The sequence below is a fragment of the Hibiscus syriacus genome, unplaced genomic scaffold (genome assembly GCF_006381635.1).
Source record: "Hibiscus syriacus cultivar Baekdansim isolate YM2019G1 unplaced genomic scaffold, ASM638163v2 tig00110691_pilon, whole genome shotgun sequence".
NCBI lineage: Eukaryota > Viridiplantae > Streptophyta > Magnoliopsida > Malvales > Malvaceae > Hibiscus > Hibiscus syriacus.
Genome location: NW_024062826.1, coordinates 1,310,213 through 1,382,301, shown reverse-complemented (window position 1 = coordinate 1,382,301; position 72,089 = coordinate 1,310,213). Strand labels below are relative to the sequence as shown.

Here is a 72,089-nt window from a genome sequence, read left to right as displayed (position 1 = left end):
TGTGAACCCAAAAGGCTTAGTATTTTAGCATTTTTGATTATTTATTTGAGTTTTGGTTAAGGAATTGATTCAATAAAATATTTTATGAAGGTACTCATGTTTCACCTGAGAGAGGATCAGTTATGCCGAAGTTGTTCCGTTCGACAGATCAGCCCTAACTGCGTACTATAAGAATTACCCGTAGGTTTCCGTATATTATTTAAATAAAGATTAAGATTATTTATATTAGGATTACAATATGGATTTTCCAATTCGTAGGATCTAGCGCTGCAGCAGAGCTGATCGATAAACCCAGTAATATGCTTCCCTATCTGAATTCTCATACTGTTATAGGTGTGTTTCCTGACGATGTTATCTTACTGTTTTAAACTATCACATAAATAATTTATCTGATTTTTAACCTGGATTTTGATATGATATTTGACCTATATTTTAATATGATACTTGACCTGGATTTTGATATGATACTTGACCTGGATTTTTATATGATACTTGACATGGATTCTGATATGCTACTTGACCTGAAATATGTTTTAATTTTATATATATATATATATGTTACGAACGGAACATGTTTTATTTGGGGGTAATAATGTTGGAGGAAGTATACCTAGAGGTTCCTCGGCTGTGTGCTCAGGGCCTTACTGGACTTGATGGTGGGTGTATGGTTCTGGGGAACCTACACATTTTGGACTTGATGGATGGGGGTAGTGTTCATATTTTTAAAACATGTTTGATAACTTATTTTACTGGAATATTTTATTTGTATGTTTTTATACACTGTTTGAAGTACATTGGGCTTTTTAGCTCATTCTATAGTTTTACCCTTTTTCAGATAACAACAGACAGTAAGCATCAGATTTTGCATCAGGGGAGATCAACTACTTTATTTTGTAAGAATGTATATCTCTATATGTTTTTCAGTGGTGTTTGGTGACATGTATTTTGCTATCGTTTTGGATATATTTGTATTATCGATATTTTGTTTAGTATTACCTGTAATGTTTTATAATTGTTAAAAAAATCTCTGAATGGGATATGTGATCACTTAGTTTGAGTATAACTTACAGACCGAGTCTGGGGGTTACAAAAACTTCTTCAAGTGTCATTGGATAACTAACGTTCACAAGCAACTGCTGGGACCATGAATGTTCACAAGCAACTATTGAGACCACGAGCATTGATGATGTTGGCAATAGCCGGCTGGAATATGAAGGGTTACGACGACGGTTGAATCCTTCTTTGTTTTCTAGGGTTTTTTTTATAACCCTAGGCTTGTTGGCCTTGATGGCTAAACGAGTTTAGAGATTATTTAGGCCAATTGGGCCAACCTTGTAATTCATCCATCATAATTTTATAATGTTAGGCTTTGAATTGTGTAAATGAATCTTGATTTGAACTTCGGATTTTATTTACAAATTTTGGTTTAATTTATTATAAATAATAATAACATAATAATATAGAATGAACAGATAAAAATGAGTGTGTACATGGACCTTTCTTTAATTCATGTTTTACATCTTTTCTTTTGGATGTTATGACTCGTTTGAATCTTTTGAATAGTTTGGTCATCTCTTCTTCTTCATCCACCTCTTTACTAGAATATTTTTCAATATCATTGGTGGACTTGAAGTCAATGCTACCTCATTCTTCTTGTCCTTATTTACCTCCTCCTTTTGTTCTTTCTCTTGAAGTCTCATCTAATGAGTAAGGATCCAATGGGTTCATCAAGAGTGAGTACTCTAAATCTTTGGCTTCTTCAATGGTAATTCTCTTGCTTTCTATAACATTGGAAAGTAAAAGAACATCTTTCTCACTATCTCTTTATTGGGATATGTTTTCCTAAAAGTCTTGAGTTCATTGATGATGGTACTGAACCGATCAGACATCATTTTCATGTCTTTATCAGATTTATCTTGAATTTTTCATAATTGAAGGTGAGAATATCAACTTTAGACTTTTTCACTTGGCTTGTTCCTTTATGAGTCACCTCCAACTTTTCCCAAATTTTTTTGACATTTAAACATGATGAAACTATACTATATTCATCTGGTACAAGTTCGCAAAAAAGGATATGCATGGATTTGGCAATGTGTTGGACTTGTATCATATCTTCATTAGTCCATTCTGACTTGCTCTTTGGAGGCATATGTGAACCATCAATGATGATATCCCAAACTGAATAATCGATAACTTGAATAAACAACATTACCTTATTCTTCCAAAAGGAGTAGTTTGCACCATTAAAATATGGAGGTCTAACGATGGATTGAGAATCTTCAACATAGTAGGAGTTGAAGGTTAAAGTCATCTTTATTGGTTGAATTAAGAAATTGATAGAGCTCTTCTAGGACCTTCTCAATCTTGTTAAATTATCGATTGAAACCCGCTTTGATACTCATTATTAGCTCTATGGATCTTGAAAATTACCAAGGGATGATTTGACCTTTTAAAAATTTGTGTGGGAGTAATGGAAATATAGATAATTTTCAGAACAATTTAGAGTGGTTCGACTTCTCAACCATGTCTACATCTACTACCTTAGCTTCCACACTAAGGATTCCAACAAATTCAGTAATTTGCTCTTACCTTTCAAGGATAAGGTGTAACATTTACAACTTTATCTTTTTAAAAGGTAAGATAGAATCTCTCCCCCCCCCTTTTACAAGGTTTATTATGTGTAAACCTCTCTAGGTAGGTGTTTACAAAGATTTAAGTTCACAACAAATGAATACATAAATATTCAATAAAGCTCAATACACTATATATAAGAGAAAAATAAAGAATTAAATAATTAAAAACTCTTTTCTCTTATCTTTAAGGTTGGATAGATGTAATCATCTTCTTCAAGTGTCATTGGATTGTTTTTGTAGTGTGGAGTAGGCTTCTAATCATCTAAAGCCGTTGGGGTAGTTATTTTCTACATAAACGCTACCCAGACACAGAGAGTATTTGTATTGCCTTCTCGAGTATTGGCACTACTTATAGTAAAATAAAAAAATAAATTGTTGGGCTAAGGGCAGTATCGATACTACTTAGAGTATCGATACTACTATTACAAGTAGTATCGATACTCCTTAGAGTATTTGTACTGTTTTGGTATTTTGGAATTTGAACAAGTTTGAAACCAAATGGTAGTATCAATATTGCCAATAGAGTAATAATACTTCTCTTATATGTAGTATCAATACTACATAAATATTATCAGTATTGTTCATACAATATCGATACTTCACGAAGAAGTGTCAACAGGTTTTACCTAGAAAAATATTTTGTTCGAACTATTGTTTTACAGACTTAAAGTATTTTTTTTTTTTTTGAAATATTTGGACAAATTCAATTTAGTCTAAAAATAAAATTTTATTTATTTGTTATATGAAAATATTAAAAAAAATAAGGTTCAGTATTATTATTATTTTATTGACATCTGTGTCACATAATATTAAAATAAAAAAACTAAAATTAAAACCCAAAATTATACTCAAACTCTAAATCCAAAAATTATACATAAACCCCTTTTTGTGAAAAACTTAGAGTATAATGGTGGAATCCATCAAGGAGGGGTTTGGTTCCATTCTTGGAGTGTTAGTTCTTGGAATGTTAGAGAAGTTGTCTTTCTTGGTGGTGAAGATGTGAGAGCTTTCTGGGGATGGATCGTGTTGGGAAATAAAACTACGAGGTTATTGGGTTCAAAAGGAGGGAATGATCGTGTAGGAGTCAAATTATGAAGTTTGGGCGCGGAGGACATCAGAACCAAATGAACCAACGATGGTCGATGGCATCAGATAAAAATGGTGGTATGACTTTACCAGTGGTGAAGATGCATGAGCTTTTAGGGGATGGATAGTATTGGGAAATAAGGGGAGGTTGTTAGGTTCAAAAGAGGAAGAGGAATGGTTGTGGAGGATTTGAATTATGAAGTTTGGGTGGTTGAGGACGTTGGAATCGAAGGAACCAACGGTGGTGGATGGTGCCAAAGAAAAACGAGAATGGGATTTGGTGTTAAGGTTATGGTATATAAATTTTTGTTTTTAATTTAATTAGAGTTAATAAAATAATAATAAAAAGGACATATCATAGAACAATATTAATAAAATAAGTTATAGTGATTAAAACGTGAGTAATTCAAAAGTTTAGTATTAAATTGAAAAAAAATTAATTTCCAGTGGTTAAAATAAGTGTGAGAAGATAGTTGAATGATGAACAAATATAATTTACCCTTTTAATTCAATATAAAACTATAATTGTAAGTAAAACGCTAATAAAAAAGAAAAGAAATATTTAATTTAAGAGTTTGGTAGTTCAATTATATATAGATATGTAACTTATTACAGCAACAAACATCATTCAACACAATATTCATTCATGACATGAACAATTAATTTATGGATTTGTCAAACGCAATTAATTTTCTCTTAAAATAGAATTCACCCATTATTTATAGCTACCAAAAATTTGTTGGCATGAAAAATGTAAACTATTGGGAATTTGGGATTCAGCTTTTTCTACCACACTTTCTCACTTTAATTTTTTTATAATAATGTGTAATTACTTAGAATGATGATCCCACACCACTATTATCTTTTTCAAATCATTATTGACATTGTTCCATAAAGATCAAGTAAAAGGGTAAAAAAAAATTGGTTTCATCTGGTTTCAAGTCTTCGTATTGATTAATATAAACGGACCCATATTATACACATTGTTTTGGTATGTGAGTCTCCCAACAAGGATTTTCTGCATATACAATGACTCAAACTTAAGTCATTGCTTAAACGATATCAAGTTGTTTACCACTTGAATCAACCCCTATCGATTAAAAGATAGATTTTTTTTCATGAAAATATGTAAAATATCCATAACCCTTTCACCAACTTAAGATTCTTCATTCTACTCATTATTTTTAGGTATGATTAATTAATACGGATATTTTATTTTAAATTTAGTTTTTTTTTACATTTAATACATTTTTTGTATTAAACTCATACAATTTGTATAAACAATCATTAATGTTACAGTTAATTAACTTTCTTTCATATTTCTAATCACCATTTACAAATACAACTTTCATAATTAATAAAGATCCCATTTTTCATTGTTCATTTATAAATGATTTTTTAAGTAGTATTAAGTTTAAAAATGTTTTTGAAGATGTGCATGCAGAGGTTAATAACACAGAATTTGTAGATGGGTGGCTATAAATAAAATTTCGAGATGGATACTATCAATAAATATATACTTATCTAAAGAATATTCAAATTTTAAAATGAGCACATGTCCACGTCCGGAAACTGTGAATTACCATTGTTTATTATAAGGTTCTTCATTTTTTTCATGAAATAATCCAAACTGTGAATTACCATTGTTTATTATAAGGTTCTTCATTTTTCATGAAATAATCCTTCTGTCTATGCATGATTAAATTAGTAATCAATTTACAAAATTTTAAAAATAAAAATAAATTATCAATAAAGAAATAAAAATTTTATCATAATTAAATTATTTTAAGAATCACTCCAACAATCCCTCAATACTTCTGTCTATGCATGATTATATTTATTTATTTTATTTTAGCCAAAAACATTGTATGCCAACAAAAAAGAAAAACACTAAGGTGGCGTTTGGTTCACTAGAATCCCTTAGAATTAGGGGGAATTGGAATCCAATTCTACCACTTTCTCATGTTTGGTTCAAGTTTTCAAAGGGGAATTGGAATTCAATTCCAACAAGGGAGAGAAAGTAAATTGCATTCATAACATGATTAAATTGAAATTCTTTAGAGGAGAGAATGTGAAATTTGACCATAATACCTCGTCAATCTTTTGGTATTCGGGTCGGATTTTTAAAAAAAAAATCAGGATTGGGTCGGATTTTTTTTTAAAAAAAATCGGGTTTGGGTCGGGTTTTTTTAAGTTTGATATTCGGGTCGGGTTTTTTAAGTGTGATGTTCGAGTCGGGTTTTATTAAGTATGATATTCGGGTCGGGTTTTTTTAAGTTTGAAATTCGGGTCAGGTCGGGTTTTTTTAAGTGTATATTCGGGTCGGGTCATTTTTTTAAGTGTGATATTCGGGGTTCAGGTTTAGGGTGAAAAATACTCGACTCGACCCGAAAAAAATATATAATTTTACCTTATATATTTAGGAATAATTACAATAATACCCTCTATATATAATTTTTTTCAATTAAGTCACTATTTTTATTGAATAAAAATAATTTTTTTTATTATTTCGGGTTGGGTGAAACTTTATTTTGGTCGGGTCGGTCGGGTCGGGTCTCGGGTGGAGGTTCCCTTGTTCTCGGGTCGGGTCGGGTGGACCAAAAACCCGACCCAACCCAACCCAACCCATGAACATCCCTAATTGAGATGATTTTAACTTATGATGTTTATTAGTATGATTTTTATAATTTATTGAAATGAATAATCAATCAATAAAATGAAAATTTAATATTTTTTAAAAAATTTATAATATATTGCTACATGTAAGTTATAAAACAAACTAAAATTAAGCAAAAAAAATAAGAAACAATTTTGTCATTTTATATTACTAAAATTAAATTCATAACATGTCTGCGAACCAAACAGAATATGGAATTGGATTCCAATTCAATTTCCTGCCAACCAAACAGGTTTCAGATTCAGATTTCAATTCCTTCAAATTTCAATTCCTTCACATATTCTATTCTCTCAAAAATATTCTAGCGAACCAAACGCTTCTTTCTTTTCCCACGCGCCTTGAGGAGCAGTGTACCGCACAAACTATCGGACGATCAATATTCCTTTAAAAAGAGCTCAAAGAATGAATGCAGAGCCGTGAAATTGATGTTGAGATTCACGCGGAGTAAAGACTGGTATTAGTATTCAAAGACAGATGGTCATTTAAGCATTAATTCCCGCGTTTTGTCGACCATTATAATTTATTCCATTTCCCCACTAACTAAAACAAATTTGAAATGTTATAATAATTCAATTATTATCTTTTTATTTATTTAAAATTTAATCTCTATAATATTTTAGATATAATACTAACCTATATTTTTTATCTAAATATAAATATAATAAAAGTACTTAGATGTATTGACATTTCAAATATAAAATTTTACGTGAAATATATATAGTAAAGTAGTTGCATTTGATTATATTATATTATATCATATTTATTATATTATTTTTATTTTTGTTAAATACCGTTAGAAATCTATTAATAAACTTGAGGTTCTTATATAAAAATATTACATATAACATTATATTCATTAATAAAAATATTTTTAATCGTGTAATAAATTAATAATTGAGTTCAAATATCAAATTTAACCTTCTAATCAATTAAAAGAAGATACAAGTTGTCATATTAATGTAATTAATGATCAAAATGAATATAAACATTTAAATATTTGATAATGGGGTGACTAACTGGCTATCTTTTAATAAGAATAATAAGATTTGGAAAAGGAGCTATGAAATTCAATATTTAAAATGTTTTATGAATAAAATCTAAAAATTGTATATTTCAAATAAAAATTGTTATCCAAAACTCTTCGTTACAATTTCGATTTTTTTAAGTTAAGGTAGGTTAATACTTAATACTCCCATAAAAAATACTTTTCTGTACAGAAAAACACCAAATATTTGATTGAGTGATAGGAAAATTTAAGAACAAGTTTGAAATAATTTATTCCCAAATAAAAAAAAGGATTAAAATGTATTTTTTAATCTAAAAACCAAATCTTTATTAGAAAAAGCTAAAATCACAAATGTTTTTTTGTTCTATATTACAAATATTTTTTTAAATAATATGGGGTGATTATAATTTAGTATATGTTTATAATCTTTTTTAACTATTCATGTAACCCCCTCAGATCGATGCGGGTGGATCAATCCGATCCAGGTGTCACATTAGGGCTACCGGAGCGACCCACCATAAAAATCTCGAAAAAAATTAAAACTTTTATTAAAACATGTAAAATCATAAAATCAATTTATAAATACAAAAGTAAAATTTATCAGTATTTAGAAATAAAACATATTTTTAGACTCATATATAAAACAAAATACAACCTACATGCCCCCTAATCACATGCACCGTACTCCGTAACTAACGACAGCGGAACTCCCTTACTGATGTCGAAAGTTGCACAGGTTTGATTCTTTTAACTTGAAATAGTAAGTTAAAAGTGAGCTTTGGAAAGCTTAGAAGACAGAACTTCCTATTGATGTATAGAACATGCAAATAAATGTAGAATAATAAAATTTTCTTATTAAATCAGATGTATACATGTTTTTAGGATAAGTTGGGGTTCCACTGGTAGTTCATAGAGTAAAAGCCATGAAGATCTTAGTTATAGAAAACATTCAGAGTACAATGTTTCAGGAGATTGGAATAGGGTGTCTAGTATGTTCCAACAAAACCATTGAAAAGATATAGATCTCGTTAAAACAGTGACCATTTAAAACATGTTTTCGAAACCTTAGTAGAACCCTCCATCCGAACATCGTTATGCAGTTCCCCAGAACTATATCCATAAGGGTTTATCCTAAGCACAAAGTAAAGGGAGCTATCCTAAGGGAATGCCTTGGGGTCTATGGGCTTACCCATGGGTATCATTAGGTCTGTAAGGATTTACCAGCTTGATCAGAGTTGAAACTCCATACTCCAGAATCCTACCCATACAATATCCAGTAGAAATCAGATTTAACAATAACAGTAAGATCTGGACTGTAATCCAGTAAAATCTCATAAGAGTGACAATGAAGTAAACCATATAACTACCCTCCACCCGTACACCATATGTAGTCCTATGATTAACCCAAGGGGAATGCCTTGGGGCCTGAGAGCCTACCCAAGATAGTTTCTCGGGGCCTCAAAGCCTACCCAATGATCACCTTAGGCTTGTAAGAATTTACCAGCTTGATCAGAGTTGAACCTCTATACTCCGGTCTACCCAAATAATGTCCCAATAAAACAGTTCAAGTAGTAACCAGTAGATTTCATGATCCATAAATCAGTAACAATCATATTTTTTAGTAAAAACAGGAAACACGATAACACATTTCAAGTAACCATAGTTCATAAAACCAGTAGATTAGAAAATCAGTGATTTCAGAAAATCACATTTAAAATAGGTAAAATATTTATATGTCACAAAAGGAACATATTAGATGATCCATATATTATTATTCGAAGAGTAACCCTCTCAGACCGATGTGGGTGACCAGAGCGACCCACCGTAAAAAATCACGGAAAATTTAAAATTTATGTTAAAATACATAAGTCATAAAAACATTTATAAATACAAAAGTAAAATTTTCCAATATTTAGAAATAAAACATATTTCCAGACTCATATATAAAACCAAAATACAACCTACATGCCCTTAAACACATACACCGTACTCCGCAAACAACGCCAGTGGAACTCCCTTACCGATGTCGATAGTTGCAGTGATTCAATCCTTTTAACCTGAAATAGTGAGTAACAGAGTGATCTTTGGAAAGCTCAGTAATACAGTACTACCAATTGATTCTACAGAACATGCATATAACAAATAAGCATGTTCCTTATTAATTCAGACATATATAGATGTTTATGCTGAGGTGAGATCCCAGTGATATCTCATGTAGTAACAAACAGTAAGCTTTTAGTTTAGAGAGAAATATTTTGGATGTTTGGTTTCAGGAGATCAGAATAGGGTGTCTAGTGTGTTCCCACAAAACCAGTGAAAATATATATATCTTTTTAAAATAGTAACCATTTAAAACATATTTTTAAAACCATAGTAGTCCCTCCAACCGAATGCCATATGCAGCTCCCTAGAACTGCATAACCTAAGGGAGTACCTTGGGGCCTGAGAGCATACCCAATAAAGATTCTCGGGGCCTCAGAGCCTACCCAAGGGTCGCCTTAGGTCTGTAAGGAATTACGAGTAGGTGCTGAACCTAAAAAGAATTACCAACAATGACTAAACCTGCCAGAGATAGGAATTACCAGTCGGTGCAGAACTTATACAAGGAATTACCCGCAACGACTGAACCTGCCAGAGTCTTCATACCTGATCCCAGAGTACCCCAAATAAAACATTTTCAGTCAGTAAACAGAGATATCATAAATCAAAGCAGATATGAGAACAAAAATTAGAGAAAACATCCATGTAATCAGGGAATACACTAGAGGTTCCATATATTATTCAGAGATACTGGATAATCTTATCGGGCAGAGAAACACGAATCTTCAGTATACCGATAGATTATCAGAATTTAGGTTCACTATCGAAAGAATTTATTAGCTGACAGGATCATCAGTTATTCAGAACGTATTTATCAAGATCATATAGTATTCGGACATGTTTCGAAGACATTAGGAGATCAGAAAGGTATTCAGAATCCTTTGCATATGAGTGCTCGTATTTTCAGATATAATAGAAGTGATTCCATTATTCATGAAATCAGAGACATTTTAAGCATTAGGTTCTTGGATAATTCTTAGTGATTTGAGCTGATAAGGGAGAAATGAAGATTCAGGGCATTTATGACTTGTGTCGATCTATCGGAATATCGAGTTAACTCAATTGTACAAGTCCCATCAATGATACCTGTCAACAGGTCAAATCATTGTACTTCCAGAGTTTTCACTTTTTAATACCAACAACTATTGTCCATAGATCATCTTCAGAATCATTGTTGAATATCTTAGGGAGATGAACAAATATTCCAATGGTCTTTATTTCATTTTAACATTTCAACAATATCAGGAAATGTTGACATACTAGATTCGTGGTTCATAACCCTTAGGGACGATACATCATGTAAGTTCATCAGCATTTCCAACTTATCCAAATCACTTATTTAATCTTCAGTCATTTAGGTTATCTAGTTAATTTAGTAGTCAAGTATATCCTGGTCACTTCAGAGTTTTCCAGAGTAATTCGGAAGTTTCTGAATTTCGGATACATATTGTACTTCTATTTTGTTTAATTTGATCATATAATATAATCATATTGGTATACGAGGTTGATTTGCTCATTTCAGAGCTGAGGGTATTAGTTATTACAGGGCTTGGACGTGCTTTAAATCATATTACACTTTAAGGGTATTATCATCGTTTCATCCAATTATGTATGTGGAATTACTTCGGATAACTTAGGCTTGAAATTATTCTAGTTCCTTTAGAATTCAGAGTTTTTTGTTCTTTTGATCACTTGAGGTTATTTCACCAAAAAGAGATATATAGATCTTTTTTCAATATATTTTCGTAATTTTACCCCATAGCACTATTATTGGTAATTTATTATCCAAATATTTTCATCATTTAATTTTTAGCGGGATTAATCATAATTTAAGAATCTTGAAGTCAATTCATTTATTATTGAATCATCGAACTTATTATTATTAATTCTGATTGATCTTCCACTTTCCTAAGTGAGTCATATAAGTCATATCTGGTTACCGACTTTTTATATTATTCGGATCAAGTTTAGGAAGTGATCACTACATACATGTGACCAATTATTCTCATCCATGCAGAAATCAATACCAACATGTTCTATAAAGCATGAAAAAAGTAGTAATATATTACCTCAGTTTCCGTGTCGCATCGATCGACCATTTAAACTCCATTCAATCGCCCTCGAACTTGAATTCAACATCCAATAATTCCTCAGATAAATAACAACGGAAATTTCATCATAAACGGAGCTTAATTACGAAAAATGAATCGATTTGGGTGGTTAATCACTGAAAAATAGCTTATCGAGTTTCAATTTGGCAAAACAGGCCCCAAAAAATAGACTCAGAACGTCAAAAACATCAGAATAGGTGTACCCAAAAACGTTAACGTCGGTCAACGGTAACCCAGACGGCTCGACTCAGCTCAGGCGGCTCGGTCCAGACCAGTTCAGCCGGTCAGCACATCCCAGACTTGTAGACGATGCCCACAAGTAGGGAGAGGCATGTGCAGCGGCTCCGTTCAACGGACGATGACAAAAATTTCCAGATTGCTAGATCGGGACCTCAGGATTCTTGTGCAAGTGTTATTTTTCAACGAAACATAACGGATTGAAGAATTTAAAACGTACAAACTTCTCCAATGGTGTCCGGTGAGTGACGATGAAGAAGCAACAACAACGCAATGATTTTGGTCGGGTTTTGAGTGCACTGTGCTGATGAGTCCAGTGGAGGCGGCGGTGAGGCGAAACAATGTCGGACGTAGCCAGAATCGACGAAGAAACACTCGGTGACGAATGGTTTTCGACGGGACTTTCCGGTGAGTTTCACGGAAAACGGCGACGTTACTCGACGGGCTGGAGGTCGGGTTATGATCACCGTTTGACGGTGAGTCGATAGGTGGTAGTGCTTGAGCTGGGGTGGCTGGACGACAATAAAATGTGGTGGTATAGAGGGTCGACGGGGAAGAAAAATTAGGGGTAAAATTTTTGGGAAAAAACAGATTGCTCGGGGAGGGGGTTTTAATTTTAAACACACAATAAAAATGGGCAAACTCAGAACTAGGTCCCTAAATTTCCTGCACATTCTAAAATTGGCTATAAGTTTCATAAACTTATAATTTGACCCATAAATTGGGTGTTACATTATAATTGGTATTTATCAGGTAAGGGATCCAGCTTTGAAACCGAACTATAACTTTGAAAATTTTATAATTTGGTCCTCAATTTCTCCCTTGATACTACTTTAATTCGATACATAAAATTATAAAAATTTCCCCTAAATCGGGGAGTGACAATTCTCCCCTCCTTAAAAGAATTGCATCCTCCAAATTCATTCAAGTCACAGAAATGCAGAAATGAAGCTTCCATTAGTTCTTCCATATCTTCAAATAGCTTTTACAGAAGTGCATGTCCTCTATTCGTCATTAACCAGCTGAATATACATTCTCGTCAAAGCTCTCCCTCATTCCATTAAAAAAATTAGACGAGATTATCCTTGTGGAATCAATTCGACCTTGATTAAGAGGTTAGGTTTATCTCCCAACTTCATTTTTGGAGTCAGGTCAGAATTTCTTGGATAAGTAACTCTCACATTACTCGTGAGGTACTTTACAGAATTTAGACAAACGTCATTGATATTCCTTTATGCATAGGTCAAGCCCTAACAAATAAAAAAAACTTAGGTTAGCTTGATACATAGAGGGACTCGACCTTGTAGTTTCGGCTTAGAGAAGTACAGTTTTAGTCTAGGGATATATACTAACCATACATCTTTTGACATTCGATCAGTCGGTCTATTAAATAAATTTGACTCAACCTAGGCTCTGATACCAATAAATGTAACCCCCTCAGACCGATGCGGGTGGCTCGATCCGATCTAGGGTATTATATTAGGGCCACCGGAGCAACCCACCGTAAAAATCTCGAAAAAAATTAAAAGTTTTATTAAAACATGTAAAATCATAAAATCAATTTGTAAATACAAAAGTAAAAATTTACCTGTATTTGGAAATAAAACATATTTTCAGACTCATATATAAAACAAAATACAACCTACATGACCCCTAATCATATGCACCGTACTTCGCAAGCAACGCCGATGGAACTCCCTTATTGATGTCGAAAGCTACACAAGTTTTATTCTTTTAACATGAAACAGTAAGTTAAAGAGTGAGCTTTGGGAAGCTCAGTAATACAGAACTACCTATTGATGCAACAAAACATGTAGATAAATGTAGAATAATTAAATTTCCTTACTGAATCAGACGTATACATGTTTTCGGATAAGCTGGGTTTTACTGGTAGTTCATCGAGTAAAAGCTATGAAGATCTCAGTTCATAGAAAACATTCAGAGTACAATGTTTTCAAGAGATTGGAATAGGGTATTTAGCGTGTTCCAACCAAAACCAATGAAAATATATATATCTCGTTAAAACAGTAACCGTTTAAAACATGTTTTTCAAAACCTTAGTAGAACCCTCCATCCAAACATCGTTATGCAGTTCCCTGAACTGAATCTATAAGGGCTTATCCTAAGCACAAAGCAAAGAGAGCCATCCAAAGGTGATGCATTAGGTTCTATGGGCCTACCCAAGGGTATCCTTAGGTCCGTAAGGATTTACCAGCTTGATCAGAGCTAAACCTTCATTCTCCAGAATCTTACCCACACAGTATCTGGTAGAAATCATATTTAACAATAACAGTAAGATCTGGACCGTAATCAAGTAAAATCTCATAAGCGTGACAATGAAGTAAACCATATAACTGTCCTCCACCCATATGCCATATGTAGTCCCATAATTAACCCAACGGGAATGCCTTGGGGCTTGAGAGCCTATCCAAGATAGTTTCTCGGGCCCCATAAATCAGTAACGATCATATTTTTCAGTGAAAACAGGAAACCCGATAACACATTTCAGGTAACCATAGTTAATAAAACCAGTATATCAAAAAATCAGTGATTTCAGAAAATCACATTTAAAATAGGAAAAACATTTACATGTCACAAAAGGAACACACTAGAGGATCCATATATTATTATTCGAAGATATTTGATATTTATCATATAAGGGATCATGAAACTTTGGTAATTTAATAGGATTTTAGAATCAAAATCCCTATAAAAGGGGTTTGATAGCTAACTAATTAATTTATTCGGGAAGTGGTTTATCAAGATCATATTGTATTCAGAAATATTTCATAAGCAATTGAGTATCAAGATGGCATTTGTAACACCCCTGACCCGTACTCGACCCAGATATAAATCTGAGGTATCACATTTGACTTTTTAAAACATACAAATTTCCTAAATATGAACAAATTAAAATTTTTTGTCCCAATCAAAATAAAAAATATATAAACCATTCTAATAAGATAATCATTTCACATAAAATCTTAATAATTTACATAGATATCAAAAGTAAGAGTTTACAAAATTGATCAGAGTATTTCAAATTAAAGTATAATACAAGCCAACAGTTTACAAAAGTAACCCAAAAACCTACATTTAATTTGTTTGGATCTGATCTTCCGGTGATATGTTATCCTCCACAACTCAGTCTTCTATTTTCTTCAAACCTACACGTGAAAAAATCACACGCTAAGTCGATGACTTAGTGAGGCAATACTAACAGTGCTAACTTAGTAAACAAAATCTTATTTGTTTTATTCAAAATGTATTACAAAGAACTTTCCTTATTTTCATATCAAAGGTATACTTATGAATAGTTAAACTGTATGTATTTATTCCAATTGCCCAAGGTATACTATTGAGAACTCTAGGTATTTGAGTACTATGAGGTTGTGTACTAATGCTGTCACCACAGATCGCAATTTGCACCGAAGTGCCACATAATTGTCCCAAATGACCACATAGTTTACACCGAAGTGCCACATAAGTTTGCACCGAAGTGCCACATATTTGTCCCGAATGACCACATAAGACCCTCGACACTTGGCATGCCAACTATACCTCTATCCTCATACATACACTTTGGGCTATTAATCACATAATATTGTTCAATCATTATTCAAAGTGTTTCTTATTCACATAGTTTCATTCTCATAAAGTTGTTCACATTCACTGGTCCAAAGTTCACATCCACTAGTTCAAAGTTCACATTTCCATAACATATAATCATAAAACATAGTTTATATAATGTACATTGAAATATAACATAAAATAAATATAAAGTTTTCGATCGAAAATACGGAGGTTGGCTTATCACAAGCCTTCCTCAATTCTACTACAAGAAAGAGAAGTTGCACTCACCTTTGCCTCACTAAAGTCTAATCCAAATCCTTTCATATCGATACTCAAAATGCCAAGCTGACGGGAAGTCGATTTTGTCCAATCACTACACAAAACAATCTAAAATCAATATCGTTCTTTAGCTCAATTCTATCGAATCAGAATAACTTAGAATGCAAGAAACCCTACATTTTCCTTTTTTGTTTAGAAGTATTGGTACTACCCTAATAGTACCGATACTTCCCTTTAAGGGTATCGATACCAAAATAGCATTCGATGTTCAAGGGTATTGATACCTCCTTAAGGTACCAATACCAATATGGCATTCGATGTTTCAAGGTATCGATACCATCCATCGGGTATAGATACTACCCATTACAGTATCGATACCTCTTCAATAGGTATCGATACTACCCTTAACAATTTCACAGATTTTGCCCTTAAAGTATCAGTACTGTTCTAATGGTACCGATACTCGAAGCCCAAAATTACCATTTTCACCCCAAAAATACCCAAAAATCATCCCAACTCTCTCATATACACATACCTTAAGCCTTTGAACTCATCTTTACATTTCCAAACCAACTTGTACACATTTACTACTCCCAAACATCCCAAATTTCATTAAAACACTTATCTCTAAAAATCATACCATGTTTTCAACCAAGCTCTTATGCATTTTTAACACTCCTAAACTTTTAATTAGCCTATTAACAAGTCAAATATCATATTAAAACTTCAAAAACTACTCTATATCAAACTTTCATTTCAAAACCCATTTTACAAAATCCTTTCAATTTCACTCATCTTGTGGATTTAATACTATATAAGCTTTCCTTAATCTTATATACACCCCATCTACTATTATCAACTCAAAAATTAAAGTAAAACCACAAAATCTAGATTCTTACCTTTAAAAATGGAGTTCACGTGGAGGAAGAAGAGAGCAAGGAAGAGCTACCAGACTATTCTCTCCTTTAACACATACTTATCCAATAAGAAAACAATTAAAATATCTTTCCCTATAAATTACCATTTTACCCTTGTTAACCATCCATATTTTTTATAATACCCAACACAAAATTCCCTCATAAATCATTAAATTATCACATTATACTAATTCAACCATTGAGTTTATAAGTTCTTACATATTGGTCATTGACCCGATGATTGGGATGTTATAAATCTTTCCCCTTAAGAAAATGCATCCTCGAATTTTTATTGCACAAAAAGGTAGGGATATTGCTTTCTCATATCCTCTTCATGTTCCCATGTAGTTTCTTCTACTTTATGGTTACTCCAAATAACTTTAACTAGTGAAATCGTCTTATTCTGAAACTGCTTGTTTTCAAAAGCTAGATTCTGAATCGGTTCTTCCTTATATGACAAGTCCGACTGAACTTTGATTTCATCTGGAGTTATAATGTGTGCAAGACCATATTGATACCGCCGAAGCATAGACACATGAAAGATATTGTGAATATTTTCCATCTCTAGCGGCAACACTAACTGATAGGCTACTGATCTAACTTTTTTCGAAACTTCATAAGGTCCAATAAACCTATGACTTAGCTTTCCTTTACGTCGAAAGTGAAAACTTTTTTCCAAGGTGATACTTTCAAGAACACTTATCACCTTCTTGGAATTCAATTTCTTTTCTTTTCAAATCGGCGTATGATTTTTGTCTGTCTAGGCCACTTTCAAATTATGTTTAATCACTTGAACTTTTTCTTCTATTCTTTAATAAAGTCTGCACCATACACTTCTCGATCCCTTAACTCCTACCAATTGAGTGGCATTATTCACTTCCTTCCATACAATGCTTCATACGGTGCCATCTTGATGCCGGATTGATAACTGTTATTATAAGAAATTAAACAAGCGACAAATATTTTTCCCACGATTCAGGAAAATCAATCACACTTGCTCTCAATATATCTTCCAGAATTTGAATTGTTCGCTCGAATTAACCATCAGTCTAAGGATGAAAATCAGTGCTAAAATTTAATCGGGTACCCAAAGCTCATTGCAAAGACTTCCAAAATATCGAAGTATATCTAGGATCTCTATCGGAAACTATTAAGATTGGAACACCATGCAATCGCACTATCTTCTTGATATACAATTCCGCATATTTCTCCATAGAGAAATCCGTTTAGACCGGAATGAAATGTGCAGTCTTTGTAAGGCAATCTACAATTACCCAAATCGAATCCTTTTTACCCGGAGATAAAGGCAAACCCGTTACAAAATCCATCGTAATGTTTTCCTATTTCCACTGAGGAATTGTAATGGGTTGCAACAAACCTGAAGGCACCTGATGCTCAGTTTTACTTGTTGAAAATTTAAGAACTTTGTATAAACTCCATAATATCCCTCTTCATGCATGGCCACTAGAAACGCTCTTTCAAACCTTGATACATCTTGTTTCCTACTGGGTGCATCGTTAATGGACTACAATGTGCTTCATACAAAATATCTTATTTTAGCTAACAATCATTAGGAACACACACTCAATTTTTGAAATATAACACTCATTCGACTTAACCTCAAAGTCCTTGAGTCCACATTTCTTTACTTGCTCGAACCAATTTAAACACTTATTATCTTTTTTTGCAACTCCTTAATCCGTTCTAACAATAATGGCTTCGATATTAACTCAACCATTAATGCACCATTTTCCTTTAGCACCACTCGAGCATCCAAACTACGTAAAGTAGCAAAAGTCTTCAGACTAAGAGCATCTGCTACCATATTGGCTTTCCCGGGATAGTAATCAATGATTGCATCATAAGCTTTCAGCAATTCCAGCCACCTTCTTTGCCTCAAATTTAACTCTTTCTGCGTCAACAAGTACTTCAAACTCTTATATTCAGTGAAGATGTAGCAACTTTCACCATACAAATAATGCCTCCAAATTTTTAATGCAAAATCCACAGCTGCTAACTCCAGATCATGCGTCGGATAATTTTCATGAGGCTTAAGTTGTCTTGAAGCATAAGAAACTACTTTCCCATCTTGCATTAGGACACATCCCAAACCATTATGGGAAACAACAGAGCTTCGGTTATAACTTTCTTCAATGCTTTAAAGCTCTTCTGGAAATCAGGAGTCCATTCAAAATGTACATCCTTTCTTAACAATTTGGTTAAAGGCAGAATTTTTTGACAAACCTCGATAATAACCTGCTAGACCCAAGAAACTTCGAACTTCTGACATTCTTCAGAATATCTCATTCTAACATAGCTTTAACTTTCTGAGGATCTACTCGAATTCCCTCGGTAGAAACCACATGACCCAAAAATGTCACTTCAGACAACAAAACTCACATTTTGAGAACTTTATGAAAAGTTTCTTGTCTCTCAACGTTTGAAGAACTACATGAAGATGGACATCATGCTCCTCTTTCGACTTAGAATACACCAAAATCTCATCAATAAAGATAACCACAAATTGATCAAGTTACAGTTGAAAAATTATATTCATCAAGTCCATGAAAGATGTAGGCACATTAGTTAAACCGAATGATATTACTACAAATTCATAATGACCATACCGAGTCCTAAACACTATTTTTGGAACATCTTTTTCTTTAATCTTCAACTAATGATACACTGAACGTAAATCGATCTTAGAAAACACTGCCGCTCCCTTTAGTTGATCAAATAAATCATCTATCCTTGGAAGAGGATACTTTTTCTTTATGGTCACCTTGTCAAGCTGACGATAATCTATACAGAGGCGCATCGAACCATCTTTCTTCTTTATGAATAACACTAGAGCACCCCAAGAAGAAATACTAGGTCTACTAAACCCTTTTATCTAAAAGCTCCTGCAATTGAGCCTTTAACTCTTTCAACTCCTTTGGAGCTCCTATAAAGAGCCATTGAAATTGGTGCTAACTCTGACATTACTTCTATTTGGAACTCAACCTCCCTATCTGGAGGTAACCCCGACAAATGATCCAGAAATACTTCTTAAAATTATCTGATAGTCGAAATATCTTCAAGCTTCATTTCTTTAACTCTTGTATCGAATACATTAGCAATGTATGCTTGACATCCTTGCAGCAATAACTTCCGAGCCGACATCACTTATATCACATTAGCTAAATGATGAATTCTTTCGCTAACCACACTAATTTCCATTCCCTCAAGATTTGTTAACTGAACTCGCTTAACTTAAGTCGACAATCCAAGTTGGCATAATAATGATAAAGACAATCCACCCAAGAATAACCTCAAATTCATCAAAGAGTAATTCTATTAGATTAGCAGGGAATTCAATTCCCTGAATCCTTATGGGACACCCTTTACAGACCTGTCTCACCCGAGCATTATTTCCTAATGGATTACTCACAATCATCTCACTACAAATAGGCTCTAACGGAAGGTTCAACTCTTTAACCAATTTACTACTGACATAGGAATAATTCGATCCCGAATCAATCAAAACTAAAACAGATTTAATAGTATCTGAAAAGTACCTATAATGATTTCTAGATTATCACAATCTTTACTAGTCTTCAATTGTACACCCGAGCGGTAGAGCGTATTTCAGGTTGGGCAGTCGACTTAGATTGATTCCTTCCTCTACCCCGACCTCTACCTCTCATTGGTGCAGCCGTGGATCTCTCTTCTTGGCTAGGCTCTCCCATTATCATCATGTAATCTCAAATAAAATGCCCTACCTCTCCACATTTAAAACAAGCTCCGGAGACCCTTCTGTAAACTCCACTATGGTTATTCCCACAGTGCTGACATTGTTTTGGCTTGTCTACTCCATATTCCACCGAATAACCTTGTCTTGCTCTTCCTGGATTTGATCTTCTACCTGAGGATGTTGTAGATTCTTTCTGGTCTGAGGTCGAGAACTCGAGCCTCTACTCTTCTTTGATTGAGAAGAACCGGACGAAGCAACCGATCTCTTATTCCATTGCGTCTTTGTTCCACAAATATTTCATTCTGAGCTCGCTCCAAAGCTTTAGCTAGGTTCACTACCTCTTGGAAGGAGGAGAGGTTAAGTTCTAACAACAACTATTTTAATCAGGGTCATAAACCCTCTACAAACCAGTCACAAGACTCCTTCTCTGTAGGAACTAACTCGGTAACAAATCAACTCAATTTGTTGAATTCACACTCAAACTCATACACCGTGCGATTCCCTTGCTTTAAATTCATAAATTCATGTTTCATCTGCCAGATGAACTGATCCCCTATATATTTGTTCTTAAACTCCTCCAGGAAGAAGGGTCAATTCACCTGATCTCTTGAGGCTCTCATCGTCACATTCGACCACCAAATTCTGGCTTGACCTCTTAATAATGAAACAACACCATCCAATTTCTCTATTTCAGAACAATGGAGATTCTCTAGCATAACTTTCAAATCATTAAATCACATATTAGCGGCAACCAAACCTTTTCAGCTTCTCCCCTAAACTCAGGTGCTCCTAAACTTTCTAGCTCCTTAGAGACATTCATCTTAGGGGTCGAGAAGACAAACGGTTGGAAACGCATCAGGATCGCGTCCAACGTCTGAAAGAAAGTCCCCTGAACTTTAACAGGCACTCCAGGTTATGCCTACTCCTCACCCTGCCTGCTCGGGGCAGGTGAGTTGCAAATATCCTCCATCCTATCTCCCTCATCAATTTAGGAGCCTTCAAAGTTCGACATCTATTAAGATCAATTACTAAAAGGATTACCAAGGATATCATATTTATCCCTTATCAGATCAGTAAGACTTTATTAAAAGTTAGCATGTACTCTTTTTAAAACCAAAACGACTTTATTTCGAACTTAAAACCACTTAAACCATTGCTCTGATACTATTAAATGTAACACCCCTGACCCGTACCCGACCTAGATACGAATCCGAGATGTCACATTTGACTTTTTAAAACATACAAAATTCCCAAATATGAAAAAATTAAAATTTGTTGTCCAATCAAAATAAAGAAAATATAAATCATTCTAATAAGATAATTATTTCACATAAAATCTTAATAATTTACATAGATATCAAAAGTAAGAGTTTACAAAATCGATCAGAGGATTTCAAATTAAAGTATAATACATGTCAATAGTTTACAAAAGTAACCCAAAAACCTACATTTAATTTGATCTGATCTAATCTTCTGGTGATATGCTATCCTCCACAACTCAGTCTTCAGTTTTCTTCAATCCTAAGTGTGAGAAAATCACACGCTAAGTCGATGACTTAGTGAGACAATGCTAACAGTTCTAACTTAGTAAACAAAATCTTATTTGTTTTATTCAAAATGTATTACAAAGAACTTTCCTTATTTTCATATCAAATGTATACTTATGAATAGTTACACTTTGTATGTCTTTATTCCAATTGCCCAAGGTATACTATTGAGAACTCTAGGTATTTGAGTACTATGAGGTTGTGCGCTAATGTTGTCACCATAACTCGTAATTTGAACCGAAGTGCCACATAATTGTCCTGAAGGACCACATAGTTTGTACCGAAATGCACATAAGTTTGCATCGAAGTACCACATATTTATCCCGAATGACCACTTATTTATCCCGAAGGACCACATAAGACCCTCGACTCTTGGCATGCCAACTATACTTCTAATCCTCATACATATACTTTGGGCTATTAATCACATAATATTGTTCAATCATTATTCAAAGTGTTTCTTATTCACATATTTTCTTTCTCATAGAGTTTGTTCACATTCACTGTTCAAAGTTCACATTCACTAGTTCAAAGTTCACATTTCCATAACATATAATCATAAAACATAGTTTGCATAATGTAAATTAAATAAAACATTGAAATATAACATAAAATAAATATAAAGTTTTCGATCAAAAACACGGAGGTTCGCTTATCGCAAGCCTTCCTCAATTCTATTACAAGAAAGAGAAGTTACCTTTGCTTCACTAAAGTCTAATCCAAATCCTTTCAAATCGATACTCAAAATGCCAAGCTGATGGGAAGTCGATTATGTCCAATCACTACACAAAATAATCTAAAATCAATATCGTTCTTTATTTCAATTATATCGAATCAAAAAACTTGGAATGCAAGAAACCCTACATTTTCCTTTTTTGTTTAGAAGTATCGGTACTACCCTAACAGCACTGATACTTCCCTATAAGGGTATCGATACCAAAATAGCATTCGATGTTCAAGGGTATCGATACCTCCTCAAGGTACCGATACCAATCTAGCATTCGATGTTTCAAGGTATCGATACCATCCTTCAGGTATCGATACTACCCATTACAGTATCGATACCTACCACCCTTAATAATTTCAAAGATTTTACCCTTGAAGTATCGGTACTGTTCTAACTATACCGATACTCAACCCTAGAATTACCATTTTCACCCCGAAAATCACGAAAAAATCCTCCCAACTCTCTCATATACACATATCTTAAGCCTTTGAACTCATATTTACACTTCTAAACCAACTTGTACCCATTTACTACTCCCAAACATCCCAAATTTCATTAAAACACTTATCTCTAAAAATTATACCATGTTTTCAACCAAGCTCTTATGCATTTTTAACACTCCTAAACTTTTAATTAGCCTATTGACAAGTCAAATATCATATTAAAACTTCAAAAACTACTCCATATCAAACTTTCATTTCAAAACCCATTTTACAAAATCCTTTCAATTTCACTCATCTTGTGATTTAATACTATATAAGCTTTCCTTAAGCTTATATACACCTCATCTACTATTATCAACTCAAAACATATTTATCCAATAAGAAAATAATTAAAATATCATTCCCTATAAATTACCATTTTACCCTTATTAGCCATCCATATTTGTTATAATACCCAACATAAAATTCCCCCATAAATCATTGAATTATCACATTATTCTAATTCAACCACTGAGTTTATAAGTTCTTACATTTTGGTCACTGACCCGATGATTGGGATGTTATAGCATTTAGAATCTTTTACTTATGAATTATTGAATATTTAGACATAACATGAGTATTTCCATTATTTAGCAAATCAGGGGTACTTTAGACATTACGATTTCTAATGGATTCTTAACAACTTAATCTAATAAGGATGAATCGGGGATTCATGGTAGTCAAGATTCATGTCGATTTATTAGGATACCAAGTCAACTAGAACTGATCAAATTCCAAGAGTGTGATACCTGTCAACCACTTTAATACCGACAACACTAATCGAACTGATCATCTTCAGAATCATCATTGAATTGGGCTTGAGGAACTCTACTTATTCCGATCGTATTAGCTCAACTTATTAATTGCAATCGTCTCTAAGATTGTAATATCCCAAAATAAGGGCTAGTGATTAAAATGGAAGTTTTGAAACTTTGAAGTCTAATTTTGAAAGTTTTAAAAGTTTAGGGACTTAATTGGGAAATAGTTTGTAAAGGAGGATTTATTAGTAAAGTTTGAAAGTAATCGGGGTATAATGGTCATTTGATAAGAAATATTTTTATTTTCCCTTTATGAAGGAAAATCACGTGAGAAACGAGGGAAAAGAAAAGATGAATCTCGAACCTTGCTTCTTCTTCTTCCTCCTCTCCACCGTGACACCATAGTTAAGTTAAGTTGGTCTCAAGTTGGTTAATTCTTTCTTTTTTAAGTTGGTTTTTATTCTTGGGGTGATAGAAAAGCTTAAGGAATGCTTAAGATTGCTTAAAACTTAAAGAGGATTAAGTTATGTGAGATTGAAAGAAAAGAGTTTTTAAAGGAATTATTGAGATTGGGTTAGTAAATAAGTTTTGAAGTGAAAATTGACTTGTCACCAGGTAAACTAAGAAATTCGGAATGATAGAAATGAATTTGGAACATACTGATTTATTGGTTTAATTATTGAATCCAAGCATGTTTGTGGGATATGGGAGGTTATAATGAGCTAAAGTGAAATAAGTTAATTTGTGCAAGTATAGTTAAGTCTCAAGGGTTAAAAGAAGGTTAAGAAAGAAATATTAAGTAGGTTTGAGTAGATTTTAGAGCTCAAAAAGGAAAATCTGGGCAAGGTGTATCGATACACATTCAATAGGTACCGATACATCAAGAGTAAAATCTGGGAAGACGTTCAAAGTGTACCGATACATTACGGAGTGTATCGATACCCCCTTGAAAAGGAAAACTTTCGAATCTAATTTGTGTATCGATACATAGGTAGTGTGTATCGATACACATGTTAATGAATATACCGATACACATAGGTAGTGTATTGAATTAACATAAAAGTAAAACATGACAACAAATTGACAAATGATTTTATCACAATTCAAACATGATATATCCAGAGTAACTCCAAGCACCTATAAATATTTAAAAATCAACTCAAGTGTTAAATCAAGATAGATCAACAAATTAATCAAATAATCACCAGCTAAAAAATGATGATAAATACAATTTTTTTTCTTTTGAAAAAATTCACTATTTTTATTCAAAATAGGAAATATCTTAAATTACAATAAAGATTTACAATCATAATATTAAATTAAGTACAAATTTAGGATAATTTCCTATAATCATTAAAACAAAACTAGTAACTTAAAATCACATAAGGACCATACAAAGAAAGATTAAAATCTAACAAAGGTAACTCGAACAAAGATAGATACAAACATATCTGATAGCATCGGCAACCGAACAATAAAAAGGGATCAAGCTACTGAAAGACCACAGACAAACGGTAAATCAGACTCAAGCGACGTGAAAAGTTATACACAAACGCATAACGGGTATCCAAATCCAATTCAAGTATCCAAAGCAGAGAATATCAACAATATTACAAACAATTACCATCTTAATCAGTCATAACGATGTCTAATCATTCATCATTGTCATAAAAAAAATATACTACAATCTTAAAAATGTATACAAGCAAGAATAAAATATACTACAAGAATATAAAAACATTCATCATTTTCATAAAAAAAGACTTATTCTAAAAAATTCTACAAAACAAATTTTAAAGAAAGAAAAAGGAAAAATAAACAAAAAACCCTTGAAAAATATTAATGGTGCATATAAATATTATAAATTGTTTGAAGTATAGCTTTAAATACCTATTTTACTTTGATTTTAAAAAATTATGGAGTTTCAGGCAATTTTCTGTTTTATTTTAATTTTACTTAATGTAATATTTTTTGATTGAAAATAAGAGTTTTTTCTTTAATTTTCTTGTTGTGGATTGCAACCATTGGAAGATATTCGGAGATTTATGGTTTTATAAATGAGATAAGAGTCAGAAAAGAAAGATAATTTGTAGAAGAAGAAAGAGGATTAAGAATTTAGAGTTTGATTTAATTATTTGATTATTCATTTTAAATTATAACTTAATTAATATATTATATATTTAAAATTGGTAAATTCTTGGAGTAATTTTAATGGTGAAAATGAATGTTATTCTTTTTAGATGTTCTAGGTTCAAGCAACGTATACAAGATGTGTGTTATTGTCAATAAATTAAAAAATTCTAAATAAATATTATCTTATAATCACTTTAAACTATTAAAAATATTTAAAATTATTATTATTAATATCATGTCAATATCAATATTAACTTTTAATAATCAATAATTCAAATAAAAATGTAAATTTAATAATCAGTAAAATATATTTTTTCTATTTGAGCTTATCAACTCTTTAACTATGGCAAAAAAGAAAGTGGATAAGATTTACATTTTAACGTCACATGAAAACAATGAAAGTTATTGCGACTTTAAATACTAATAATAGGACAAATAATTATAGGGTGTATTTGGTTCACGGAATGTAAGATTACCAGTGAAAATATAAGATTACCAGGGAATATAATTACTGGGAATGTTGTATTTTGTGTTTGGTTGGTTTAGCAGGAATGTAAGATTATAGTGTTTAGTTAAAGGAATAAAAGATTATTGGAATGTATATTTGACCAAATTATCCTTATTATATATTTGTTTTTTTAACAAGTTCTAAAATATTTATATATTTTCTTTAAAAAATTTAAATTCATAAAATTTATATATATTTTTTACAAAATTGAAAATATAAAAAGGTTTAATGAAAGGGTAAAATTTTATTTTAACCCCTGAACGTCATATAAAATTTTAATTATAGACTTTTTTTTGTAAATCTAAAATAGTTTAAGGATAAATTTGTAATTTAACCTTCGTAGAATTTTTATTATTCAACGAAAAAAGAAAGATATTTTGGGAAAAAAAATTAAGGTCATTTTAGTCCAAAATGTCGGTAATCCAACAATACTTAAGGAAAGGGAGGTAATGACATTCCCGGTAATATACCCCAAAAAAACTACTATTGGTAATAAAACATTACGGGGAATGAGATTCTCAGCCAACCAAATATGGGAATGCGGATTATATTCCCATGAGAATCTCACATTCCTTGATCCAAACACCCCTAAAGCTTTTATCAAAAGGTCACCCCTTTCATTATGGAGTATATTAATGGCTACAAATTATGAGTAATATATTATTTTATGGGTAAAGTATACAAATGGTGTCTCAATTATAGGGGTTGCTTTATTTATTCTTCCGATTATTACAAATTATAAAATAGTCCCTAAAATATAGGATTTTATTTTGTTGAGTCATTCTACTATTAAAAGTTACAAAATGGTCACTCGAATATATATATGTTATAAACTTGTCTTTTTTCAATAAAAATTTGATGACAATCTGAGTTGGACGTTAATATGTTGACTAATATATGATAGTCGTTTGAGATTTTGGGATTAGATTGTACCATACCACAATTCATATGTTAACGTCCTACTCATAATGTGGTCAATTTTTAATAGAAAATGACAAGTTTTGAAATTTTGAATAATTGAGTGACTATTTTATAATTTTTAATAGTCGGGGAACTCAACAAAATAATACTCTATAGTGAAGAGACCATTTATGTACTTTACCCTTATTTTATTTACATATTTGGAGCTATTATTGACCTCAACTTTGTCAACATAAACCTTTATATTACTAAAGTTCAAGGTGATATTCTTTCTCTTCTTTTTGATAATCAATTTTAATGTATAACTACAAGTATATCGATTATTTATTAAATTTACAAAATTAAACATATGCGTCTTCTTTCTTAAAAATTATAGTTTAAGGTTATTATAATATTATATATATTCAAAAAAAAAATATACACACCTCGTAAATATAACTATACGAATTCAAGATATTTTAAAAAAAATATATTTTCTTTTACTATTAAAACCATTTGATGGATTCATCTTAAATTATGTACGTTTGATGATTATTTATTAATGCAATTTAAATTACTACATTACTTTTAAGAATTATTGCGAAGACAAAACACGACGCATGTTAAATATTTTCAGCTAAAAATAACACAAAATCTTATTGATTCTAGTTATGGTCGAATTTTATATAATTTATGACACAATGAAATCATTTTACAAATAATATCTTATAGATTTATTAATGTCATATTTTTCCTAGATAAGAACGGGTTATGATAATGTTTTTTGTTTTATTTGGTTTAGAAGTGTAAAAAGTTTTTAAACTTCTGAAGAAAAAGTGTTTAAGATATTAATTTTTCGCATCTGATTAAATTTAATTGATATGACTCTTTAATTGATGAAAGGTGTCGTCGATTGTTATAATATTAATATGATAATTTACGGTGTTGATGTAAATTTTTAAACTTAATTAAAAATAAATAGGATATCAAATAAATAATTTAGACTAAAATATATTAGTCATATGTATAAATCTGTCCTAGCCATGAAGACCTCTACACGAAGCCCCCGTATGGTTGGTGTAAAATATTTTAAAGTAGTTCATTCAATTCTCATAAAAAGAAAATATATTTTAAAAAATAATAATCGTAATAATTCAGCCTTTTTACCTAATTACATTTTTTAACAGATTTTATCTAGGGAAGGTAGTGACGGATCAAGAAATATTTTTAAGAGTAGACACATATATTAATAATAGAATTTTTTCGTATGAAGTATGTACAAATAAAATTTTAGGATGAACATCAATAGTAAAATGAACAACTAATATAAAGAAATTCAAATTTCAGAATGGGCACGTGTCCGCCCTGAACAAAACCTGCATCTGTCGCTAAGAGGAAGGAGAAGAAGAATTTTACTCCTAAGATTATTAAATCCACTACTTAGGTAAGAGAAGATGTATCAACAAAGAACTTTTATTAAACATATTAAGAGATTATTTCAAAATTCAAATACCAACATCTATTCTCTTCTTTTATTATTTTTCTTAATTTTTAGAATATGATCTCCTTTGCAAATAAAATGAATACAATTATTTTTCTAAAAAAATAATACTATTTGATGATTTTCATTTTATTATTATGATTATGTTTATGATATTATTTTTCACATATGTAATCCTTCAAAGAATATTTACATAGGAAAGAAAGATCGAATATTGCTTAGATTGAAAGATTTTGACCAATTTTGAATACACCAATTGTCGTCTATTGAAACTAATTTCAAGGTAAAGTAATGGAAGATTGTTTTGTCGGGAACGTATGGTAGCCTAATATAAGGTTAGGAAAAGACGTTATTAGTTTTATTATTATTTTTTTAATAAAATCGGTAAAATATTATCGGAAACATTATTATTTCTACCGGTTTTGTTATTATTGAACGCTTTACCGAGTTTGGTAATATATCTGATAGAAAAATAATGTTTTAGGTAGCGCTTTACCGGATATATTACCAAGCTCGGTAAAGCGCTCAATAATATTTTGGGTAGAAATAATAATATTTCCGATATTTTTTTTACAAATTTTATTAAAAAAAATAACAAAATCGATAGCGTCTTTTCTTAGTCGTATATTAAGACTGTCGTACAATAAAACTTTCATGTTTTGTCATTTTATTTGTTTAAAGGGAAAAGACAAAAGGCTTCCATAAATTAAAATTGAGCGTTTGAAGATAGTATGAATTTTAATAGTAAATGAATTGTTATTATTTTTTAAAGTTTTAATTTGAGTAGTATAAATATTAGAAGTGTGAACGTTTAATATTAAATAATTAAAAATTATCTTTTTAACATATATATTACTTTTATAGTTATCCTAAATTAATAAAAAATATATATGAAAACAATTTGATCTTCAAAAACAAAAAGTCGATTTTATAGTCAGATTGAAGCCGTTAAATTGGATTGAAACCAGCTTCATATCCCATTACCTTGACTTGAGTTTCCATTAAAACCCAGTCTTTAACCTCAAGTTTTCACCAAAGTCATCTCCCTTAGAATAGCCATTGAAGGATCGTAATCTTAATTTATACCAACTTCATCAACTTTGTTGGGTCCTTATAACATGGATGTTGATAGATGTTGCCTGGTTTTCGATTTCATCCCACGGATGAAGAGCTCGTCGCATTTTACCTCAAGAACAATATACAGCAGAAATCTTTACCCATTGAGCTCATCAAGCAACTAGACATATACAAATATGAACCCTGGGATCTCCCAAGTGAGTTTTCGTCATTTCTTGGACCACATATGCTTATGTAATACTCAATTTGTATACTCTTTGCTCCGTTTTCTTAGGGCTAGCAGCATCCGGCGAGAAAGATTGGTATTTCTACTGTCCTAGAGACCGTAAATACCGAAACAGTGCAAGGCCTAATCGAGTAACGAGAGCCGGATTCTGGAAGGCAACCGGAACCGATAGGCCTATTTACACTTCCGATGAAACCAAATGTATTGGTTTAAAGAAATCCCTTGTGTTCTATCGAGGAAGAGCCGCCAGAGGGATTAAGACAGATTGGATGATGCATGAGTTTCGACTGCCTTCACTCTCATACAAAACCCTTTCTGCAAATGTAAACGATGATCATTGAATCGATTGTCTAATGTTTGGTCTTTTTCTAAATTTTGCCTTGTTTTCATTACAGGATTACTGGGCTATTTGTAGGATATTTAGAAAGATCAATTCCATGGCTCAAAGGGCTTTTGCTCGTAAAATGGTGGTCCTTGCAATCAGTTCAATTGGGACAACATTTCTTGCAACAACAATGAACAATGGAGACCATCTCCGTTGCCTGTTTCCAATGTAGACCTTCACAACAACTTCATGTTTTCGACGGTCGATGCTTCATCTACGGTAATGAGGCCACAGGGGATGAAGATGGTCGCCGGTGAAGTTACGAACAACTCCAGGAGTATGGATTTTGAAGGGCAACAACATTATTTCGATTGTTTCTCAATAAGCTTACCAGGAGATCTGCAAGGCACGGGGAAGACCTTGAATGAAGCCCATGACGAGAGCTATTGGAGGACTATTCGATCAAGGGGATTTGCTTTTAGCTTGTAGCCAAACAAATGCTACGTTATAAATCTTATAAAGTTTCTGGAATTTCAAATAACATTATATGAAACTAATTTAAAATTAGTTATTTCTAATTTAAAATAGAATACATATATCCTTTACAACTGAGCTGAATTGTTATATAAGACCTTGATTATTTTTCAAGGCAATTGATACTATGGACTAAATGAATGAGATACTGTTGTTTATGGTTCAAATGAGGGAGTTGCCAGGAGGCGGCTTTGGGGTCATTTTAGGCATTTAGAGGGTATTGTGGGTCAAATGCCTTGGATTGTTGGTGGTGATTATAATTTGATCTTAAACTCTGATGAGAGTTCTGATGCAGTTGGAGCTTCCTCAAATATTGATATCAGGGATTTTCAGAGTTGTGTTGAGGATTGTAGTCTCGTTGATCAACCTTGTTTTGGGCCGCTCTTTACTTGGTCCAATAAGCAGAAGGAGACTTTTTTGGTGCGGAGTTGGATCGTGTACTTATTAATCCTACCTGGTTTACTGCTTTTCCAGATTCATTTGTAGAGATTCAGGCTCCAGGTGACTGATCACTGTCCTGCTTTGGTCTGGTTGTCTAAGGCGGCGTCTGTGAATAGGCCCCTTTAAGTTTTTTAACTTCTGGGCCCTCCATCCAGATTTTTTAGATGTTGTTAAAGAGTCATGGCAGCAACCTGTTTTGGGGAATCCTCTTTCTGTCTTGTTTTTAGAAATTGAAGCAGTTGAAAAGCAGTCTGAAAGCTTTTAATCATGCTCAATATAGTGACATCTCTGGGAAGGTTAAAATGAAAAGGGATGAACTAGAGCAAATTCAGATTATGAATCTTACCTCTGGTAGGGCTGGAGTTCTTATTGAGGATGAGTTTAAAATCCAGAATGAGTTGTGTGCTTTGGAGGAGGCCGAGAGACTTTTATAAGCAGAAAGCCAGGGTGAATTGGATTCAAGATGCTGATCAAAGTTTTTTTTTTTCCACTCGGTGGTTTCTAGTTAGAAAAAAAGTAATACTATCAGAGTGCTTAAGGACTGTGTGAGGGTATGTCTGCCGAAGTAGTTGCTTTTTTTCTAAAGCAGTTGGGAATGGTTGATAACAAGGTGAAAGGGTCTGATCCTAGTTTGCATAAATAGTTGCTTCGGTATGATTTGCCTCAGGGTGCCTCGGCAGCTTTGAGTAGGGACATTACGGATGTGGAGACTAAGGATACAATCTGGAGCCAAGGGAAGGAAAAAGCCCCTGGCCCAGACAGATACACTTCCTACTTCTTCAAGATTGCTTGGCCTATTGTTAGGGCTGATTTTTTTGCTGCAATCAAAATTTTTTTTTTTTTTGCTACACCATCTTTGCTTCCTGCATTCAATTCTACTGCAGTGGTCCTCGTTCCCAAAGTTTCTAACCCTGCTGTGATTAAGGAATTTTGAACCATATCTTGTTGCTCGGTGGTGTACAAGACAATAACGAAAATCTTGGTGAATCGATTATCTCCTGTCTTTGCTGGGATGATTTCGCTCATCAAACTGCGTTTGTGAAGGGATGTAGCATTGTGGATAACACGTTGCTTGCTCAGCGAGGATGTGCGAGGAAGAATATTTCTCTACGATGTGCTTTGAAGATTGACCTCCAAAAGACTTTTGACTCCTTATCTTGGGAGTTTGTGAGGAGTATCCTACTTGCACTGGGGATTCTAGCAGATTCATTTGTTAGATTTGGGCTTGCCTATCTACCCCTCGATTTTTAGGAATGGCAACGGGACGGATTCGGGCGGGTTTTGCTCCCCGTCCCCGCCCCGTTCCCCGTCGGGTTTTTTATCAGGGGTCCTATCGGGAATTTTTTTTCTGTCCCGTCCCGAACCCGACCCGAAATATTTTACCCGAATCCGACCCGATCCCGAGAAAAACCGATAGTTTTCATAAAAATAGAAAAAATGATCATAAAAAATTGAAAATTAGTCTACATTATTTACAATTCAAACTACAGTAACAAATTCAAACTCAATTCTAAATAATTGTCTAAATTCCAAAATAAAATACATACATAATTAAATACAAACTTTTCTAATATTCAAATCTTACAACGAAGATGTATACATAATATTAAATCAAATAAAGTTATCCAAAATCGTCGTGTCACTTTTGTCACTTTCTTTGGTAGTTCCTACATTGAGAAATTTATCAATAAATTAATCAAATTTTACTTTAATAATTAAAAAAGCTAGGGTTTAGGGTTTAAATATTTAGGGTTTGTATTATATAATTAATATAAAAAATATAAAATATTATATATATAATTAATATAAAAAATATAAAATATTATATATATATATATAATCAGGGCGGGGATACCTTGCCCCGAACCCGAAAAAATCTCTGAATTTTGCTCTGATACCCGACCCAATATTATTCAAACCTGACCCGATCCGAACTTAGTCGGGTTTTCCTGTCGGGTTCGAATCCTTCTACCATTCCTATTTTCGGTTGTGTTTAATGGGAGTCTTGTGGATTATTTTAAGGGTGAGCCGGCATCAGACAGGGGGATCCGCTCTCCCCTTACATCTTTGTTCTAGCTATGAATGCTCTGTACTGTATGCTTAACTTGGCTGCTTCAAGGGGGATTTTTAGCTATCATCCCAAGTGCAGAAAGATTGGGCTTACCCATCTCTGCTTTGTAGATGATTTACTTATCTTTTGTAAGGGGAATATTGAGTCTATTGTAGGGGTACAATCCATTTTGCAGTAATTCTATGCTATGTCTGGATTAAAGTTATATGCTGCCAAATGCGAGTTTTTCATAGCTGGGGTCAGTTTGGTCTAATGTGAGGCTATTAGGAAAGCTATGGCTTCCAATTGGGGAGATTGCCTGTGAGGTACCTTGGAGTACCTTTAGTTACTAGAAAGCTCACTGAGAAAAATTGCATTGGACTTGTCGATAAAATTAGAGCAAAATTGAGTTGTTGGACTAATAAGCATCTCAGTTTTGCTGGCAGACTTAAGCTTATAAAAGCTTTCTTTTTTAGCATTTCCAGTTCTTGGTGTAGGTAGCTAATAATTCCTCGGGGTGTTGTAAAGCGAATTGAGCAGTTATGTTCTCGTTTTTTCTGGAAGGGAGCTGATGTTGTTGCGAGGGTAGCTAGAGTTAGTTGAAGGCAGATTTGTTTTCTGCGTTTCGAGGGGGACCTGGTGTAAAGGATGTTGCTGGTCGGAATAAAGCATGTGCATTTCGATTGATTAAGAGTATTTTTGCTAGTGAAGGCACTTTATGGGTGGCATGGATAAAAGCATATGTATTGAAAGATGGAAGTTTTAGCATGTTGATGTTCCTATTAATGTCAGCTGATCCTTAAGGAAGATATTGAAATTAAGGCCAGAGACCCTTCAACTGTTTGGTGGATTGACTAGTGATGGTGGGGGTAATTTCAAGGCTTGTTGTACTTGGAATTAGGGGTGAGCAACGAAATCGAGAAAATCGAAAAACCGACACGAATCGATTAAACGATTCGGTTTGGTTTGGCTTTAAACGGTTCGGTTTTCGGTTCAGTTTAAAGGCTTTATTTTTTTGATTCGGTTCGGTTCGGGTTTTCCATATGGAACCCATTTGTTCCATATTGAATCGAATAGGCAATTTTTATAAAAAAATTATAGTTTCAAGTGATTTTTTCATTGAAAAACCGATAAACTGAACCGTTTAAAGCTCAAACCGTTAAAAAAACTGAACCAAAAAAACCGGTTTCGGTTTTTTCGGTTTTTTAACTATTCGGTTTCGGTTTAAATATTGAAAAACGTTTATTTCGGTTCGGTTCAATTTTTAGTAAAAAACCGAACCGAACCGAATACACCCTATGGAATGAACTTAGGGTGAAGCAGCCAAAGGTTGGTTATGCCGAACTTAGGGTGAAGAAGCCAACGGTTCCTTGGCATAAGCTTGTTTGGTTTGGGGGGCACATTCCTAAACATGGTATTATTGTTTGGATGGCTATTCTTGAGAGACTCCCTACGCGTGAGAGGTTGTTGAGGATGGGAATCCAGGTGGATAGCGGGCTGTGCGTCATCTGTGGTAGGGAGATGGAGAAGAGGAACCATTTATTTCTTGGTTGTGTATATGCAAAGCACCTATGGGGGAGTATTCGGTCTCTTTGTAGTCTTTCTCGGAATGTTGGAAGCTGGGGACAAGAACTTGATTGGGCTTTGTCGCATCTAAAGGGGAAGTCTCTCATTGTTTTGATTCTTAAACTTGCTTGGAGCTGCTTTGTGTATAGTGTGTGGGAAGAAAGGAACTTTAGGCTCTTTCGAGGTAAAGGGAGGTTACTGAAGTGGTTCAGATACGCCTTAGAGGAAGAAATATTAGCAAGGTGGATGCTGTAAATGCTTGGCTCTACAGTAATTGGGGTATGCTTTAATCGGTTGTTGTTTTGTCTTTGATTAGCTGTTGCGTTTTTCTGTAAATTGTAACAGTCTACTGCTTTCTTTGGGTAATAGAAATGATTTATCCAAAATAATAATAATAATATTGTTTAGTATTTATTGAAGGATTCGAAATAGATTTTATAATGATCGAAAAAGTCGTTGGTAAAATGAGAATGATTTTAGTGAAATCGTCGACAGATGATGATGATTTTTATAAAATTGATGATAATTATTGACGATTTTGCTTTAATATTTTTTTATAATTTTAAGATTAAAATATAGAATAATAAAAGTACATGGACTAAATAAAAAAATTAAAAATGAGAATTTTTTATAAAAAAAATCCACATAACTTCATATGATATTTACTATGACAAAGCCTAAAGACGATTAATCTTTATTTTCGTCTCAAAAAAATATTATTTTAATATTTAGTTTTAAATATTAAATTTTTTATGTAATTTTAAATATGATTTCATTATTTTTAACTCGTCATTTGATTTTTCTGTACAAAAATATTATTATTTAAAAATATTTAATATGTGTGATTTTACTACAAATTTCTAGAAAATTAATTTTTGATCCCTATAAACTATTTTTCCTTCAATTTGATCTTATGGTACAAACAAAAATTACAATCAAACCAAACTTGTTGCAGCTACCATGGACTTCAAAAGTATCAACGACAAATTAAAATCAAAGAAATATAATATTTTATACTAAACTAAATTGATAATCATTTTAAGCTTTAAAAAAAATTGAAGTCCATATAATTTTAAGAATCTTTCAAAGTTATAAAATATAATTATAGTCTAAACGCTAATATCGTTAATCTTCTTAAACTCGTAATTTCACTTAAAGAATAATTTCTAGAAATTCTTAATTTAATCTTTATACTTTTATATTTTGATCTCAAAATTACAACGACAAAACGAAAGCAAAATCTCCTATATTGTCGACAACTTTATCAAAATCATCCCAATTACTAACAATTTTATTAATTATTATAACATTTCTCTAAATAATTGCCCATTCATTCTATTAAGTGCCTAAACTATACTCTTTATTCACTTCAGTGTCTAAAGTATTTTTCGCTCAAAATAAGTATAATATTTCCTATATTACTCTTTTTAAATGTCTATAACAATCTTTAAAAAAATTATTATCTAACACGTATCGCGTTTATATATTTTTTAAATTATTTAAAAAACTTAAAATTATATATATATAATAATAAATATAAAATTTATCTAAAATAAAAAAAAAGCCCTCAAAATTCTCAAATCATTGATTCCAAAACCCATTACCAGCCATCGCTAGTTCACCGTCGCTGCCGAACAATCACCCCCATCCCTTCCAGCAACCCACCAACCCATTGTTTTCTGTTCTACAAATGGCTAAAAATGTTGCTGGATCTGCTACACTGCCTTCACTCGATCAGAAGTTAGCAATGGCAAACCGTTGTTTTCATGGAAAATTTTCCTTTTAGCTTTCAGTTGATAGCTTTATATTGGGATTTTGATAGCTTTCATTAAAAAAATTATATATAGAGGGATATTATTGTAATTACTCCTAAATATATAATGTAAAATTATATATTTTTTCGGGTCGGGTATTTTTCACCTTAAACCCGAACCCGAACTACACTTAAAAATCCCAACCCGACCCGACCAGACTCTGAATTTTTTTTGAAAAATCCGATCAGGTCGAACCCATCGGGTTCGGGTCCCATACCCATCCCTAGATGCTGCCATGGGCAAAAGCCAATCTGAATCATTCGGCTCATGCTCTCATAATCTCCACGGGAAGTTTCCACCATCATCTTCTCTAATTACCAACATCTATGTACATCAAGATATTGTTTTAATAACCATTTACTTTGGGATTACACAGTTGCAGGAGCTGCTTACTTTTGGCAAACAAAGTCTTGAGATAGCGTTCAATTCAATTTTAAACCTTCGTCGATCATCATTATGAGTTACTCTTCGTTTATGAGATTGCCCCAATAAACTTATGGTGGTACTGATGCCATTGGAATTTTTTAACGGCAGTTATGACGTAGGCACTTAAAAGAATAACCTCAAAAACGCAAAATACTTTGAATGAAAAATACTTCAGACACCTAAAATGTCTCAAAATGGCCTATGAAAATTATAAAAGAAAAAAAAATAAACAAGCGCATCATCAAGGCAATAGCTGGGCAAATTGATTTGTCATCAGGTGAAACAAGCAGCAAAATTATCAAAACTAAAAATCAAAATTGCAGAAATTAAGTTCAATATTTCATCATCACCTTACTAACAAACAAATTACCTTCACCAAAGATTCGACATCTAAATTCTTAGCTCTTCGAAGCTTGCTTTTCCTTGGACTTTGAATCTTCAGAACTTTCTTCACAATCTTCTGCTCTTCGACCAAGAAGGCTCGAATTATCCTTCGAAAATGGAAAGAAAACAATTAGGATTTGCATCAATTACAACCAACAAAGACCAAAGCTAGCATCCAGTATCATGTAACAGCGAATAAACAACGCAGGAGTTTATAATTTATACCTCTCTCTTACAGCACTTCCCGACTAAACACCACCATAAGCACGATTCACAATCCGGCGGTTCCTCGGCAGTCTAGACCTCTTGTATTCAGCAGGTCTCAAGTGAGGAATCTGCAGTGAACCCATGTGAGAAAAACATAAGAACAACCTCAAAAACTTCACAACGTCGAGTCTAATCAACCAAAAAGACCCTAGTTGAGTAAGTAAACATAAAATGAATAACTCTAAAAAAGTACCCCATAATTCTTTTTGGTCAAAAAGATTTAACATTTGAACTTAACATACAGAGAACATTGTTATCTAAAGTGCCGTAGTTCATCATCGGTTTCCAAGTGAAATGCTATAATGAGCTCCATCATACAAGCTTACAACATACATTTACAGCAATAGGCAAATATCAAGGATTTAAATGGCGGTCGGCTATCGGAATGACCTATTGTGGCAATCGTGGTAACCACAATGCAACCGAAAAACACATCAAACTTAATTTCATGTGATCAAAAGCCTAAATGATTTCATGAAAACAACCTTATCTCAAGGTTTAAAACTCCTGAACAACAAATTTGACATACTATACTATAAGCATCGCGAACTCCTTTTTAGATTTTAAACAATGATCTAAAACTAACATTAAAAGTATCAAAATTTCTATGCTGAATTTGGAACATAAAATCATGAAGCAAACAACATGAATATAAACCAGAGAAAGTATAAACCATTAACCACTTCCTCCATCATTAGAAGCAAAAGGGTATCTAGATTATATACTAATTAGATCAAGCCAACAATAAGATCAAAATCCCCCCACCAAAAAAACTTAACTTGAATTCAGAAAAGAAAAGTACTTACACCCTGAATTCTTTTGCCAGTAACAGGACACTTTGGCCCACTTGCTCTCTTCTTAGTAGTCTGATAAACCAATTTCCCACCTTTAAAATTACAAGAAAAAGCATAAATTAGAATTAGGCCAACACAAATCGGCACCATTCTATAAACCTCCAGACTTACCAGGGGTCTTAACCACACGGTGTTGGTTGGATTTGGTAGCGTAGCTATGGCGAGTCCGATAAGTGAGTCTTTGAACCATTTTTGTTGGTTTTCAAGCTTTGGGTTTTGCCTTCTGTACTCTATTTTACGGAAAGACCGAATAGAGACAAAGCGGAGAGTAAAGAGTTTGCGTTGGAGAAGACATATATCAATAGGGATGCTTTTGGAAGGAAGCCCTATATATAGAGGTGGGTATATGGGTTAAGGCCGCGGGTTACCGTTTAACCCTCAGCTCGTGCGAGTTTTGAATATAAAAAATTGATTTCGTTTAAGTTGCGGGTTTTTAGCTTGAACAGTTAAATTCGTGGTTTAACGGGTATAACCGTAGGTACCGCGAAACCACAATAGCTCGTTTAATTTAAAATTTATAAAATTTTAGAGAAAATAAACTTGAAGAATTTTATAAAAAAAAAAAAAATTACCTATAAATATAATGTTACTTATAACCATTGTAGTTCTTAAATTTATTAGGGCGTTTGTCATAATTCTATCGCTGCTTGATATTTTTTCATTTACGATGTATCAAATTATTCTTTATTTTAAAAAAATAAAAAAAAAATTATATAATATTTTAGTCTTATAAAATTTACATCATTATCACTTTGATATTTAAAGGTTTTTTTTATTTAATTTTGATCTTTATTTTTTTCATGAAGTATGTTATCTATTTCGTTCTTTAATTATAAAAAGTCACGTGATATTCTAATAATATATCACATGACACGTAATATTTGGATTAAAAATAAGAAAGAAAAGTAAAAAAAAATTGAAAACATAATTTTCAACTTTTAAAGGCTTTTACAAAATAAATATATTTTAACAAATTAATTACTTATATTTAATCAATTTTAATATAACCGTATCTTTCAAATTTACTCTTATACTGTAAATATTTTATTTTATATTTTCATATTATGTTTTAGTCTTTCTCTAAATATCCATAAAATACAATTATTAAGACCACTTGACAACTTTCTTGTTAGATTTGTATAATGTTTGACTTTGTTGAATTTTTATGTTTGAATTTCTGTTTGCAGACACTTCTGTGTCTTCATATTATAACCTTGAATAATCGTGTTTTATAAAAGTATAATGTGGTTATTGTTTTATTTGTTTTTCAATTTGGTGATATAAGTGAATATTGTTTTTTTTAATTTGAGTTTAAGTAATTATATCGTTATATATATATATATTAATGATTAAAAAAATTAAAAAAATATTATTTTATAATCATTTTCGGCTATTTAAAATAAAATTTAAATATTATTTATTATTTTGACGGTGCTACCTTCCTTTTCAAGTTGCTGAATCATTTTTAAAGGTGTAGCAAGTTAAAACATTATTTTTATTGCATTTAAAGCATTTTTTTTATTTAACGGGCCGCGGGCCTTAAAATTCAAAATCGTTTATGAATGCGGGCTTTTTAAACCGCTCCGTTTAAGCCCGCACCGTCAAAACCCGCGGTCTAAACGGGCGGGTAGCCCGTATACCCAGCTCTACCTATATCGTATGGTTATATTTTGGGGTTTCTATAAACGGTTGAGATTATGCACTTTTATTTCTAAATCTTTATTATAATGTGCTTTTCAAATAATTAGAAGATACTTGATGTCTAAATATATTTCTCATTGAATATTTTCTTATTTTCTACTGTTAACTCATAAATCAATTGTTATTAAACGATCATACATCTGATATTCCTGGTGCTCGAACCCGAAAATTCAAAGAATAACATCAATTTCTTTACCATCGAAGTCGCTTAGTTTGTGCTTTTAGTTGTAATTAAATGGTAGGATATTGCTAGAGATTCATGGAAATATACAGTATATTATTAGCAGGGGAAAAGCAAAAAAGATGGTTCAACATTAATCTTCCTATTAACAAAATTAATATTGCTTAATTTGCTATGGCACCATAAGAGTTGGTCTTTGGTGACTTTAGACATGTTCAAAACTCTTTCCACTAATTTCAAATCCACTTGTGAGAAGAAGTAAAGGACTTGATCTGAATTCTCCCCTTCATTCTTCGTCAATCTCCTTAACATGCACTTTCCACTTCTCAAAGCCTCTCTAAGCTTCTTATCCTTCTGCAATTTCATCATCAAACATGGTCGTCAGTAAGCAAGACGTTCGTATTCACGAGTTATTCGAGTTCGGCTCAATGAGCATATGAACAACTATATGAAGCCATTTTTATATGATTTGAACCAAGGTTTTGGAAGACTAACCCTTTGTAAACTTGTTTGAAGTGTTGCTAAAAGTTGAAGCTCATCTGGCTCTAAAGGTTCCACTTGAGCTCCAGTCCTGATCTTACGGATCGCATGGTTTGCATCTTTATCAGCCCGAATGAATCGCCAAAATATTCGTATGGACTCCTCCATCATCTCCAATAAAATATCAGCTGTAATTACACAATCATCATCGTCATCTCTTCCTTTTCTTCTACCTTTCCTTGTATCCTTCAAGCTGTCCTCTACACCAATATCAGACCTTGCATTAGCCAATGTTTTCCCAAAACTTTAAAGCTGCTTGATTAAAAATTCATGAGCATGGGTTCAAAAATCAGAACCACCAAACTGAAAATAGATTGGGACTTTGGGAGGTATTCATCAAGCCAACAAATAGGTACATTGTCACTATCTCAAGACATACACAGTTCTTCAGTTTATCCTGAATTTAGTTGATGTTGTATACCACCATTTTACCAGTTCAAACTCGAAAAAGATGCAGACATGTGTAGCATGTAAGAACAACAGAATGCTTACCTCGGATTACGGGAACTTGAAGGAGATTTCGCAGAACACATCGTTTCTTGATGTAGTTTTGTACCCTAGGACCTTCAAAGGGTTCATTCTCTATGAACCTTTGAATCAAAACTTGAAACTGTTGGAATTCACTGGCGACTTCGTTGTATTTGTACCGACGCAGGCAATATGGATCGGATTCCCATATTTCAATAGCTTTCTCATATTGCCAATGAAGTATTTCCCAAGAAAGGCACATTTGCCCCACATACACCATTTCCAAATCACCGTGAAGCTCGTTGATGAACTTCGACATGGGGTCGGAATCCAAAGTTTTTCTCCTCCCTAGCCGGAGCTTTTGAGGGAGAAGGGATGAAATTGCTGGAGCTGAAGATGATTTGTAGCTTGAAAATGATTGAAATGGATCCTTTGAGTGAAGAAACCCTATGAAATAATTGTCAACAAACATGAGATAGGCTAACTTTACAAGAAACTTAAACTATAATTTAACCAAAAAAATCCTAAAACGGATGTAATTAGCCACCTATCATGAATCATAATCCGAAAAAGCAATTTGTTAATCGGATATATACAAAGTTCAAAGTGATAATTCATGAAAAATAGCTTTCCAAGTTGTCTTTTTTCTTCTACCATTGTTAAAGTGCTTTGAAAAAGATTTTGTGGAGCATAGAGTTAGGTAAAGCTTTCACATAGTTGGTGTCTTGAATGAGATGTTGGAACTAGGCTAAATCCAAATACATGCATGCTTATATTATTACTTCTTTTCTTCATAAATTATTTGGATGTGGTAATGATATGAGATACAATCTTTTAAATATATGTTTTTTTTCATAAACTTAATATTTTTACATCAAATATATACATGTATTACACTTACCTTAATTTCAAAATAAAAAAAAATGCACTTATGAACACTTAAACACGTTTCTGGAGAAGAAGCTTTTTCTCCTTTCACACCCCAAAAGTGACACAGAATTCAAAAAGGCAATATGAACTAGAATGTAAATCATTAAACCTATGCACCTAATATTACACGGGATGCAATCATATAATACAAATAAGACAAAAATTATCAACAAATCAATATATTAATATGTAAATTTTTATATAATTAACACGCCTTAAGCACTTGATTATGATAAGAGAAAATATACAAAAAAATATGAATGCATGAATTATGTAAAGAACAAAGATTGCTCATAATTAAAAAGAAAAGATAAGCAGGGAGATGGTTCAAAATTAAGCACAAAAATCTGTAATGACAGCAAAGAAATGGAAAGATAAAACTGACCTATTGCATACATCTTTTGGTAATTCAAGATATCAAATTTTCTCATCCTTTCTCTGTAACTCTTGTAGAATTTGTGAAGCTCGGTCATTCTATCTGCATATTGGAATTTCTCATCAATCTTCCATGGCTTCAAGTCATCCATTATCTTTGGACATTCTGATTCCTCTAAGATTGTTGGCAAGCCTGTTGCTTTAACCTTTTTCAGCTCCATTTTCAGCTGTTCAATCAGTTCTTGATGTTCCCATAAAGTTTCTAAACTATTTGAATCCTCACAATCTGAAGCTAAAGGATTCTCCGGATTGGACTTGTCTGAATTATCTAAAGCATTTGAATCCTTATTCTGGTCATCAAACTCCTCTAATTTTCTAAGCTCTTCCTCTATATCTTGATCTTCAATGCTCCTTGAAGAATCAGCCTCAAAATCTTGTTCAAAATTACTCGGTTTTTCGGGGCTTGAAGTAATGGAATCCGTATCAGTATCTGAAACAGTGCAGGCCTCCTCAGAAAGAAACTCAGGTTTCCTGAAACATTTTCGCAAACAGTTTGTTTGCTGTGTTGGGGTTCATCAACTTCATTTTCTGATAAATCTTTCAAATTCTGTTCCAAGAAATTTTGATGTGACAATAACCCATTGCTGGAATCAGCGTATAGTTCTTTCACGAAAAAGCTCATATCCTCAGGCTTCTCCATTATACAACTAAGCCATTCTCAAATTTGAACTCATTCTTGTTCGTGCTTGTACAAGTAAACGAGTCTAGGCCAACATTATAAGTCTCGTTTCCTTCAAATTTCTTCCTGAATTCTTCAAACGTCTGGGTTTGGTACTGAAACTTGAAAAAGAACTTTGGGGATTCATTTTCTTCAATGGGTTCACTGTCTCCAACCTTGGACTCAATAGCATCAGATTCAGTATGCTTACTTTTCTCTTCTGTCACATTCTCTGTTTCAATTGGAATCGAATTATTGAGCTCAGAAATCTTATCAGTTTGAATCCTGAAACCGTGAACAATATAGAAACAATTATTTCAATAATAAAAAAAAACTATCATTTCCATTTAGAAAAAACAAGTGAATTCAAAATTGATTTACCATGAGAAAGCTTTTCTGAAGAACTCAAACAGAGAGAAAAACAGGGCAGAGATGGAGACCAAGAAAAACCCACCAAAATGAACCAAATTTCGAAAGGAAAACACGTTAAAACAAGTCATATTCTTGAAACAAAATGGGTATTGATCAGGAATTTGTACAGGGTGCCCATCAATATAAACCATCAATCCCTTTCTTTTTTTTTTCAAGCTGAAGCAAAAAAAAAAAAACAGAGTATCAGAAGTCCATTGGAGCTCTGATTTCAACTTTGAAAACTTCGATTCAAAAAATAGACTTTTCACCTATTAGAAAAAAAAACATAACCCCCATACACATGATGCAGTTGAAGAATTTTCATGAACATTAGGATCAAAATGGATTGAAATCTGACCTAATTAAGTGGGATTTAAGTTGATGAAAAGAAAAAAAAAAACAAACAAGAAACAAAAGGGGGAAAAGAACATGTCAGCTACCATAAGGTGTTATTTTGATCTAATCTTTGGATTGCTTAAAGCCCGGGAATTCTGAACATCGTCAATCTGAGAAATCTTTTACAGAAGCTTCTGATTTTAGTTGAAAGGTCAGACTTTTATGCCTTTGTATTTTAATGTGCAAAATGTGTTGGTATGAAAGGACAAAAATATTGGGTTAAGTCGAATGTTTACGCCTTTAATTATTTGCGTAAACTACATATTAGTCATCCAACTATTGTCACAGTTTCTTTTTGGTCCGTTTTGTAGGCTAATATTAAAAAATTAGCAGTAATATTGGCATGTCATCCTAAAATAATATCATGCCATCATTGAAAAATAAAAAAATATTCAAGTTAGTAATTTTGGTTATTTTTAATGTTGGGTGATCAAAATAGAATAAAAATATAAGTTTAGTGATTGAAAAAAAATAGTTAGATAACTAAATAATAACTATAAAAATAGTTAGTTTTGACTAAATAGTTAGGGGGCGTTTTTCCCGATATATCACCTTTACATTTATTTTTCCCTGTCAGGCACCTTTAGACTATTTTTTCGATCTAACACCCATTGCAGTAAGCACCCCTGCATTGCGTTTTACGTTGATCTGGCATCACGTGGGGTAAGGTGCACCCCCTGAAAAGTGTCTTATGCTGACTGGATGGATACACGTGTGTAAAGCGCGGTGCAAGCGCCGCGCCTTACCTACAAATCCGACACGCATTAGAAAGACGCGCCCCTGCGACGCGCCATAGGTTTAATTACCTACCTACCCCGACGTTCACACCCATCCTTCCCTATAAATACCCCATCCTCAATCACTTTCATCATACCAAATCCTCTCAACTTCCCTCAACTTCTCTAAACCTCTCTTAAATATTTTTATATTCTCTGTTTAAGGTATATTTTATTATATTTAATATTTAATTTATTTAAGTATTTAAATTATTTAATATTGTATTTAATTAATTTTTTACATATATAAAATGGAAAGGCGATCTGCTTCGCTTGGATGGAAATCATATATCTCGACATTTTGCTGATACGGTAACATTTTAACGTTTTAATTTAATTTAAATTATTAAATAATAATTTATTTATTTATTTAATGCATGATTATTAGTTTAAAAATTAATTTTTGTAATTATTTATATTTTAGGAGAGAGACCGTATATTAGATCATTTTATTAGGAATCTTAAGTTAGTGACATCTGGCCGTGTCATGCCGTATTTAGTAGAGGCTGGATTCGGTCACATAGGTAGATATGAGGGTCACTGTAAGATAAAACCAAACCTTATTGCTGCCTTAGTGGAGCGGTGGAGGCCGGAGACCCACACATTCCATCTTCCGTGCGGAGAGTGCACGATTACACTTGAGGATGTTTCTATGCACCTGGGGCTTCCGGTGGATGGAGATGTGATATCGGGGATGGCGCACTGTTCATGGACTGCTTTGTGCCGGGACTATCTAGGACGTGTCCCGGAAAGTTTTAACGGTGGTCGGATACCGTTAAATTGGTTAGATGCCAATTTTCGGGAGTTGAGCGAGGACGCCTCTGATGATGAAGTTAAAATGTATGCACGGGCATGCATACTGCAGCTGATAGGAGGGTTGCTGATGTCGGACAAATCGCGCAACCAAGTTCACTGTATGTGGTTGCGACATCTTGGCGACTTTCATCTGGCCGGATCACTCAGTTGGGGCTCGACAGTTTTGGCTTTTCTGTACAGGGAGATGTGTCGAGCCACTGACTACAAGAAAAATGCTATCGGCGGATATCTCTTGCTACTGTAGTCTTGGGCATGGTATCGATTACCCTTTTTATGTCTCGTTGTCAAGAACTCATTCGTATTTCCGCTACTCTTGAGGTAATTATAAAATTGATTTCGTATATTAATCATTTTATATAGTGTATAATAAATTTTATTTTCCTTGAATAGGTGGTTACTGATAGGAAAAATCATCAGGAGCTACCTGATGATTTAGAAAAAATTAGGGTGTTAATCGATCAGAAGGTTGGCACACATGTATGTCTTTTAATGTTTAAAAAATCTATTTTAGATTATAGTTGTATAATTAGATTATTATTTTGATAAAAATTATATATATTTGTTTTAGTTTGAATGGTTTCATATTCTAATGATGATGTGAGGATGGTGATCCCACTTGAGTTAAGGGGCCCATTAGATGTTTGGATGGCGATGGTCTTTGATTGTTATGATCGTCGAGTTGCATAGCACAGATAGACGCGACAAGAGCGATACAGATTGACTAGTGAGGCATCACGAGTGGGTCGTGCTGTGGGAGGATCGGCATCGGCGCCTTCCCCGTAGAGAGCCCATTTTTATTGACTTCTTGATGGTTGCTGACGGTTATTACGAGTGGTTCAACATTAACGGGAAATTTATGCTTTCCGAGGATGCACGAGGGCAGACCTTTTAGCGACGTCGACAAAGTCATTCACCAACACAGTACCACCATCCCCGACTCGTGGACGGAGAGCAGGTGCTTCCGGTTCATCCTCAGCTGCACCAGCAGGACCTTTACAGCAGCCACCATCTACAGCGACTTACCTTCCGCAACCATATGTGATGCCGCTATCACCGTTCCCATACTCGATGCTACCGTCACCACTATCACCTAGTTTTATGACCACGCCGCCACCACCGTCATAGAGTTTTATGACCCCTCCTGGAGGATATTATAGGTATATGTTTGCAGATCTGACTTGGGGTTCATATGCCCACATTTTGGCGGGTTCAACCTCATCACCCATGGTCGCAGCACAGACACCTCCTGTATAGTTTTCACACTCAGCAATGTCTGGGTTTTATGAGTTTTTCCAGTTTTCGCAGGCCGGTGAGATAGTCAGCCATACACCTCCAGTGTCCTTATTCTATGGAGGTGCTTCATCGTCATCAGCTGCTCCTCATCAACCTAATGTAGCTGGTCACGATGACGAAGATGACGACGATGATGGTGATGATGATGACAGCGAGGAGTCACAACCACTGATATGAAGAAATCCTCCTCAAGACCGACAGCCACCGCCCTGTGGAACACATTCGCGACGAAGGCATCGATAGATTTTTTTTTGTATTTAGTTGTTTATTGGACTTTTTTATTGTAATTTTTTAATTTTTATCATTTAATACTTACTTTTTTTTGTTAATGTGGTTGGATTTATTTTAATTTATTTTGTTAAATTTGTTATACAATTTTGTTAATGTATTTTGGTTAATTTTGTTTATTACCTTTTAATATCAGTTATTGTTATTTGGCTATCATTTACCATTTAATACTTTTTGTAAGTTTGTTGTATTTAAAATTATGTTCAAATACCAAATTGTTATTAGTTTTATAAAATTTAATAATTGTGTTCTCAAACTTTCTTCAATTTGTCACTTATTATATCTTTTTATTATAATCACATATAACGCCAACGTTCAATCTCGTTTTCTTGTATCGTTTTTTTACTGCTCATCAGCGGTTATCGAATGACATTAACTTTAAGTAAATGCAAATTAAAGTACAATAATAATTATTTGATAAACAACTACATCATGTCCTCATCAATTGTTACTTGATGATAACAGAAGTGGACATGTTTTTCTAGTGTGTCATGGGTTTCTACAATGCCCACATCTTCTGTCTTGTCTAGATCTTTCTCGAATATCCATATCGTAATGAATTCGATTGGATTTTGGACGACCACGCTCCCTCAATAAACTCGGATTTGGTACAATCGGAAGCCAATCCTGAACTTCATCAGGGTCTTTGTCATTACTATGGGGGAACTCAAATTTGTATACCTTATAAACTTCAGATAGTAGGTATATGGGATCCACAAAACGGTTATAGTCTTGACACGTATGCGAGCAAGCTATTATCACATGAGAGCATGGATACTTCAGAGCTTGAAAAAACCCACAGTCGCACGTTCTGTCCCGTAGATTTACTCTTAACAACACAACTTCAATCCCTTGAAGAGGTCACGGCAACTCTGTGACACGAAACATTTCATGCCTTCTAGAGAAGTCAGATACAGACATTTCATTTGATGCAGTAATTTTTTTCTATAGATATGCAACTAATCTAGGGTGATAGACATGACTGCCTTGCATCCAGGTTTGAGCTTGTCCCCCGAGCTTCGCAAAAGGCACCCCAAACGAAAATATATAGTTTTTACCAAAGCCGCTACAAGTAAGTGACATGTACCCTTTAAGGTTGAATTGATTGCCTCAGCCAAGTTGGTCGTCATGTGTCCATATTGATATCCACCATCATATGCGTTCGTCCACATTTCTTTTTCGATGAGGCTGATATAATCGTATCCTTCCTCGTTATTCGCCCGCAAATCCTGAAGCATTGATTCAAACGTTGAGGAAGTAGTTCGTAACCTGATCAAAAAATGTATAACTTACTAACTTGCTTTCTTTGCAAAAATAAAATGATCAAAAGAAAACAAACTACATCAGTTTCACTTACCCATGCGCATAATTAATTGACGCTCATCATTTTTTTTGTACCTTCCATGGTAGTTCGCAGCAATGTGTCGGAGACATACCTATGTTGGACAAAGGGTGGTTGCCAAATTGGACCCAAAGACTCCATTGCTGCTTTGATCCCAGCTCCGTAATTGAAATGACACATATTTTTTCTCCCGTGATAACATGTGCACGTAAGTTTCAGAGGAAAAAAGCCCAAGAATCTGTATCTTCTCCTTCGACAAGAGCAAAAGCAAAAGCAACTGGAAGAATGTTGCGATTGTCATCTTGGACTACTGCCAATAATAAAACTTGCTTGTATTTTCCATACAAGAAAGTCCCGTCGATCTGGACCACAGCTTGTAGTATTTGACAACATTAACGCACTGAGGGTAAGTCCAAACAACCCGGTAGAATTGGCATCGATCGCGTAGAACTCGATCATTATGGTATGCATACGAGGTTTCGAAGTCCATAATTATCCCAGGATTCAACGTCCACACCAGCCTAAACCAACCTGGAAGTTCATTGTAAGATGCATCTCATTCGCCATGAAGTTTGAAAATGGCATTTTATTTTGCCAACCAAGCTTTTTTATAGGAGACAGTGTACTCATACTGCGATTCTATAGCTGAAATCAACACTGCAACAGCTATATGAGAGCTTGTTTTTACCATGGGCATGATGGCTTGTCATATCACTTCAGAGTCCAAGTTGGGATGATTTGGTTGACCCCTCCAGCACAACATGTGTGAGGACTGTTGTATATTGTTAGTTCCATATGTTTTTTTCCTCTTCCTCTTCGATACGCGAACCATCCAATTGCATCTGTTTTCGCTTCGGGCACAGTAGCATATATTTTTCGGTCGTGGAGCGATCGACTCTGGACTGAACAGAATTACGATATTGTAATTTTTATAGCCATCATCATTTATTCTTTGCTTGAAAAGTTCATGCCTAAAGATAACTCACCGTTATTTATTGATGATTAATATCCATAGTCACTGAGATGAGGCATATCCGCAAATTATGGCCTGTACATTGCACCATAATTAGCTTCATACATGTGTGCAGGAGAGTCATTTTGTGCCATATTTCCTGGAACTTGATCTACATCATCATCATCGAGTTGAATTGTGGTGATTCTGGGTAAATGAATAGTCCAGTCTCAGCACCATCCGCACCAGGCTCACAAAGTGGTTCTTCTGGTGAGATGATGGTTCATCCATGCTCTCCACATTTAGGTCAAAGAACATACTACTTGCACGTCTTCCCCTTGAATTGGAAGGCATATCGACATTGAGATCGAAAAAATTCGTAGTTGAATGCCTCCCCTTGGAGCTTGAAGTCATCGTGTCAAATGGATAGTGCACAGATTGTTGCGTCGATGACGTCTCCATATTAAGGTCAAAGGGATTTGCAGATGAATGTCTTCCCCTTGAACTGCAGGCGATGTTGCCATACGAATTGTTCGTTGACCCACCTTGATACATATCGTAAGGAGTTACGGATGAATGTCTCCCCATTATGGCATTAAAATCATTACACATTACTATCATCGGGCTGTCAACTTGATCAACTTGTTCAGCCAGCCCATAGTGGGAGCTTAATGACTGACCCCGAGCAGCACGCACTTGAACAAAATTTGCATACATCTCAATATCGACGTCTGAATAATTACTTTGAGATTCAACCATAACTTCAACATCATCATTGTTTGAAAGTTCGAACGTTGTATAAGTTAATGGCAACAATGATGTTGGAAATCTGTACTACAACGACGATATTCTTCTACTACTTCCAACATCAACCTTCCTCGAAATCTTCGTTATCAGCGCCTCAAGAGTTATGTTTCTCTTAAATGATATTTTAACACGCTCATTTGATACGAAAACAACACCGGTTTCATCTTCTTAAATTTCACCATCATAATAAACAATAGCTGAAAGTCGTGTCATTCTTTGAGTTTAAAAGTGCGACAATATTATATTTAAAAAAAAAACTGAAACAAACCTGATTAAATGAATAATATATGAACGAAAATATAGTACAATAAATTTTTTACACATAAACGTAAATAATTTAAATAATATAATATAATTTTATTACCTGCACCACAAAACTATTTCGACGTATGCTCCCGCTTTCCAATTTTACAAACACAAAAATTAATTGAAAACAATTAGTATAATATTTTTTCAAATAATCATAATAAATAATAAGTATAATAAAAAATATTTATAACAAAATTACCTTATAACAAAATTGTACGAACTTCTAAATCAAATATGAGAAGATTGTCGAAATTATTGACTCGTTGAGGGAAATTTTAATTTATAAGTTGAGAGGGGAGATGTGAAGAGTTTACCGAGGGAGAAGGGTATTTATAGCCGAGAAAAATTATAATTATACAAGGGGGTACTTGCACCACGCCTTATATAATTATATCAGTTAAAGCTAACGCGCCCCTTCCCCGAGCTATATATAATTGAAAGGTAAGACGCGGCCCCTGTCTCGCGCTATTACCCTACATGGCGTAAGGCGCCCCCAAGGGTCGCGCTTTACATACGTGGCGCCAGATCAACGTAAAGCGTGCTGTAAGGGGTGCGTCTTACTGCAAAGAGTGTTAGATCAGAAAAATAGTCTGAAGGGTGCTGACAGAAAAATAAATGTAAAAGGTGATATATCGAAAAACGCCATAGGTGCGTACTTGTTCCATTTTGTTATTTTGACTTTCTTTTTTCATTCTCTCTAGATGCTAATTTCATTGTGTGGAAGAAAATAAAAACGGTAAATTCTATGAGAAAAAAGAGAAGTTCTTTTTAGAAAAAAAAATTCTTAAATATATGAACATGCTACTTGCTGTGAAGCTTCATTAATACAAGTCATTCCAATACGTTAACTCGTTCTTAATTTGAGTTAATTGCATCACATGAACTGAAAATATAATCTTTATTTTAAATTAGTTTCTAAACTTTTAAATATTTTAATTTTATCCTTAAAATATGATTATCATTCTATGTTAGTCCTCAAACTTTTGAATGTTTTAATTTTATCCCCAAATTATGACCTTCATTCTAAATTGGTTCCCGAACTTTTTGAGTATTCCAATTTCATCCCAAGTTATACATATATACTAACCACATCCCTTGTTTATAAAATTGTTAGGTCAAGTTATATTATCATATGTTTGGAAAAAAAACAAAATATAGGTTGAACTGTGGTTGAAACTAATTATATATTTGGATGAATTTGGGATGAAATTAGAATTTTCAAAAGTTTAAGGACTAGTTTACAATGAGAGTCATAATTTAGGGATGAAATTGGAATATTTAAAAGTTTAAGGACCAATTTAAAATAAGAGTTATAGTTTGGGGGCATATGAGCAATTAACTCTATTGATTTTTTATATAAATCAGTATTAAATATTTAAATCATAAGCAATTATATTTTTAATAAATATTAAAATTTATTACAATAAAATTTAAAATTGATTTTATGAAATTAAACATTGTCAAGAGTTTTAATCTAATTTATAAATTTAAAACAATTCTTAAGTCTAATTTTTTCAAATTAGTCAATTTTTGTCTCTAATTTCGAAACACATGTCATTATCGATATTCATTTTCTAGAATTTTTTATTTTATTTTTATACAAGGAGCTCAATTTATAACAAGGTTGGAAATAAAATTTGGGACATCGAAAATAAACTAAATGGTGTGGGGGCATTCAAAAGCCTAGTGTGCAAGTTTATATGCTACAACATTTGCTTCTCTTCGAGTGAAGGTAATCTGAAAGCTAGGTGAAGACTTCGGAGCCTACGAGCCTCCGTAAGATGGATACCAACAATGAATAGGTTCGAAGAATGATCTGTTAGGCGGTTAACGATACTTTGCACATCTCCTTCAATCATGACGTTCTTCCAACCGTTTTCAGCAGCAAAGGATATACCTTCTAAGAATGCACGAGCCCCTATCAGTTCAGGTGAGTGAGTTCTTATGTTCCTACGTGCATGGCCATCTACAACGAGGCCGTTGTGATCTCTAGCGACGACACCAATGACATCTATTCTTCACTCTACGTGCCATGCACCATCAACGTTAATATTCAAAAAGCATTGTTATGGATGATTCCAGTAGGGATTTACGGGGGCGTCGATGATATGCCTTCCACCATTTGTTGCGTAAAAGTCAAGGAGCAGACGCACAACATTGTCATGAACCACGTTTGCGGGTTGCAAATTTTCTTCATAGACCCACTTACTCCTTCTATTCCATAGTTAATCTTTGTCGAGTAAAATAAGAGTATTGTTCAACCACTATTTGCACGAAGATTTAGCAAGAGCATTTCAAAATTTCGAGGGATCGTTTTCAACGTTGCTGGTCTTTAATAGCCAAAAATATGATGATCTTGTGGAGTAAACATCTGTAGAATGGTGACCTCATATTCTCAAGTCATGCCTTACAGGTGCGATAGGGCAATTTAGTATCAATCGAACGTCAGAATTGGTGAAGACCTGTTGCACTTTGTGGACGTCCCAAGTAGCATGAATTCTTTGCATTCAATGAGATTCAAGGGGTTGTCGATGTATGTGTCTTCTAACTCAATTCTAGAGGAGCCACTCCCTGAGTTCGTGTGAATTTTGGCACCACTGTCAATGCTGATTCTCCAGAAGAAAGCTTGCTTTGGTGATTCTTTAACCTTCAAAATGCAGTTCCATGCAAACGAAGCTTTGTCACTCGGCCTTGCCACTAAAATATCGCTTATAGGAAATTATTTAGCCGCAATAACTTTGTAACATAAGGTCTCCTTTTTGTGCAAAAGCCCTCATATTTGTTTTCCTACATGAGCGGAGTTAAATAATTTTAAATCTCGAAAGTCTATACCTCCATCTCTTTTGGAGCGACAGGTTTTCGGCCACGCAACATATGCCCAACCTTTTTTATTTGCCTTATTCGACCACCAATACTATCTCATAGTAGAAGCGATGTTGTTGAGTATTTCAAATTTCAAGAGAGAATAATATTTTTTAATTATTAAGATTGTTTGATGAATTTATATTTGAACGATTAATAAATTAAGATATATGACACTTAACTATATTATCATTTTTGACAGAAAATATTAGCTTAATAATCTAATTGATGTACTGATTGAATAAAGGGTAATGATGGGATTCGAAGCCCCATAATTAAATATTTCAGCAGGGTTTCTTTTCCCTCTCTTGTTTTTGCATACTCGTTTATTGAACTCAATACTATTTTTAATATGATTATATATATATTAATAACATAAAATTTTAAATGAGATGTATAAAATTAAAATTTTAAAATAAAATTTTATTAATAAAATAAATAAATAATTAATTAAACATTTTTAACTTTTATTAATTTGACTTTGTAGGGTGCTGTAGGACTACTAATGAGTTTAACAGAGAAGTTGATATATTTTTGTAGGACGGTGGGATGTGTTTTCATGTGCATTTGTTTGACGGTGGCATTCATAATAAATATAATAAAACTGTAACTTTGGTATATAAAGTTATGGAAATATTTATTACGTCCAGAGGTAGGATGCTTAAATTCAAATCTTAGGTCTGCTGTCAACTAATATCAAGTAAAAAGTTAAATTGTGAATTTTAATGTAATTATAATATAATAAAAGACAGTAAATACACAAATCTATATGTCTACGTTACCACATAATGTTCCTTTTAGCATATTATATTCTCAGAGAATTTTATTTATCTAGAAACAAAGAATTTATGCAATCAAATCCCTTATAATCAGTAAAAGAATACTCACCCCTTATACAAGATTTAGTTCAATACAAAAAAATCTATTGATACTTTTTGCTTTATTAATAGACAAACCTTACTATTTACACCTTACAGCCTCCCTAATACATCGAACAATATTATTAACCTACAAAAATTTTTGTTGAAAAATAAGGAGATTCTTCTTCCTCCACACATAATAGATAAAAGAATTCCAAGCAATTTTCATGGCAACAATAAAAAGAGAGCCGCCCTTAAAGTGGTTAACAACCCACGTTAGTTCCCAATCCTGGTCCCTCTCTTCATGTTGCAGATGGTAAAACTGTATCACTCTTGACCAAACAGATTTAAAGAAGGAGCAACCAAAGAAGATATAGTCCCTTGGCTCTAGTTCACTCCCACATAGAACACAACCAACGTCCACATTGAGACCACAGGAGATCAACATATCCCTTGTAGGAAGTCTATTTAATATTGTTATCCAAGAAATAACCGAATGCTTCGAATATGATGCCACACTAATTTATGTCATATAGAATTGCCCATCTAGCTCAGTTGGTAGAGCGCAAGTCTCATAACCTTGTGATCGAGTCCCACTGAGGACAATTCATAACGGAAGTCTTCCACGGAAGTTGCTCTCAACCTAACGTTACGGGTAGCTACTACCCTACCTCCCCTTACCCCATTACAAATGGGAATAAGGTTAGCTAATTTACTAATTTATGTCATACAACTGTATCCCTCTTTTGCCTCACAACGTCCAAAATTCTTGCAACTCTAAACTATGAATCTAAGAAATTCAAATTCAAAGCATATGACCTCAATTTTAGAGGCCTTCTCCGCACCCAGCTACTCCCACCTGCCACGTTCACTTGTCAAAAAGTACACCCTTTCAATATTACCAACTTTATTTAGTTAACTTTCAAAAAAAAAAACTTCATTTAATTAGGCAAGGTTTCGGTTTTCTCACAAATTTACTAATTCTTTTAATATTTTTTAAAAAATAGTTTTTTCTCAGTAAATTTTTTATTTTTACATGTAGAAAGATAAAACATGATCACCTCATGCCTCATTAAAAGAAATCCCTCCAAATGTAGGAGAAAAGGGCACATAAGGTGAACATGACCCAAAGTACACGCTTGAAATATACAAGCCTCTCATAAACGATACAAAATCAGGATACATTCCAGACTTCTACACACCCTATCCAAAACATGCCTTACACGTATCTCAACCAGAAAACTGCACTCAGTAACTTGCACACCTCCTATGATGTTAGCCGTTCTAAAATCAGAGCCTACGTTCAGATGAATTCCACCTTATTCTCTAAATCTATATCCCACCACCAAGCTTTGAACATGGAAAGACGCAACATACCTTCCTTTGCAAGATATTCTGTCATTGAATTGCTTTTTCTACTAACATAAATAAATTGCACCTTTCCAATTTTGCTGATCTGGTTGTCGATTTCTACCACCAGCAGCCACCAACGCCAAGGGCGAATCGGCACTTCATTGATCCAATTTAACACAACTTTAGAGTCTGATTCACGATCAACTTCGTTTTCCCTAACCAATTAGCCTCAATAAAAATCTCTAGCGCTGATTTTATTGATGAAAGTTTTGCATAGTCGGCCCAAAACCCTCCACCAGTCCTGAGAACAAAGCCCTCTAGATCCCATCCAACGTGCGTAGCACTCCCTCACACCCTGACGTCTTGTTTTCGCTGCGCCATCCACATTAAACTTTAGGTAGCCTGCCCCGGTGGAGACCATACGGAATTGTCGCCCTCACTTCGTGATTAACAATCCAACACACATGAAGGATTATCTCACCATTCATCCAAATCTGGCAACCAACCCTCCTTTGAAGCCTTTAACCAAAACAAGGCGCGAAGCTTAGTGTAGAACAGAAGATCCTTCAAAGTTACGGTCTTCTCCTTGAATATTTTCTTGTTCAAAATAAATTTTTAATTTTTAAGGCTTATGATTTTAGAGTTACAATTATAATTAGGATTTAGGGTTGGAGTTTAAGGGTTTGGACAAGGGTTACAGTTTGGGGCGTTCATGTTTTAGGGTTTGATAAATAGAATTAAAAGGAATTAATGAGAATTAATATGGCATTCAGGTTATAGGGTTTATCCAAATTTTTATCCTGTATTTTTATCTGAGTCACGTACCTTATTTATTAATTAAATAAATAATTGCTAAATTTAATATATATATATATATATATATATATATATATATATATATATATATATGTCTTAATTTGTTAATATTATTTACAAAGTTTAAGTAACGTGGATGGAAATTTTAGAAAAAATAATTTAATTTAATTTGCCTACATCCAAAAGAGCCATGATTCACATGCACATATGATAATTAAGTGATAATATAATTGTCCAGTTTGGATTGGCCAAGAACCTGATAATTAATTCATCAGCCTAACTTAATTAAGAGCACGCTTATTATTTTTGATTAATTTAATTTGATTTATTAACTAAAATTGAAAACACATGTATAACCAAGTGATCAAGGTGGTAAAAGAATTGATATTTTTTCTTGAGGTCAAGAGTTTGAACACCATGATTGTCAAGAGTATGAGCGTTGAAGGTCAAATGGTTAAGAATTATTTTTAAACATATATTACATTGTACATACCTTTATTACTCGACCTTGGTATTCTTTCTTTATCCTTTTTAAATTTAATTGTGCTGCAAATTAACACATTGTTCATTACCCATTTTTATAAACAATTTATTTACAATTTACCTTGGTCGATGGAATACCATAATGTGACCTGAATTGATATGTGCAGTTAAAAATATTCATCACATTTATAGAATCAGTTTTTAAAATCATTGTAATGATTACTTTTAAAAATACTAGGAATATGTACATGTGTCTCATCGACTATTGGTGATTCACTCTACTGATTTGGACGAAGAATTATAGTCTGTGAGTTAATGGTCATTGGTTGATGTTTCTCTGCGAGAGATAGAAACATAAAAGGAAAAAAGGAAAATGACTAAGGAGAAGAAAGTGGAGAGGATACCCTCTAAGTTGTGACTGAAAAGATATTTATAATGATTCTAGTTGATAGTGTTAGATATACGGTGAATATGAGTACTCTTAGATCAATATACTAAATAGATATATTCTTAGATTTTGAATTTTGCTTTGATAGATTAGGTTTATCTTTATGAGGTATTATCTATGCACTCTAACTGGCTCAGAAGTTGTGATACTCTTGTGCATTGACAATATAGATTTCTTGGAAACTCCAATAAATATAATAATATATTCAGAGATTTCGACCGGTGGAAAGTTAACAATTTTTGGAGATAAGATACCATTATTAATTTAATTATCCAAATAAATATTAACTTTATCAACTGAAATAAAATCATAAGAACCATCCATTATTTATTTATGATTACATTTATAAAATGTAAAACTCCAAACTTTAATTAAATCCAAACAGCAATAAAAATGAGAGAGAGGAAGAGAGTGATGTATAGATTTCCTTTACAGCAGAAACCACATTGAATGCAACGCGGTTTTGTGAGGCAGAGGAGGCATTGGCATAGCTGCTGAGCTGACTTCGGCATTTCATTTAATTAATGCCATTGACTCTTTGGAAACAGGGAGTTGGAAAATGCTCTCCTTTTAACCTTATATATTCCCAGCCCACAAACTTTTCCTTAAGCTAACATAGAAAATCGCATAGAATCTCTTCTTTGTTATTGTTGTTGAGGGTTCATAAGGTGACTGATAATGGGGAGACCACCTTGCTGTGACAAAGCCGGTATTAAGAAAGGGCCATGGACTCCTGAAGAAGACATCATCTTAGTGTCTTATATTCAACAACATGGTCCTGGGAATTGGAGGGCTGTTCCAACCCATGCAGGTTTTTTTTTAATCTTTTGGGTTAAATGATCATAAAGCAAATGCAATTGAATATAATGAAGGTTAATGCATCTTTGTTTTTTTTTTATTTATGGGTTTTTGTTTACCAGGGTTGCTCAGATGTAGCAAGAGTTGCAGGCTAAGGTGGACTAACTACTTGAGACCAGGGATTAAAAGGGGTAACTTTACAGAACATGAAGAGAAAATGATAATCCACCTTCAAGCTCTTTTAGGCAACAGGTAATTATCGACCTTTTCCCCTGATTCTTTTTAACTAATTAAGAGGTGTATAATGTGTTTTTCTTGAGGTGCAGATGGGCTGCAATAGCATCTTACCTGCCTCAAAGGACAGACAATGACATTAAAAACTATTGGAACATTCATTTGAAGAAGAAGCTTAGGAAACTCCATGGTAGTGAAGGTTATTGCAGAAGTGGGTTTTCATCATCAGCTTCATCGGATCATATTTCTAGGGGTCAATGGGAGAGGAAGTTGCAGACTGATATAAATATGGCTAAGCAGGCTTTATCAGATGCATTGTCCCCTGAGAAATCAAGTGGTTTAACTGAGTTGAAACCCTGTAATGGGAGCATTTATGCAAAACCAGGAGGGTATGCATCAAGCACTGAGAATATAGCTAAGATGTTAAAAGGGTGGATGAGTAAGAGTCCATTAAAGCCTGGCTGGACAGGCTGTGGTGTCACGGAGCAGTCGGTTAATTCTAGTGATGGGACTGATGAAGATTCAAGGAAGGAAGAAGAAAAGAGGTGCAGCAAGGAAATGACTGAGGCTCTTGAGTCGTTATTTGCGTTTGAATCTTTTGATTCTTCAAACTCTGATGATTTCTCACAATCTATGTCAACTGAGCCGGATCTTGATCCCCATGCAGGCCAACTTTCATTGCTTGAGAAATGGCTATTTGATGACACTGCAAATCATGGGAGAGATTGCCAACTCAGTGATATCACATTAGATGAAAATCCTATGTTTCTTCTAAATGGGGGGACTTGAGTTCTTTTGGGTATTCTTTGATCTTGGCTTATTTTTTCATAGTGAGCCCTCTTTAGTGGCATAAACAGATATTTAAATTACAGTGGCTGCTGTATTTTTAATTGTATTGCGTTTATGGTGATTGTAAATGTAGTAAAAATCATTTATTTATTTGGAGAGCTTTAAGAATATTATATTCCACCCAAAAAAAAAAAACTTGCGGAAGAAAATACAAGAATTAAATGAATGGACAACATATTAATAGCACACAGTCCCTCCAATTTATTGGATGTGCTGAGGAATTAAAGGGTGAATGAATCTCCGATGAAAATTTTATACATACACAAAAATTTAAATTAAAAATATACTTAATTGATATCAAATTATTTATCACTTAAATTTATCGATAAGAGTTAATATCAATGCTTTTGTTTGATCTTAAACAACTCAAAATGTACTAGATTTATTAATTAATTGAGTGATATGACGTGAATTCAAATCGAAATGTCACAAGATCGTTTCTATTTCCGATACATTTTTTTTTCTTGGATTATGTCTCAGAAATTTTTTTTACCCCAAACCTATATGTATATATAAATATAAAATTCTCAGCATGGTCTGGCCATAAATGCAAACATGTGAAAGGCTTTTGATTTTAACAGGTTGGAAAAGTAGTTTTCAATAATAATCCTGACCATGCATTATTGCAACAAAATTTAGTCTATCATATGCCATAAGAAACTTGGTATCAGTTACCTTGATTTAATTAACTGCTCCAATTCATACTAGTGACAGATAAATTGTTCGAATTCAGTTTTTTTTTTTAAATAATAATATTTTTTTATTATTAAGAATACTCGATAAATATAGTTTTCAATTTTTTTTATTTTTGTTCCACTTTAAATCTTGATATTTTGTATACAATTTTATTGGTTATCTATAACTAATTTGATCCCCTTCTGATATCTATAATTAATTTAATAATTTCCCTTAAAATTAAAAATTTTATGATTTATATTTATAATAATTATTTATGTCTATAATATCTATAAATAAAATACAATAAAAATAAATTCACACGGTAGTAATTTGAGAAGAACAAGTCAAATATAGTTTTGGAAGACATTTTCTTATATCAGACGTCATTTAGTGCAGTTACATGCCACATGCCGAAGTGATGGGCACAAATTTGTTTTTCACATATTATAGTATACATCAATTTCATCTTGTAATATTTATATTTAATATTTGTTATATTAATTTTTTTTGTATAATACTTAAAATTATGGTATATATAAATTAATTGTGTTAAATTATTTTAATTAATTTGATTGATTTAAAATAAATATTATAATAATATTTTCTTCAAAAATTATTTATATTTCTCACGCCCTCTCGCATAACTATGCAAGGATCTAATGAATTACCCTATTAGTTATATTTTTATTAACATTTTTTTTCTATTTTGATCACCAAATTATCTTCCTAACAAAAAAGATAATAATGTTAGTTTTTTATTTTAATCGCTAGTTATTAAAAAAATTAACAAGGATACTAATATAAATTTTTTAATTTTCCATATCATTTTCTCTCTCTTCATCAACTGTCTAAGTGATGTTTTTCTTTTATTTTATACAAAAATAAAATAATGACACATATCACCATTTTATTCGACAAATTAAAGGGCAAAATGGTTAACCAATAGACTTGACTATGAGCTTAATACATTTCAACCAAAACCTATATTTAAGTCAAACCATTCTCTTTTCATTTCTTTCCTTGCAATTGGCATTTATTAGTTTCATTAGGGACAGTTGGAAGATTTTATTTTAGAAGGTGAATATATAAAATTTTAGGGACAAAAATAAATTATCAATAGAAATAAAAGATCTAAAATATACAAGAATTTGTTTCTTCCCGATACTACTTGCTAAGGACTCTGGCGAATAGTTCTTCCATTATAGGTTTGGTTACCTTGCAATCTCCATGGACATGTTTGATAATTTTGCTAATGTCAATAACTTAATGATCTGTTAATTCTCATCACAATTGGATGCATAGGCTCTCTATAACTGCTTTCTTATCTGTTAAAACCTAATAAGTAATAAATTCTCTCTTGTATTGCTTTTTTTTTTTTGGGCTTTTGAAATGGGAAAAACCGACCCCTTCTCTATATTGCTTTTGTTAACTGTGAAGGGGGAGAAGCGTACACTGTTTCCTTCGATAGAACAAATGGGAGAGGAGCCTCTCATTACGAAGTTTTTTTCCAGAGAAAAAAAATGAAAAATCGAAGCCCCCTCAAATTATTTTTTTGGGGTTTTATATGAACCCATGTTACAGAGAAAAAATGTAAAATTACAAATCTTTTTTTTTCTGTCTTTTCTTCGTGCATGTGCTGTTGCTGATATGGCGAGGAGAAGGGCTCGATTTGCTTGCTGCAGCTGGTGTGGTGCAAGGGACCCCTTACGTGGCTGCTGGAGACTGATGTGGCTGTTGTGCTTATTGCTGGGGTGGCCATTCACGTGGGGTTGATGTTGGGCTAATTGGTGTTTGGTTGAGTGGTTTTTAATTTATTTGTGTAAATGGGATACGTCTAGTGTATGAATGGGTTGATTTTTGTATAATGGACATTTTAATTTTGGATTTGTATTTGATATCGATGATGGAGATTTAATTTGAATCTAAATTTGGGTCTCAAATATGATCACCAAACCCCCAAAATTATGATTTAAGCCAAGATTTGAAGAAAACTATACCCGTTTTAGTGATATTTGCTCCTGCAACAATGTGATGCCAAATTTCTAATGTTCAAAAAGTAGTTTAATCATTACATGAGAATGGAATTTGTCGTTCTGTTAAGCAGAGCGTATCTTGCATTTTGACATTTTAGTGCATCTTTCTATTCATATCACTTACAATTGTTGTTTTGATTATTAGTTCTTAGAAAATGCAAAAGAGCTATTGCATGATTTCGTTGAAGTGTAGCATTAATTTGTTCTCTCGTTCTACCGTCTTCAAGGGGACTTTTTTCGTCTGGATGCTCCTCTTACCTTCTATCTGATTTTGTCAATTTCTACTGTAATAGAAGCCTGTGCCAGTGGCATTTACAGTACATAACACAACATAAATTGGTACTGTAGTAATATAGTGATGCCCTGAATGGTTAAATTTGTATTGCATATTACCTGATTTTCGCTTTCTTATACATGTAGGTGGCTCCATTTGAACGTCCAGCCCTGAGTAAGGGATATCTCTTCCCTGAGGGTAAGCTGTGACCCCAATACATTTTTTATATACTCATTTGCAAAGTTCAAATAAACTCTAAAGTCGCATAAATGCGATGGTAACTATACTTTTAGTTGCAACACTGATTTTTCTGGCCATCTTATTGTTTTTCTTTTTTCGTTTAGCAACAAGATTTTATTTATTAAATAAAGCCTCGCTGCACGCGTCATTAAAAATCTCCCTAACCTAAATGGAGGAAAAGAGTACATGGCAGTAAGGAGAAAGAATACACAACATATAAAGCACCACACTGAGAAGGGACGAAATATAGAATCAACAAAAGTAAAAAACCAAGCATACAAATACACACAAAGTGCAGACAAATGAACCAAAGCAGCTTTGAAGGGTAGAAAGCATTAGTAACGGCAAGCACTCTCTTTACTGCATGCAGGAGGCAGAAAATCGTGGGATAATACCCTTCCAATCTAGAAGAAAAAACAATCAGCTACACCTTGGAGGTGTTTTTCTCTTTAGCTCGAGAGAAACCTACTGTTCTGGGATTTTGAGCGTTACTGTGCTATTGGAGACTGGTACTGTTAATCAATGTGCTAGTTGGAGGAAGTTCGCAGGTGGCGAGGTTTGTGTTTCTTTATTCCATCTGTGTAATCGTGGCTGGTGCGTAATTCATCATTGAAAGATTTGATCTTCCGACTCCTTCATTGGTGCAATTGAGGTTGGCCGCTTGTTTAGTGGTTTACGGTGTTTGTCAGCTTAGCTTTCTTGGTTGATTTAGTAGTTGATGTGTAGCTTGAACTCGTTATGGTTTAGTTCCCTTTTTGGTGTAAATGTTGTTGGTCAAATTGTATGTACTCTTTTCCTCTATTTAGGAGTAGAGAGGTCTTTAACAAGGCATACAATTTGACCCTATTAGGTTCTTCCCTTAGTAAAATTTCTTTTGTCGAGAAAAAAAAGAAAGAAAAAACAATCAGCAGAGAATCACCCATAAAGCGAACCAAATTCAAGCTCCGAACCTGATGGAAAGAGGCTAAATGACCAAAAACAACAATTTAAAAACAGGCACCCTTTTTTTGACAGAGCTTCCGCTTCAGTTCTAAGAGCTCCACCATAACCCGCAGCATCCTCTTTGACAGCCTTGACTACATTGAATTTAAGATGGCCTGCCTCTGGGGGTGACCATCTCAAGTCTAGAGTGTCTTTGTAGCCTGCGTCTAAACATTTCAAAGGGTTCTCCCACCAATAAACATCGTTTAAGATCACATCTTCTTTATTTGGCTTGCACCAAACGAGGGATCGCATCTTAGATTGAAATACAAGGTCCTTGGAATTTGTATTTTTGTCTTGAAATAATTTCTCGTTTCTTGCTAACCAAATGCTCCACAATGCCGATGCAGCACAAATACGCCAGATCGATTTAGCCACGCCTGGAAATTTGATTTGGAAGCAAAAATACAACAGTTCATCAATTGAACTAGGATTCGACCAAGATATTCGCCACCAACCGTACAAACAGTTCCAAAAGAAAACTGTAATGACCCATTTTCACCCATATATATTATTTTCATAAAATAATAAGGGTAAAGTATAGAAATGGTCACTGAACTTTTCTAAAGCTTGCATTTAGGTCCCCCAACTTTAAAAACTTGCAATACAGTCCTCTAACATTTAGTCCGTTTGCAATATGGTCCCTGACGTAACCGGCCGTTTAACGCCGTTACACTCCCGTTAGTCCGTTTGCAATATGGTCATTGAACATTTCAGGCGCTTGCATTTAGGTCATTGAACATTTTAGGCGCTTGCATTTAGGTCCCCCCAACTTTTAAAACTTGCAACATAATCCTCAATTTCATTCTAAACCCCAAATTCTTTTTTGAACTCGAATTTCCTTTTTTACTTCTCACTTCTCATTTCCAGTGCAACTTTTCAGTCGGGGATGCATGGGAAATTCTAATCTAACTTTAAATTCTGTGGATGTGTTGACTTGAATAAGGGTCCATTAAGAGAAGACCCGAATAAGGGACTATAGGGACCATCAACAATTCAAGGTGTAATGTTAGATACATGTCATCTCAGGTGAAGCATAAATGTTCGATGAAATGCTTCTGAGAAAAAATGGGGTTAGAAATGCAGAGTTGACAAATACTACTAAGATGAACTAAGTGTCATTGTTGAAAGTCACCAACAAAGCTGGAATTATTTTGTATAAATGACATATAATAATTTCTTCATTTAATCCTTGTGGTTAAAGATTTTCCAGCAGATGATCAAATATAATGAAATACTAAATAGCGCCTTTACTCTTAGTCTCTTTTGCTGACATGCACTCTCGTTTGGTTTTTGTTTTTTAGTTTTTCGCCATGTAAAATTGTAAACCCAAGCAGTGCTCTGTCTTTCAGCTTTTTATTTACAAAGAAAAAATGGAAGAAGAATTGTTGGAACGCAACATCGATTGCGTTTATTTCTTAGCCTTTCCTATCAATTGCAAGAAGATATTTATTTTCTTTTTTGGGCTATCCGGAAGTAAGCTTTTCCTCTTTTGCACTTTCCCATTTTCAGCTCGCATTGTGTGTTTTTTGTTGAAATTTTTATGATTCTAGAACTGCATGTCAAGGATCTGGATATTCAGTATTAGTTTTGAACCAAAACTAACAAATTTTCTTTCTTTATTCTTAATCAAAACTTTTAGTACTCCTTATGAATGATATTCAGTCCATCAGAATAGAAGTGAAAGAGGGTCCTAGGCTATTTTTTTTTTATATTCTTGTTTGGTTTTTCTTTAAATCAGGGAATTGGTTGTGAGTATCGACATAGTGAAATCATCAGGCTCAATCCGAGAGACTGTTAGTACTAGTTTATTGGGAATTGTGTTGATCCGACATGTGGTTTACGACGTCCTGTGAGCTCATATTCTTTTTAATAAGTTCATGTTGATTATGGGACTAGTATATCGTGAACGAATTGGATTTATTTACGTGTTTCAAAAATTTTACAGTTGAATATGTATTGAATTATAGCTTTATAAGACAATTCTGCATGCATGCAACTCGAAAGACATCATGACAGGGTAGTATATTTGGAGCGACTACTTGATATGTTGCTCGGTCATTGCATATTTGCACCTTTATTTCTGGCATATATATGTTTGTTGCAGTGTCCTCTATGTTTTACAAAGTATTTTATTGCTGACATGCCAAGAATTTACAAGAATTATGGGGTCCTATGATTTTAGTTCTGCTATCTGCTTTAGATTCTCATCATGTTTGGCTATTGAGGAACATTAAACATGGAGCATTAGAAGAAATTATATGTTAAAAGGGTAGGCCATTAATGCATTTGCAATTGGTAATGTCTTATTTGGCATCTAATGTCTATCTGAAACAACTCATTTGACGCCTTAGCTTTTGGAGTGATTATGACCGAACCTCTTTCCTTTTATTTATGAAGTCCTCATTTTGAATGAGTTATTAATTGATATTCTTGGTTTATTTTAGTTATTGTTTAGCTGTACGTTGCAGTCCTATGAACTAAAACTCTTTACTATTTTCGCAGCCGTTGGATGTGGATGCTCAAGTTCCATTCAAACCTATTGGATTGTCATACCAAAGTACGGTAGCTACGAACAAGACAAATTGACCTTGTTACTTTTACTTAAATGGTTTATATAATAAACGTGATATGAGCACTTTTCATGTTCAAAGTGCGACAGTCGTTGGATGTGCATGCAATAAACCTCAAATTTATATTGAAGTAAACACTGTCAAATAACAAATTCATGTTCAAAATTCCAAAACACTTCAATTGCATTCTAAACCCCAAATTCCAAAAATACTTTAATTACATTCTAAACCCTAAATTAAAGTATTTTATAATTTAAGGTTTAAAATGTAATTGAATTGTTTTGGAATTTGGGGTTTAAAATAAAATTGAGAACTATGTTGCAAGTTTTAAAAGTTGGGGGACCTAAATGCAAGTGACTGAAAAGTTCTGTGACCATATTGAAAATGGACTAACTGTAGTGTAACGGCATCAAATGGCCAGTTACGTCTTGGACCATATTGCAAACGGACTAAATGTTGGAGGACTGTATTGCAAGTTTTAAAAGTTAGGGGGCCTAAATGCAAGCTTTAGAAAAGTTCAGTGATCATTACTATACTTTACCCAAATAATAATACAAAAGTTAAAAAAGGTCAAACGAAACGCCTGAATGCAAGTTTTAGAATGAAATTGAGGTCGGGTCTTCTCTTAATGGACACTTATTCAAGTCAACACCTTCATATAATTCAAAGTTAGATTATAATTTTCCATGCATCCCTGACTGAAAAGTTATGCTGGAAATGAGAAGAGAGAAGCAAAAAAGAAAATTCGAGATCGAAAAGGAATTTGGGGTTTAGAATGAAATTGAGGACTGTGTTGCAAGTTTTAAAAGTTGGGAGACCTAAATGCAAGCGCCTGAAAAGTTCAGTGACTATATTGCAAATATACTAACGATAGTGTAACGGCGTCAAACGACCGGTTACGTCGGGGACCATATTACAAACAGACTAAATGTTGGAGGATTTTATTGCAAGTTTTAAAATTTGGGGACCTAAATGAATGTTTTAAAAAAGTTCAGTGATCATTATTATACTTTACCCCTTTTTTTACCTGGAGTGGAGAAAAACAAAGTATTATATCAAACGTTTAGAGTTAATCACGCTAAGGTCCTCCCAACTTTAACTTGATTTTACATTTTAGTCACTAATTCGTGGGTTAATCACGAAATAAACTCCTGCCATGTTTTTATATTTTGGTCATTATGCCTCTATTTTGTTTTATTTGTTTTGATTTTGGCCTTTTCTTTTATTTTTAGTTCTATTTGGTAACTAATTTATGCCTCTTTTTTATTTCGAATTAACTACTAACTTTCATTTAATTGCATTTCAGTCACTATTTATTTAATTTTATTATTGCACTAACTTTAAATTCGTTCTTGCGGTGACCCGATCCGGGATGTGACCCAAATTATTATGATCATGACTTTACTAATTTATAACAACTAACTTTTCTAACTTCTAACTACTAACAACTAATTTTTTTAATTTTATGTTTGAGTTATTGGTACGACTTTCAGACGATCAACCTCAGGGTATGACTCGCATTATTTATGGTCCGGGATAAATATTATAATTAGCACATACATTTTATTTTTATTGCTCTTTTAATTTCTGTTATTTAATTTTTATGCACCTTTAAATTTGTGCCCTTTATTTTCCTTTATTTTATTTTAGTCCATAAAATTACATTACTTTAATTTGCTGCCTTCTATTTATGTCCTTTACTTTTCAGTGATTTAATTTGAGTCCTTAAATTTTATGATTTTAATTTTCTGCCTTTTATTTCTGTCCTCTACTTTTTAGTAATTTAATTTCAGTCCTTTAATTATTGCATTCTATTTTATTTTATTTTATTTTATTTCAGTCCCATGAATATATATACATGCTTAATATTTTTATTACATTGGATGCCTTATTTTTTTATTTTTCATTTTGGTCCCTATGCTATCTATGATTTTATTCCATTTAAACACCTATTGCATGACATTTATTTATTGGTCCTTTGTTTTCACCATGTCCATATTTTAACCATTAGAGTTGAAGTTTTTTATTACTTGACATGCTTAATTAAATCTGTCTAATTATTTCTTCATCATTACTCTTAAATTTAGATCCCAAAATTGCTAAACGTATGTTCACGCCTTCTTTAGTTAATGTCTCATATTAAATAGGTGGTAACGTTTCTCTTAAATAATCGAGATTAAATATTTTCCTTTTATATGTAGGTTTGTATGTGAATTTAGGTCTAGATATCTCGAATATGCATGATAGCCTCATAAGCATAATTTGATCGATTTTATAATTGGATTAAAGATAATATTTATTTATTTTAAAATATTAAAAAATGACCGTCTTAAGGTAACTAGATGTCTTATTCCAATATTTTAAAATAAATAAATATCCTACTAGTAAAACCTAAAAGTCATGTATACTTAAAATTAACCAAGATTAGAGGGACAAAGAAATGTTCTTTTATTTAAACTTTTTGAGACAATTCGTCAAATTCATATTAGAGATTTGGTCTCGATTTTTTTTAAATAATCGAATATCCCTAACTCAAAAGGTTTTCAAGTTGGATATCCCTAATTTGTCTAATTCGATGAACATTTACCCTTTCTGAAATCCAAGTTTTCAAAAGGTATGTAATTTGATGCCCAAGACGATTTTCAGGTATTTGACCTACTTAACTCAAAAGGTTAATGGCGACTCTAAAATATTTTTAAAACAAAATTGAATTTTTCATAAAATAGTCGAGACTCATTCAGAGTTTAAGGACCGTTTCGAAAAAAACAACAAAGTGACAGTTCACAAACAAGTGATTAATAGATTCAATCTCATATCCACACCACAAACAAAGACATTGCAATTCTTCAATGGGACGTAAATTTCCTATTTGACAATGGGACTTCAATTAGTTTGCATGTCCCAATAAAGGAATTGAAATCCTATATTCATACTGGACGACTCCTACATCCACTCCTGTTTGATCTATTTCGCACAATGTTAAAGTCACCTGCCATGAACCATTTTCCTTGGATGCTATTTTTCAACAATTCGATTTCGCTCCATAAACTCATCTATTCTGATAATTCACAAGGCGCGTAGACATTCATAAGGATATGTAATTAACGCCATCCTCAATCCATCTACAAGCCACCATCACTGTGTAGCCACTAATAGAAAAACTTTCAGCATGAAATTTGCTTTTATCCCAGACTATGACCAGCCCGCCAGCCTTCTAAGAGCCCCTAATTCCTTGAAGTCTAATTCATCATCATACCAAATCTTACTAATGTCATCTTTTGTGAGATCTTCATTCTTTGTTTCTTGAATGAACAAGACTTCGACTCTATTCTCGCTACACACCTTACGAGCAACTGATATTTTCACTTCCGAACCCAAACCTCTGATATTCCAAGAGACCAATTACATGTTTACGCCCTCCGTTCGCTCTTGCTGTCTTGATTCTTTAAATCCCAAAATCTACTTCCTCAAGTAGTGCAATTTCCCGAATCACCTCTTAGAACAATGAGTTGTTGGAGAGGATGTAGCCACTTTTCCTCTGAAGTTGTACAATGAGTTGAGAAGGGTTTAACATGTTGACCATGCATGGAAATCTGCCGAACAGGCAGTAAAGGTGTGGTTTACCTGACTTGGTTATCTTTATACTAATATATCATCTAAATTTTACTTTCTAATAGACAAATATAGCTGTTGAACCATTCTTACAATTTTTGCAGGCCATGAAGGGAAATGAGAAGGGGGTAAACAGTTGACGAATATGACTACTTACCGTACTTGTATTCTCGCCCCTTCGATCTAGCATGGCAATTCTATTGAAATAATGTGGGGGATACAGTGCTTTTCGGAGACAACAACCCACAATTGCCGAAAGCAAAGTTTGGATCTTACTGGATAAAAGATGGGAAGGTGGTCTGGAGCATTCCTAGGTGGCACTGCCGAAGAAAACCAGGCAATTGCTAAAGTTGCTAAGCTTCAGCCTAACGTAGAGAATTTGGATGTGCTGACAAAAGGTCTTTCCTTTGCCTGTAAGATTTGAAGACTAGCAGCTGAGGACATTGTTGCACGCTTGCTGCAACAGTACACAGGACATTGCTGCATGCTTGTTGCAAGAGGACTGCGTATGTGAAGGGGTTGGATCTGCTATTTCATTGGGCTGTGCTATTATTACTCCTTGCATTGAGTATACAATTTATGGGGTTTGCTTTGTTCATCTTGGTTTTCTTTTGAGTGATTAATATTAACAATTTGGCACTGTCGATTGTGCAGTACGAAAAATAAGCATCTGATATATCCTATGATTTTGCTGTTACTGAAGTCAACCAATCATTTCATTGGAAAAACGAGAATCGGATATTCAATTAGGAAACTTTTGAAAACTTGGATTTCAGAAAGGGTAAATGGGCATCGAATCACATAAAAATTTAACATTATTGATTATGGATTTGTTCAATATAGCATTGGGCGTGAAATTTCCATTGCAACAGTAGCTTTCAACAGAGCAAATATCTTAACAAAATATAAGAATCAAAAAAGAAAAAAATAACTACTTGACACTGAGAATTAAAATTAAAAAATCTAAACCAGCCTTAAATTCAAAAGAAAATCTCCGTAAACCACACGTATTTTCACCACTATCTCTCTTCGTAGATGCTCGATGTGTGGTTGTTTTTAGTCAAAGAGACTGAAACCCATATCTTGCAACACAGTGAATAAAAATGGAAGTTGATTAGTTGAAACACATCTACATGCACATGATACTATTAAGTTTTGGACCGCAACCAAAGGAAGTAAACAAAATAAAATAGTTATAGAGTTAAATCATCGGATTCCTCTTTGTCCTCAACTTTCTCTTCTTACTCTCAGCTGCATCAGGAGCTGCGAGCAACGCCAACGGCAGCTCCTGATGCAGCAGCTGCAACAGCAACACCACCACCACCACAAGGAACAGAGGCAAGCTTTGCCCTGCACCTCAGATAAAAGAAGCTGAAGCCTCTCCTATTCAGCTTCAGCTCCAACTATATACACCGTTATTATATGAAACAATTATCTCCTCCAAACATATTCATAATCAATTAAATTAATCCTATAAAGAAAACTGTATACAAACCCTGAATCCGATCTGAACCCTAAACCCGATCTGAACCCTAAACCCGGTCTGACCCTAACCAGGTTTGCAATCTAAGCCCCGATTTAAACCCGGCCTGAACCCTAAGCCCGGTTTAAACCCAACCTAAACCCTAAGCTCGATCTGAACCCTAAACGATTTAAACCCTAAACCGGCCTAAACCCTAAACCTAAATCCTAAATCCTAAACAAGTTCTAAAATCTATGTAAATATCAAGCAAAAAAAAATATGAATTAGCTACTTACATTTATATAATCTCGAACAAAAAAAATTTGAATTAACAAAAAGGAAAAGCAATTTTTTTGAT

The 72,089-nt window shown here is 33.4% G+C and overlaps 3 protein-coding genes and 2 pseudogenes across 3 annotated transcripts; 3 read left to right on the top strand and 2 right to left on the bottom strand.

Moving 5' to 3' along the window:
• Positions 1 to 30,040: 30,040 nt before the first annotated feature.
• Positions 30,041 to 31,945, top strand: LOC120138413 (annotated as a pseudogene).
• A 3,044-nt stretch (positions 31,946 to 34,989) lies between these two features.
• Positions 34,990 to 35,382, top strand: LOC120138412. Its single transcript, XM_039153882.1, has one exon. The coding sequence runs from the start codon at positions 34,990 to 34,992 to the stop codon at positions 35,380 to 35,382; it is 393 nt and encodes a 130-aa protein (XP_039009813.1).
• A 2,282-nt stretch (positions 35,383 to 37,664) lies between these two features.
• LOC120138441 lies at positions 37,665 to 39,179 on the bottom strand (annotated as a pseudogene).
• Positions 39,180 to 40,834: 1,655 nt separating this feature from the next.
• LOC120138411 lies at positions 40,835 to 43,639 on the bottom strand (the record flags this gene model as incomplete). The annotated part of the gene is made up of 4 exons (XM_039153881.1): positions 40,835 to 41,108; positions 41,250 to 41,494; positions 41,787 to 42,209; positions 43,078 to 43,639. Coding segments are annotated over 4 exons (1,485 nt in total), but the record flags the coding sequence as incomplete, so codon positions are not given.
• Positions 43,640 to 58,609: 14,970 nt separating this feature from the next.
• LOC120138385 (myb-related protein 306-like) lies at positions 58,610 to 59,849 on the top strand. Its single transcript, XM_039153863.1, has 3 exons — positions 58,610 to 58,808; positions 58,918 to 59,047; positions 59,122 to 59,849. Exons 1-3 carry the CDS (start codon positions 58,676 to 58,678, stop codon positions 59,816 to 59,818), a joined length of 960 nt encoding a protein of 319 aa, XP_039009794.1. The 5' UTR covers positions 58,610 to 58,675; the 3' UTR covers positions 59,819 to 59,849.
• Positions 59,850 to 72,089: the final 12,240 nt, after the last annotated feature.

Bases quoted from the DNA above. Each gene is read 5' to 3' on its own strand.
- LOC120138385 (XM_039153863.1), top strand. From the start codon at position 58,676: ATGGGGAGACCACCTTGCTGTGACAAAGCCGGTATTAAGAAAGGGCCA. The intron at 58,809-58,917 runs GTTTTTTTTTAA...TTTGTTTACCAG, and splicing joins GGCTGTTCCAACCCATGCAG to GGTTGCTCAGATGTAGCAAG. The intron at 59,048-59,121 runs GTAATTATCGAC...CTTGAGGTGCAG, and splicing joins CAAGCTCTTTTAGGCAACAG to ATGGGCTGCAATAGCATCTT.
- LOC120138412 (XM_039153882.1), top strand. From the start codon at position 34,990: ATGGCTATTCTTGAGAGACTCCCTACGCGTGAGAGGTTGTTGAGGATG.